The 61,369-nt window shown below is 43.5% G+C and overlaps 1 protein-coding gene and 1 long non-coding RNA gene across 8 annotated transcripts; one reads left to right on the forward strand and one right to left on the reverse strand.

Annotated features, from left to right (window-relative positions):
• Window positions 1-10,099: 10,099 nt before the first annotated feature.
• On the forward strand, window positions 10,100-16,577 carry LOC127586079 (uncharacterized). The gene is made up of 3 exons (XR_007958626.1): window positions 10,100-10,258; window positions 11,790-11,885; window positions 16,285-16,577. It is a non-coding gene; the product is annotated as an uncharacterized LOC127586079 (long non-coding RNA).
• Window positions 12,884-59,616, reverse strand: LOC127586073 (transmembrane protein 268). 7 transcript variants are annotated; one of them, XR_007958625.1, is made up of 11 exons: window positions 59,541-59,616; window positions 41,049-41,318; window positions 39,083-39,160; window positions 37,454-37,563; window positions 31,162-31,269; window positions 28,915-29,076; window positions 25,463-25,573; window positions 24,686-24,775; window positions 23,299-23,499; window positions 21,279-21,503; window positions 12,884-14,270 (listed from the first exon to the last, which is right to left on the reverse strand). XR_007958625.1 is itself a non-coding variant. In XM_052043876.1 (11 exons), the coding sequence occupies exons 3-11, from the start codon at window positions 41,146-41,148 to the stop codon at window positions 21,330-21,332; spliced, it is 1,134 nt and encodes a 377-aa protein (XP_051899836.1). In that variant the 5' UTR covers window positions 41,149-41,318; window positions 41,517-41,703; window positions 59,541-59,577; the 3' UTR covers window positions 16,705-21,329. The 7 variants fall into 7 exon arrangements, 5 of the variants coding, with proteins under 5 accessions (XP_051899836.1, XP_051899835.1, XP_051899839.1 ...); XR_007958624.1 differs by lacking the exon at window positions 12,884-14,270 and adding an exon at window positions 16,705-17,387; XM_052043876.1 differs by lacking the exon at window positions 12,884-14,270 and adding an exon at window positions 41,517-41,703 and having other exon boundaries at window positions 16,705-21,503; window positions 59,541-59,577.
• Window positions 59,617-61,369: the final 1,753 nt, after the last annotated feature.

Consider the following 61,369-nt stretch of genomic DNA (forward strand, 5'->3'; position numbering starts at 1 on the left):
GTGTTAACCCCAGTATAAATTCTGTCTCCCACTTACAGGTCCATCCCTCTCTCTAGCCATTGCCGGAAACTAAGCACCAGTCCACTGAAAAACTAACCATCTTGTTCTGTAATTTGGTGACTAATTTAGTTTCATAGCGCTTTTGGGTGATGTCTTGGGGGTATTTAAATGATCTTAGAAGCACTCGATGCACTTCTCGCTGCCTCAGTAAAGCAGCCCATCCACCCCTCTTCTCCTCCCCCCCATCCCAAATCAGGCAGAAGATACAGAAGCCTGAAAGCACATACCACCAGGCTCAAGGACAACTTCTATCCCGCTGTTATAAGATGATTGAACAATCCCCTAGTACGATAAGAATGGACTCTTGATCTCACGATCTACCTCGTCATGACCTTGCACCTTACTGTCTGCCTGCACTGCACTTTCTCTGTAACTGTAACACTTCATTCTGCATTCTGTAATTGTTTTTACTTGCACTACCTCAATGCACTGATGTAATGAAATGATCTGTATGGACGGCATGCAAAACTAAGTTTTTCACTGTACCTAGGTACATGTGACAATAATAAACCAATTTACCAATTTATAATGCAAATGTTAGCAGTTATTTAAAAATTCTGCGTTTAAATTGGGCAGTGTCTCAGGATATTTTCCTGGTGCCTCGCACAGAGGAGGGCTCCATGGGTCAAGACTTGGAACATGACTGCACGTGGAGGGCAATGTGGAGATTCTGTGTGTAGTGATCGATTGACTGGGGACTGTGCAGCTACAGACCATGACATATACTTCAACCCCAGGCTAGAAATTACACGTCCATTTTAGACTGAGGAACAGAATTGGCAGAAAGCAAATATCAAAATTCTGATGTTAGAGAATGAAGAACTCACATTTATACAAAGCCTTTCACAATCAACATGTTACAAGCCTCTCCTGAAGTGTGATCACTGTTATTGCATGTAATGTGGAGCAGCCAATTTGCACATAACGAGATCCCATCAACAGCAATGTGCTCAGGACGAGGGAAGCTGCTGTGGTAAGATTGGTTAAATATTGGTTAAGATGCCAATGAACACCCTCTTGGTCTCTTTGAAATGGCGTTGTGGGATCTTTCATGGCCATCTGTGAGAGCGTGTAGGGCTTCAGTTCTGCCTCAGTTGATGGATAGAGTTTCCAGCTTTGAATTCAGGGAGCTATAGTCTATAGTCAAGTTTATTGTCATCTGCACAAGTACATGTGTTCACAGCTGCAATGAAAAACTTACTTGCAGCAGCATCACAGGCACATAGCATCAGATAAGCAGCATTCACAAGAAAAACATAAAATATACATGAATTTTACAAGAAAGAACACAATTAGAACAAAAAAAAACAAAGTCCATTTTAGTGCAAAGTGATCAAAATGGTCACAGTGTTGCTAAACTGTAGCGATTAGGGTTTTGCCAGTTGGTTCAAGAACCAAATGGTTGAAGGGAAGTAGCTGTTCTTGAACCTGGTGGTGTGGGACTTCAGGCTTCTGTACCTCCTGCCCGATGGTGGCTGCGAGAAGATGGCACAGCCCGGATGGTTGGGATCTTTGATGACGGATGTTGCCTTCTTGAGGCAGCGTCTCCTGTAGATACTCCCGATGGTGGGGAGGGATGTGCCCGTGGTGTATTGGGCAGAGTCCACTACTCTCTGCAGCTTACATTCTTGCGCATTCGAATTGCCGTCCCAGACCACAATGCAACCAGTCTGGACACATTCAACAGTACATCTGTGGAAGTTTGTGAGAGTGTTCGGTGACAAGCGAAACCTCCTTAACCTCCTAAAAATGTAACGTTGCGGGTGCACTCTCCTTATGATTGCATCTGTGTGCTGGGCCCAGGACAGGTCATCTGATATATTAATGCCCAAGAATTTAAAGCTGCTGACTCTCTCCACCGCCAATCCCTCAATGTAGACTGGCACATGTTCGCCCTCCTTCCCCTTCCTGAAGTCAACAATCAGTTCTTTAGTTTTGCTCATGTTGAGCTAGAGGTTGTTGCTGTGGCCCCACTTGACTAGGTGTCCTACCTCGCTCTAGTAAGATCAGTACAATTGTGTGCTCAAACCTTTGGAGGATATATTTCTATAAATATGTTCGACATGTATAATTCACAAGAATGATCTCAGGAATGAAAGGTTCAACCTATGAGAAGCGTTTGATGTCTCTGGGCCTGTACCCAATGGAGTTCAGAAGGATGAGGGGGGATCTCACTAAAACCTACCAGATACTGAAAGGCCAGGATAGGATGAACGTGGGGAAGATGTTCCCATCAGTGGGAGAGTCTAGGATCTGAGGGCACAGCCTCAGAATAAAGGGACGTCCCTTTAGAACTGAGATGAGGAGGAATTTCTTCAGCCAGAGGGTGGTGAATCTGTGGAATTCGTTGCCACAGAGGGCTGTGGAGGCCGTCATTAGGTATATTTAAGGCATTGATAGATAGGTTCTTGATTGGTAAGGGGGTAAGGGTTATGGGGAGAAGGCAGGAGAATGGTGTTGAATAAACAAATCAGCCATGATTGAATGGCAGAGCAGACTCGATGGGCTGAATGGCCTAATTCTGCTCCCATTTATTCTGACCTTACATTGTCTGTTAGATGGATATAGACTAGCTTTTTATCGCCCTATTTCCTTATGACACAGAAAGAGGCTGCTGACCCTTTGAGTCTTTGCTGGCACTCAGTGCAATCCCATTCCTTCAGTAATTTTCCCTGTAAACTATTCATTCCACATTCCACATTCCCTGGATTCTACCGTTCATCTTCACACGAGGGGTAGTTCACAGCAGCCAATTAACATGTCAACCAGCCTGTCTTTCGGATGTGCAGGGAAACCGGAACACCTGCGGGAAATCCATGCAGCCACTGGGAGAACATGCAAACTCCAGGTCGATAGCACCGGAGGTCATGATCGAACCCAGGTCACTAGAGCTGTGAGGCAGCAGCTGCACCACTCTGCACAGTGCACACATCTGTAACTGAATCATGAACTTGTTTGGTTAGTGAAGCCAACGTGTTAAACCATTTATCTTAAGGCAGCAAACACTTGGGACAAATGCTTTAAATGTTCATTAAGCGCTACAACAAATAAATTAGTAAATTGGTAAATTGGTCTATTATTGTCACATGTACCGAGGTACAGTGAAAAACTTTGTTTTGCATGCTGTCCATACAGATCATTACAACAGTGCTTTGAGTTGGTACAAGGGAAAACAATAACAGAGTGCAGAATGAAGTGTTACAGTTCCAGAGAAAGTGCATTGCAGGCAGACAATAAGGTGCAAGGTCATAACAAAGTAGATTGTGAGGTCAAGAGTCCATTTTATCATACTAGGGAACCATTCAATAGTCTTATAACAGCAGGATAGAAGCTGCCCTTGAGCCTGGTGGCACGTGCTTTCAGGCTTTTGTATCTTCTGCTCGATGGGAGGGGGGAGAAGACAGAATGTGTGGGGTGGGTGGGGTCTTTGGTTATGCTGGCTGCTTTACTGAAATTACCATGCTTTAAGTACTAAAGATGTTTAGGTAACAAACATTTCCCTACATTAATGACCACCTATTATCTTTGTGTATACCTTTTTTAACTGCTTATTGTCAGGATGTGGTTCCTGGCTGGTGACGTCACAATGAACCTTTACCTTTGGACAACTTTAATAGTCATTCGACAACACTGTTTAATTATATCAATTTAAATTTGATTTCTCACAATGCAAAACTCCTCAGCAGTAAGGCAAGAGAATCTGCACTTTTTTAAATCGATGTATTCCACTAGTTAAATGTGGCAAAGGTAACAGAAGGGGACAATTTTGTGAATAGGTGTTGTGTCATTTATTTCTCCTTGAATTCGAGGGAAAGGGGAGCCCATTCAGCCTGAAGTCTAATCCACTCTGCAATATTTGATGGGAGCTTGGAATCTTCACTTCCTCAACCCACCCTGGTTCCACATCACTCACTAAATTTAACCAACACAAATCTGTCAGTCAATCTTTGAAAAGTTCAGTTGGACCACCGCATCCACGTCTGTGCACTGTTTGATGCAAAGGGATCTAGATATCCTTTGTCTGCATGGAATATATACTTCCCAATCTCCCTCCAAAATGTCAAGTTGTATTTTTTAAATTCTGATCCTAACCTTTTTAATTCCTCAATTTAAGCACCTGGATTAATCTTCAACTCTTACAAGAAAAGTCCCTTCCCATACAAACATTATATGAGGTTTCATGAAATAATATTTTTATTTATTATCTATGAAGCCCCAATATCATTGACAGAATATCATTGCAGTTATGGAATATAGAACATAGAACAGTACAGCACAGGAACAGGCCCTTCGGCCCACGGTGTTGTGTCAAACTAATTAAACTAGTAGCTAAACACCTAACTAAACTAATCCCTTCTGCCTACACACTATCCATATCTCGGTCCAACCATGTAGACACCATGACCAAGAAAGTTCAATAGCACCTCTACTTCCTCAGGAGGCTAAAGAAATTTGTCATGTCCCCTTTGACACTCACCAACCTTTATCAATGCACTATATAAAGCATTCGATTTGGATGCATCATGGCTTGGTATGGCAACTGCTCTGCCTGGGACCGCAAGAAACTGCAGAGAGTGGTGGAAACAGCTCAGCACGTCACAGAAACCAGCCTCTCCTCCATGGCTCTGTCTACACTTCTCGATAAAGCAGCCAGCATAATCAAAGACCACACCCACCCCTGACATTCTCTCTCCCCCCTCATCCCATCGGGTAGAAGATACAAAAGCCTGAAAGCACGTACCACCAGGTTCAAGGACGGCTTCTATCCTGCTGTTATAAGACTATTGAATGGTTCCCTAGTACAATAAGATGGACTCTTGAGCTTTGCAGCTTATTGTCTGCCTGCACTGTACTTTCTCTGCAACTGTAACACTTTATTCTGCTCTCTGTTATTGTTTTACCTTGTACTGCCTCAATGTACTGTGTAAAGAATTGATCTGTATGAATGGTTTTCACTGTACCTCAGTACAAGTGGCAACAATAAACCAATTCCAATTCTCTATTCCCTGCACATTCATGTGCCTATTTAAGAATCTCTTAAACGCCTCTATTTCATTTGCCTGTATTTGTATCTATCACCCCTGGAAGCACATTCCAGGCACCCATTACTCTCTGTGTAAAAAAACTTGCCCCTTTGATCATCTCCTTTGAACTTTCCCCCTCTCATCTTAAGTGCATGTCCTCTAGTATTAGACATTTCGACCCTGGGAAAAAGATACCGGCTGTATTCTCTATCTATACCTCCCATAATCTCATAAACTTCTATCAGGTCTCCTCTCAGCCTCCGCCACTTCAGAGAAAACAACCCAAGTTTGTCCAACCTCTCCTTACAGGACATGCCCTCTAACCCAGGCAGCATCCTGGTAAACCTCTTCTGCACCATCTCCAAAGCGTCCACATCCTTTCTATAACAGGGCGACCAGAGTTGAATGCAATACTCCAGATGCAGCCAAACCAGAGTTTAATAAAGCTGCAACATAACTTCCTGACTCTGGAACTCATTGCCTTCAATAATAAAGGCAGGCATGCTGTACGCCTTCTTTGCCGCCCTATCCACTTTCAGGGAGCTATGGACTTGGATACCAAGATTCCTCTGTGCATCAATGCCATTAAGGGTCCTGTCAGTCTAGAAATACAAAATGCTTTAGAATGCATTTCTCAGTTGTAATAAGGTTAACATGGCTGCCAATCTGTGCACAGCAAGATTCCAGCATTGTGATAATGCTAAGATCACTTGTTCAGTGTTATTTGCTGAGTGCCAAATACTGGGGAGTTGGGGTGTCTGGGGAGAGCAATAGGCTTTGGGTAACTATTGTGGCTGGGATCAGTAAGCTGGCAATCAGCAGTCAGGGCAGCAGTGTAGGGGGTGAAAAGCATCGATTGGTGGGCGGCCTCACTCTGGGACATAGCAAGTGACTGGCAGCCGGGGAGTGGGGGCAGGCAGGACTTGGGGAAGTGCTGAGGAGTGGGGAAATCCAGTGGGAGAGGAGGGGACAGAGAGGGAAGTAGGAGTGAAGAGGCAAGAGGAGACGGGGAGACAGTTAAGGGAGGGATGACGGAGACTGAAGGGGAGATAAACAGAGGATCAGGGTGGATGAGGGTGTGAGTGTGTAGATGTGGGGCTTTCATGCATCTGTGTGTGTTTCACATGAGACTAGTGCTGAGAGATGGAGATGGTGCATTTGTTTGTGTGCAAATGTGTGTTTCTGTGTGTCTCTCCGCATGTGTGTGTCTGTGTGTACTTGTGTGTGTGTGTGCCTGTATGTATGTATCTGTCTCCCTGTATGTGTGTCTATCTGTGTGTATCTCTTTGTATGTATGTATGTTTGAGCGTGTCATTGTGTGTGTGTCTCTCTCTCTCTCTCTCTGTATGTGTGTCAGTGTATGTCTGTGTCTGTCTTTCTGTGTGTGTGTGCATGTGAGTGTGTGTCCATACATTTCTGTCTGTCTCTCTGTATGTGTGTGTGTCTGCCTGTGTATGTGTGTGTGTCTGCCTGTCTCTCTGTCTGTGTTTAGCTCTGTTTGTGTGTGTCTCTGTCTGTGTTTAACTCTGTGTGTGTGTGTGTGTGTGTGTATCCTGTCCCAGCAGCAGAACTGAGTCTCCAATGTTCTGATGAAGGGTCTTCGACCTGAAGCATTAACTCTGTTTCTCTTTCCACAAGACTCTGTGTTCAGCTACCAATCCTTGTCGAAAGAATGGAAGCAAGTCACCCTTATTCCAAGAACCTGCCCAAGAACAGAAATACCAGTATTCTCTCAGAGGTCGGTTTAGTAACCTATTAACCAACTTCCCCTGTGGTCACAGGGACGACATGCAAACTCAACAGAGACGCTGCCCGAGGCCAGGATCAAACTGAAGCTGCTGGAAACAGGTTTAACTGCTGCGTCACAGTGCCACACTGGGATGGAAGCCTCTTCCATGTACAATGTTATATAAAACACAACTAACTTCTGGGTTGACTGAACTGTTTCGGATTTTGGTTGTGGGAAAGACTGGAGAAGCTGGAGATGTTCTCCTTAGGGTAGAGGAAGTTGTGAGTGGATCCAGTGGAGGGATTTAACATGGTACAAGGTCTGGGAGAGAAACTGCTCCCATTGGCAGAAAGGTCAAGAACAGGAGAATAGAAAATGAAGCCAATTTGTAAAAAACTTTTTTTTACTGAGCTAGTGGTTAGGGTCTGGAATACACCATGGGGATGGTTTTGGAGGCAGATTCAGTTGTAGAACTCAGAAAGAAGCTGCATAAGAACTTGGAAGGAAAAAAACTTGCATGTCGATGGGTCAGGAGACTGGGACAGGCTGGATTGCTTATACATGCAGTCAGTATGGACTCGATGGACTGAATGGCCTCTTTCCATCCTGTAGACTCTTTATGAGTCTTAAATTGTAATCATTTGACATGTTTCGTTTCTTAAGATCTGCCCAAAATTCTTCAAAGCCACTCAACAATTTCCATTTATATAGGGCCTGTAACATTGCAGGAGTTTTCACAGGAACATTATCAAACCAGATATGACACCAAGCCTCATAGGACAGTAAGTGACTACATGCTAAGTTAACCAGGTAGTGTTAAAGAGAGTTTTAAAAGGAAGAGAGAGGGAGAAAGAGACAGGGTTAGGGAAAGAATTCCAGAACTTGGGAGTTTAGTAGCTGAAGACTCTTCTACCTATGGTGGAACAATTAAAAGGCAAAATTCTGCCATTGATGGAAATCTGAAACAATTGAAAAATGTGGGGCATACTCAACAGATCAGGCAGCACCTGTGGGGAGAAGAGCAGAGTTAATGTGTCAGGTGGATAAACTTTCACAGAAGTTGGAAACGTTAGAGGTTAGGTGAGTTTTCAGATGCAGGGAAGAGGCACAGGGTGGCGAGAACAGAAGGGAAGGTGGCAGACAGGAGGCAGATGATGAAAAGAAATGATGGGGCTGCCTGAAAGAGGATGCTAAAGAACAGAAGAGAAAGGAGCAGGAGTAGGAACTGTGGCCTCTCAAGCCAGTGCCACCATTCAATGTGATCACGGCTGATCTACCACAGGCATCATTTCTTCTTCTGTACCAATTCCCTACACATCCCAATCTCCCAGTTTTTCAAAATATGTCTACTTTAAAAATCTCTACTTGCTCTTTAAATATGTTGCATTTTGAGAAGACAAATCAGGGTAGGACTTTCACAGCGAAAGGTGCCCTGGGGAGTGTTGTACAACAGAAGCATCTAGGAGTACACGTATATGGGTCCCTGAAAGTGGTGTCACAGGTAGACAGGGTGGTGAAGAAGGCTTTTGGCACACTGGCCTTCGTCAGTCAGGACACTGAGTATAGAAGCTGGGATGTTATGTTGCAGCTGTACATGATGTTGGTGAGGCCGCATTTGGAACATTGTTGAAAAACACGATGATGCTGGAGGGACTCAGCAGGCCAGGCAGCATCCGTGGAGAAAAGCAGGTGGTCAACATTTTGGGTCAGGACCCTTCTTCGGGACTGAACTCAATTTGGAATATTGTGTTCAGTTTTGGTTGCCCTGCTACAGAAGAGATGCCATTAAGCTGGAAGTAGTGCATTTATGTGGATGTTGTCAGGACTGTTATAGAAAGAGCTTAAGCAGGTTGGGCCTTTATTCATTGGAGTGTAGGAGGCTGAGGGGTGATCTTATAGAGGTGTATAAAATTATGAGGGGCATAGACAGGATGAATGCACACAATTCTACTGATGGCTGGGCTTGTGGCATCTGTGTATATTGAGCTGTAGTTCCTTCCAAGCCTTGATGGCTGGTATTCAACGACAGATGACTACAATTTCCAGCATCCCGAGCGCTGCTCTGCTCAAGGCGAAAATGTCAGGTGAAACCGAGCTACTGTTTCATTGGCTTGTTCTTTTTGGAGAGAAAGATTCTAAAATCAGGAATAAAAGCTGGCTGTCTGATTTTCTTACCCCGGTCATTAGCTTGCATCAGGAAGTCATATAAAGAGATGAATATTTGTTAGAAGTTTGAAACTGCCTAAGATCACATAGTTTTAGCATTTACATAGTTTTAGCATTTTCTTGCACTCTCTAACTTGCACTTAGGTATGTAAAAGAGGTTTTAATCTGGTCCAGTATTTTTTTTTGCAGAACACCAGGGGATTTTCCTCTGGTGTCATAGAGCCAACATTTATTCCTTGACCTACATCCAACAGATAATCTGCTGGAGGAACTCAGTGGGTTGAGCAGCATCTGTGGGAGGAAGGTAAATGTCGACGCTTCGGGTCGAGACCCTGCATCAGCACTGAGAGTGGGGAGCCCTCTCGGTCCTGATACAGTCGACAATTCCCTTCTTCCCACAGATGCTGCTCAACCCGCTGAGTTCCTCCAGCAGATTGTTTGTTGCTCCAGATTCCAGCGTCCGCAGCCTCTTGTGTCTCCAACAAACAGAATTTCTGCTCATTGCCGCTTGCCTCTTTGTGTGAGCTTGCTCTGTTCAAAATAGCTATAGTCTTAGAGGGTTACAGGCCCTTCAGCTCATCTAGTCTGTGCTGAGCACCAAGTCCAACCACGGCCTGACTGGTTATCTGAAAATGGATCACACCTCTTGTTACCGATGACCCTCCCTCTTTCCTCCCACAACCATTTCCATGCAGATGTTGCTCCTTGGTTATTGAGTTTCCTACAACACTTCAAAACTTAGTGTGCAGTGTGTGAAGTACTTGTGGACGGTCCGAGGTGGGGATGGCCAACGATGGGTCAACGCAGATTTAAATGATCACGTCCCTCTCTGGTCAGGCTCTGTCACAATTGCTTAATGCTTATCTGCTCAGAATGTTAACTGGTCTACCTCTCTGCAGATGCAGACTGAGTTGCTAATTATTTGCAAAATTTCACTGTTAGATTTATTTATTCTTGCTTGCTGTTGAATTGCATGAAACAACATTGCAAAAGAGACAATTGTTGGAAGCTGCAATTGAACCAATGAACAACAGCGCCCGCAGATGACTGACGGCTGGGTTGGTCGCATCTGCGTACATTGAGCTGTAGTTCCTTCCAAGCCTCGATGGCTGGTCTTCAACGACAGATGACTACAATTCCCGGCAGGCGCGGCGTCCCGAGAGCTGCAGCCGTTCGAGGCGGAAGCGTCGGATAAAATCGAGACATTTGTTGAGTTGTTCTTTTTGGAGAGAAATATTATAAAAGCAGGAATAAAGGATGGTCTGACTAATCATTAATGGTGAGTAAGAGTGCTTACTGTTTGTATGTTTTTTAAAAAGCGGTGGGTTTAATAAGAACAAAGGTGTAGGGCGTGCCCATTATGTTCACATTTTCTCCACCAAAATGGTTTGTTTCAAAAAATAGGTTTATATTTTCTTAAAGTTAATTCCACTTTCTGAGGCCAGTCATTAACCTGCATCAGGAAGTCATATAAAGAGATGAGTATATAAATGGAATATAAACTGTCAAAGTTAGTAACTGTGTTGAGATCACTGACATAACGTCGTTTTAGGATATTTTTGCACTCTTAACGTGTAGTGCAGGTACCTAAGAGGGTTTAATTCATACGAGTGTGGTCTGCCACTTCATTCTTTGTTGGGACGTCTGTCTTTTGGTTTGCAGCTTGTTTTTATTTGAAATATAGATTGTCTGTTGTGTAACACCATGAACTGGTTTTGTAAAAACAACTCTGGGCTGGAATCAGTTTCTTCTGAACGATGACGATCCTTCCCTTTCAACCCACCTCTATGCTGGATGTTGCTTCTTTATAACGATTGGCAAACACTTCAAGGACTAAGGTTGCCACTCTTAAGTGTTTGGTTACGATTTCATTTCTACACATGGATCTGCATTTATAGTTGTTTGACACCATGAACTAATCCACAAACCTTTATCACAACCACTCATCACTGTGGTGTATGACTACATTAGCTCACAGTTCACCAGTGGCTCCAGTTGCTTGGGAGCCTTGCAGCAATTACTGCCCCTCCCTACTCCACTAAATCCTTCCCAACATCTTCAAGGCACAAGGCAGCTGTGCAGTGGAATAATTTTTACTTACCTGGATGTAATGGCTCCTAGCATGCAATCAACAAGTCTCTGTCTTCAGGACAAATTCAGTTGATTGGCAGCCATCCTCTCTTTCACTGCCATTTGCCAGCAGCCAGCATAATCAAAGACCCCACCCACTTGGGTCATTCTCTCTTCTCCCCTCTCCCATCAAGCAGAAGAGCCTGAGGGCTCATACCACCAGGCTCAAGGACAACTTCTATCCTACAGTGATAAAACTATCGAATGGTTCTCTGATACGATGATGGACTCTTGACCTCGCAATCTACCTTGTTTGACCCTGCACCTTATTTGACCTTGCACCTTATTGTTTACCTGCACTGCACTTCCTCTGTAGCTGTGACACTTTACTCCGTATTCTGTTATTGTTTTACCCTGTACTACCTCAATGCACTGTGTAATGAATTGATCTGTACGATCGGTATGAAAGACAAGTTTTTCACTGTACCTCAGTACAAGTGACAATAATAAACCAATACAAAACTGAGTGGAAGTAATTCATTCTCGAATCCAATGTCATCCCTTGGGAATGTGTGGATCGTTTCTAACGCCAGTTATTTTGCCAAAACTTTTGTCGTCTGTTCCAATATTGTGGGGTAAAACCTCTTTAAACAATATTCCTGTAACCATCTCTCTTGCATGGTTTAAATGCCAGCTGTTAATGAAACTACAATATTCTGAATTTGATTTTGTTTTTAAAGCCTGCCGCTATGTGGCAAACAAGATCAGCAGTGTTCTAAGCAAGCAGGGAAGTCCATCCTCTGGCGAGTCCAAGGCACAAAGCAGCCAAGTCAAAGGTTAGTCACTCTGCTTTATTGGATGGGTTCATGCATGAGTTTTATGTTTAATCCATTTTATGTGTTAACTAATGTCAACCATAGTGATAATGCAAATGTTGACCTTCAATTAGAGTTTCATTTTCAAATTTTCATGTAATATGATGGGATTGGATCAGGCCATGATGACCTCCAACATTCTAGCAACATCACAAAAATACAAATTGCTTGATGGTTCTCAGTTTGCTTTGTGGGATCTTGTCTAGGGCTCATAATCCCAATAATTAGTTTTGACAGAATTCTAATGTGAAATTTTTATTGATCTGAATTTGTAAAATTAAGGGGCAGTCAATTTTTAATGACGGTATGCCATCAGGGTTTTTTATAGATCATATGGCAAGAATGCAAAAACCAGACACTTGTACCTATTGCTGCATTTCCTACATTAGCAGCACTCACTGTATCAAAGAAATGGGCCTTAAAGAGCCACCAAGTCAAATTAAGTACTTGTCAAACTTAAGAACATTCCATTCCCCAAAAAAGATGTGTGGGGTTAGTTTTTTTACTCACAGAATGGTGGGTGCCTGGAACAGGTTGCCAAGGGTATTTGTGGTAGCAGATACGACAGTGGTATCTAAGAGGATATTAGATCGAACTTTAAATAGGAAGTATCAATTGAGTTGGTTGTCAATTGCAATACTAATTAAGAAAGTTGAATCTGGAGCTATTTGGGTGTGACCTCTGGGTAACTGGGCAAAGACCATGTGTTGTTTGATGCTGACCAGGAGAATGAGATTAGTTTATCTGCATTGCTCTCTGAATCCATGGTCTTGTGCCATCTCTTCAATAGTTCACTATTTGCCCTGTGTGGAATTATACAGGCATCTGCACACCCAGTCATGTGATGCTGTTTGGTAAAACAATGCACACGCCCAAAGTCAACTCTCACGACAGCGTTTTTTTTAAACAAAAATAATACTGCTGCTCTTAAAATAAAAAAAAAAGTTCTTTATTTCAGACTAAAAATCCAGGGGAGCTTTCCAGGGTCTACTTTGCCAGAAGCACACCAACTCTCCCGAAAATCTTGCTATTCACAATTGAATTACCCAGTTGTCGTCCACGTGCCATTAAATAATCTCTTAACAAACTAAACTAAATCTTTGCAGCAGTTCGTATCTTTTTTAAAAATCTTTACACTTTGAAAAGAATTTTTATTTTTGGTATAGAAACTTAAGTTGTTTGCACAGTAAATGAACTCACTATATTTTCAGATATATCTATTACAGACTCCATGGGAAAGGGCTTCACACCATGGGTAGCTGAGCATAAATCGCAGGTTCATTGAGTTATAAAAGCATACAAGATACATGGAGAGTATTGCATGCACTCACTCTGATCCAACCAAATCATTTAAGAGGCTGTTAGATAGACACATGAATATGGAGGGATATGGACTATGTCCATGCAGAAGAAATTTAGTTTAATTCAGCTTTGTGGTTGGTGCAGACATTGTGGGCCAGAGGGCCTGTTTCTGTGCTGTACTATTCTATGTTCTATGAACAGAAAACCCGTTGAAGTGCAACAGAGAATCCAGTGAGCTTGGTGAGTCTGTTGACCTCCATTCAGTGTAGCAGCACATGTCTTCCTGCACTTTGAGCTGGGCTTTCAAACTGTTTGACTGGTCCACCAAAGCAGCCGTGCTGCTAACATCAGGCATTCAATTACTTCCCGGCAAGCACTGGGTCACGAGGCCAGTGTCGGACTATGAATTGCTTGCCTGTGACCATTGCCTCCTGGTGTCGGCCCAGTGACAGGTTATGGGCCCCTTCGTTACCGCTGTTTGCCTCAAACCTGGCTGGCATTGCTGCGCATCATGGCTGTGAGAAAATGGCAGCAGTCACGGAGTAACAGCCTGTGGATGTGGCTAAATGAGCACAACTGAAAGCAAGGTTTATATTGTACTTGTTCTCAGTGTGGTCTTGCCTACTATTGGACAAATCAAACGCAGGCTGAGTCACTGCTTTGCAGAACACCTTCATTCAGTCTCCAAGGGCAGCTGTGATTTTCCAGTTGCCTGCTATCTTTAGTTCATCACTCTGCCGCAGTCTTAGGCCTTCAAACATTGCTTCATTGGCGCTCGAGGAACAGCACCTCGTCTGTCTGGGAATGTTGCAGCCGTCAGGTCTTAATGTAGAATTCAACTATTTCGGGTAACCAGCTTTTTCTTTCCACAGAAGTTGTACCTTTGTTCATTATTCTAACTGCTGGTTGTAAGCAGTTGATATTCTGGCACCTTGTCACTGGCAAGTTCAAGCAAGTTTGCCTTTTCGATTAAACCAAAAAGCTGCAGATATCTGAAATTTAAAACCTCAAAATACTAGAAGTATTCAGCAGGTCAGACAGCATCTGCGGAAAAGGAAATGGAGTTAACATTTCAGGCCAAAGACCCTTGGTTGGAATGGTCAGCACTTTTGTTGTTTAAATAGATAACTTGGCAAAACGTAAAAAAAAACCAGCAATATACATCTGAATTAGAACAAGCTACTTCAGATATATAGTTCTCTCATTTTTACAGCTCTGAAAGGACTTTGATTCAAAATGTCAACACTATTTCTATCCCCACAGATGCTGCTTGGCCTACTGAGTGCTTCCAGCATTTGTACTTGTGTTTCTGATTTCCAGCATCTGCAGTAACTTGTTCAAATTCCAATGTATACTGGTGTTTGTGTGTTTCGTCTTGTGATCTATATTAACCTCTCATGGCATACAGTCATTAAAAATTGACTGCCCCCAATCTTATAAATTTAAAGCAATAAATGCGAAAAATTTCAGTTTAGAATTTTGCCGAGACTAATTGTTGGCCCAGTGTTCACATAGGGGGATGGGATCAGCCTGTGCAATGTGGCAGAATTGGCAATGGAGAGATCCGATGGGAGAAATCGGAATTGTTATCGCTGAAGAAGGGAATTCTGAAAATGGAGGTGTCGAGTTGGGGAAACTGCAGCAAATTTGAGAGAAGGTTAAGATTTATTGTCATATCTCATTTTCTTGCAACACAGGATGCCTTTTCAGTGCACTGGCTTTCTACTGGCTTTCAGAACAATCCCATCGATCCTGTTACCACTTATTTCCCATAACCCGTTCTCTAATGCTCACCAACATCTTGGTTCTCCTACTACCCAATTACTCCAGGAGGAATCAACAGAATAGTGCAGCACAGTCCGGGCCCTTCGGCTCATGATGTTGTGCCAACCCATAGAAACCTTGTCCACATTCAATCTATTCCCCTCTCTACTTCACCTCCCATAACCCTTTATTTTTCTTTCATCCATCGGCCAAGCAACAAATCTCTGGGAATGTGGAAGGAAACTGGGGCACCCAGGGGAACCCACACAGTCACAGGGAGAAAGTGCCAATTCCAAGAACTGGAGGTCAGAACTGAATGTGGGTTGCAGGAACTGTGAGGCAGCAGCACGACCAAATTTATAAAATTGGGGGCAGGCACGGTAGTGTAGTGGTTAGCGTAACGCTGTTACGGTGCCAGTGACCTGGGTTCAATTCTGGCCTCTGTCTGTAAGGAGTTTGTACGTTCTCCCCGCGTGTCTGCAGGGGTTTCCTCCGGGTGCTCCGGTTTCCTCCCACATTCCAAAGACATACGGGTTAGGAAGTTGTGGGCATGCTACGTTGGCGCCAGAAGCGTGGCGACACTTGCGGGCTGCCCCCCCAGAATACTCTACGCAAAAGCTGCATTTCACTGTGTTTCAATGTACATGTGACTGATAAAGAAACCTTATCTTCTGCACCGCTGTGCCACCCACCATTGAAGAGGAGTAGGAAATTCCATTTAAATCTGCATGAAATGTACACTTGCCACTTGGATGACTACTTGATTCAAAATCATTTCAGAAGGAATGGCCGTAGGTTAGTACATCTGACCTCGTATTTGTCCATGCCTTGATTCAGTGGACAGCACTCCCGCCAAAGTCAAAGGTGTGGGTTCAAGACCCTCTCCAGAGACTTGGGTACAAAAATCTTTTCTAATTCTCCATGTGGTGTTCGAGGATCCCATCTTCCACATGAGAGGGCATTCTGAGACCCCATTTCCTCTGCAGCGGATGGAAACGATCTCATGGCACAATTTTGAGGAGGTTGGGGGAATTCTCACTGATGTCCTCGCCAATATTTATCCATCAGGCAATGTCACCATACAATGCACCATTACTCATCGAACTGCTGTTTATGGATACTAGTTGTTGCATTTCCTGATAGAAGTGACCATACTTAAAGGCTGTGAAGCAGTTTGGGATGGCTTTTCAGCAGGGATCTGAAAGTCCTATCCAAGGAAAGGATTATTGTCTGGTCCTGTCACAGTTGCTGTGTTTATCATTTCTAACTTTATTTTCCAAACTGTTTCTTGCAGATGAAAAGTATGATCCGGTAAATGCATCGCAGGATGACGACTTGCTCCCAGAAACGCTGCCAAAATCGGGACCTGTGGCCCAGCAATGTGGGTCCTGAGGATAGAGACTGCACCAGTCTAGCTCTTGGAAATGCAGATTGGTGCACTGCGGCCTCCACCTGACAAGGTGGTATATCCACTCAACGGCAAAGAATGAAGATGTGCTCAGCAACTCGCTGACCAGGGAGATGAGCATTTCTGAAAATACTTGCTGTGTTTTTAAAGTTTTCCAATTAAAAATTAATCATGCTTAATGCCAAAGAAGGGTGTCTTAATTATGCAATTGCATTTTTAGAAGAACTTGTATAGTGGCTTTTCTTTAATTTGCAGAACATCATTTAGAGGAGTGTTAACAAAAGCTTTAAACTGAGCCATGGAAGGTATCAAAGGCAGGCACAGCAGTTAAGACTGTTGCTGCACTGCTCCAGAGACTAGGTTTGATCCTGGCCTTGGGTGTTTTCTGTGTGGAATCTGCATGTTCTCCCAGTTTTCTCCCTGTCTGTGGGTTTCCTCCGGGTGCTCAGGTTGCCTCCCACATGCCAAAGACTCACCGGTTGATAGATTAATTGGCTGCTGTAAACTTCAATGTAGGTGAGTGGGGATGCAGATGTGAGTGAAAATAATGGGATAGCATGAATATGATGGCAGAAGGGCCTGTTTCTGTGCTGCATGACTATGATGTGGCCAAATAGGTAGATTTTAAAGGAGGAATTGTCTCAGGAGAGAAGTAGAAATGGGTAGGGATGGCATTCCAGTGCCAGGCAGCTGAAGACCCAGCATGCTGCAAGGTGTGGTGTAGATGAATTTGATATTTGCATTAGTGACCCAGACTAAATCCTTTTGAAGGAGTGTCTTGATTGTGATTTTGCAGATATCCTGGTAAATGGTGTTAACTGTTTCTTGGTTGATCCCGTACTGACATCGGTTCAACTCTAACTCTGTGGACTCCAATAGTCAATATTTCCAGTGCAAGTGGGTGGAGCATTTCAGTTCACCCTCTGTGGTAGACGAGAAGTTTTCATAGCCCTATTGTAGAGCAGGAAAGTTCTCCCTGTGGCCAAAACCTAGATATATCGATAAACCAATATCATTAAAGATAATCTGCTCATGTTGGGAGCTTGTTATATGCAAATTGGCAGCTATTTCTTGCATTACTTTCCTGAAGTATGTTAAGTCATTACACAAGACATTGGTGAGGCTGCATTTGGCATATTGTGTTGTTTTTGTTGTCCTGCTATAGGAAAGATGCAATTAACCCGGAAAGAGTGCAAAGGAGGTTTTTGAGGATGTTGCTGGGACTTGAGGGACTGACTTGTTGAGGGAGGTTGAGCTGTTTTGGACATTTTTCACTGGAGCATAGGAGAAAGAGGGGTGATATTATAGATGTGTATAAAATCACGACGGGTATAGATAGGGTCAATGTGCACAGTTTCTGCAGGATTAGTGAATCAAGAACTTAGAGGGCACAGGTTTAAGGTGAGAGGGGAGGGATTTAATAGGAACCTGAGGGGCAATTTTTTCACCCAGAGCTGGTCGGTGTATGGAACAAGCTGCTGGAGAAAGTGTTTGAGGCAGCTACATTAACAACATTTAAAAGGTACTTTGACAGGTACGTGGGTAGGAAAGGTTAAGAGGGATATGGGCCAAAATGTGGCAAATAGGACTAGCTTAGTTGGGAATCTTGATCAGCATGAACCAGTTGGGCTGAAGGGCCTGTTTCCACGTTGTATTACTCTATTGTGATGCAATGACTAGCTTTAAGTCTACATGGTGTTAAAGTGAATTTTTTTTTCTGGTGTTAACAAAATGAGCTCCTTTACCATGAAGGACAAAGGGGGCAGATGATTTGTAATGACTGCTACCTGCATGTTTCTGTCCAGATCCACACCACCCTAATGTGGTAATCTGTTGCTATTCCTTAATTACTTAAGTGTAGAACATAGAATTGGAATAGGCCCTTCAGCCCACAATGTTGAGCTGAACTAGTAATTAAGCTAGTAATTAAATGCCTAACTAAACTAATCCCTTCTGTCCACGATGTCCATACCCTTCTGTTCTCTGCAAATTCATGTGAAGAGCCTCTTGGACGCCTCTATCGTATCTGCCTCCACCACTCCCCCGGCACTGCATTCCAGGCACCCACCACTCTCCGTGTTTTTTAAAAAAACATGCCCCACGCATCTCCTTTGAACTTGCCCCCCTCACTTTACATGTATGCCCTCTAGTGTTAAACATTTTGATCGGGGGGGGGCGGGGGTGGAAGATACCAGCTGTTTATATCCACCTCTTGTGTCTTATAAACTTCTGTCAGGTCTCCCCCCAGCCCCTGATGCTCCAGAGAAAACAACTCAAGTTTGTCCAGCCCCTTCTTGTAGCACATTCCCTCTGATCCAGGCAGCATCTTGGTAAACCTCTTCTGCAGCTCTCCAAAGCCTCCACATCCTTCCCATAATGGGGCAACTAGAACTGAATGCAACACTCCAGATGTGGCCTAACTAGAGATTTATAAAGCTGCAATATATCTTCCTGACTCTTGAACTCAGTGCCTTGACTAATGCTTTACTAAACAAGCATGCCATATGCCTTTCTCACCACCTGATCGACCTATGCAGCCACTTTCAGGAAACTATGGACTTGGACCCCAAAATCCCTCTGTACATAAACACTGCTAAGGGTCTTGCCATTAACTGTGTACTGTCCCTTTACATTTGATCTCCCAAAGCTCAACACCTCACACTTGGCTGGATTAAACTCCATCTGCCATTTCTCTGCCCATATCTGCAACTGATCTATATCCCACTGTATCCTTTGGCAATCTTCTCACTCTCCACAACATGACCAAACTGGATCCTGGAAATCGGTACCCAAAAGCATAGCGGAAGAACATTTACCACAGAGACAACAGTGGTTACCAATAAGCTGGATCACCATCATCCTGGATAACTAGAGACTGTCAATAAATACTGGCCTTGCATACTGTAAATAAAACCCACAATTATCCTATACTTCTGTGGCACTTTGAGCATCGTGTACAGTTTTGGTCACCCTGTTAGAGGAAAGACATTGTCAAGCTGGAGCGGGTGCAGAAAAGATTTACGAGGATGCTGCCTTGACTAGAAGGCCTGAGTTACAGGGAGAGGTTGGCCACACTGGATCTTTATTCCTTGGAGAGAAGGAGAATGAGGGTGAGCTCATCGGTTTAGAAAATCATGAGGGGAATGGATAAGGTAGACGGTTATGGTCTTTTCCTCAGGGTTGGGCAGTCCAAAACTGGAGGGCACAGATACAAGATAAGAGGGGCGAGATTTAAAAGAACTGAGAGGTAACTTCTTTACACAGAGGGCGGGGAGTACCTGGAATGAGCTGCCAAAGGAAGTGGTTGAGGTGGGTACAATTGCAACATTGAAGAGGCATTTGGATAGGTACATGGAGGGGAGGGGATTGGAAGGTTATGGGCCGAATGCAGGCAACTGGGACTAGCAGGGAGGATGCTGTTGTCAGCATGGACCAGTTAGGCCGAAGGGCCTGTTTCCATGCTGTATTATTCTATGACTCGCTGCACCTTAATGCAAATAAATGCAGGGAAATCCACTCTCCCCTCATTCACTGTTGAATCTTTCTTTAAATAGAAAGTATCAAGTGAGATGGTTGTAAATTGTGACACTAATTAAGAAAGTTGAATCTGTTTGGAGCTATTTGGGTGCAGCCTGGGTAACTGGGCAAAGGCCATGTGTTGCTTGATGTTTATCTGCATCGCTGCCTGAATCCATGGTCTTGCGCCATCTCTTCAATAGTTCACTATTTGCCCAGTGTGTAACTATACAGGTATCTGCACACCCAGTCACGTGATGCTGCTTGGTAAAACGTACACGCCCAAACTCAAATCTTACAACAGAGCAATTTAAAAATAATACTGCTGCTCTTAAAATACAAAAGCACTTTATTTCAGACTAAAATCCAGGGGAGCTCATACTTTGCTAGAAGCACACCAACTCTCCCGAAAATCTTGCTATTCACAATTGAATTACCCAATTGTCTTCCGCATGCCATTAAATAATCTCTTAACAAATTAAAGCTAAACCTTTGCAGCAGTTTGTATCTTTTTAAAAAATCTTTATACTTTGAAAAGAAAATATTTTTTTTGGTATAGAAATTTAAGTTGTTTGCACAGTAAATGAACTCAACCAATAGAGCCACTATATTTTCAGGTCTACCTATACAGACTCCATGGGAAAGGGCTTCGCACCATGGGTTGCTGGGCATAAATCACAGGTTCATTGAGTTATAAAAGAAAACAGGATAGAGTATTGCACTCACTCTCTGATCCAACTAGACACCCTCTGGTCTGATCTCTTCACACAGACATAAAACTACCCCCCCACCCCCCCCCCTTAAGAAATTGCTGCTTGTCACTGCCCTTTCAGATAGTGCATTTCTGCCATTTAATAAAACCCAACTCCCCTCTTGTTTGTTTGCCAATTGGTGCTTTGTTGTTGTATCAACTCTCCTGCCACTGCAAGGTTCGCTTTAATCAATTCTGTCAAAGCTGTTCACTGTTTTACCTGCAGTTGTCCATCAATAAATATCAATGGATTGGAAACTGAGCAATGCCACCTGTTGGGTACAGTACAGGGCAGCGGAGGAGAAGTTGGGCGGTGATGGTGGGGGTTGGAAGGGAAAAGATGGAAGGAGAGCAGGGGAAGATGAACCAGCATTTCCAAATGCTCTACCCAATGAATGTGTAACAACTTTGGACAAACATTGCAAAGCGCAAAGTCTGAGTAAACTCCAGCCATACTTCTTGATGAGATGTGAAAGTCATTGCCTGTCAGTATATGGGCAGCTGATCAACAGATGATTTTCATGGATATCCTGACAAGTTTAAGAAACAACTGCATTCAGCCGACCTGATCACGGTTTTAACATGGTTGTTGTTCAAAGTCCAATATTGTTACCTGCGCAATGTTTCAGAGTTGATAAACGTCTGAAGTTCACAGCTGAGGTGATTAATTTGATTCACAGCTTGGTAGGTTCAGTATTGAGGTCTCAATGTACTGACAAAGACAAGGGATGTGTGCATCTTCTGTGTGAATGGAAGCCCTGGTGCGAGGAAGCTGGTTCATGACAAGGAGCTTTACATAAAATCCACTGTATGTGACCAGCAGCTGATAAGCTATTTCCTGCAACAGCAAAAAAAAATGTTGAATTTTTAAAAGGCAGGGAAAACAAAATGAGATATAGCAAAATATCAATTTTGGGTCAGTGTTGTTCTTGGGACACTACAAAGTATTTCTTGCCAGTTAAGTACTTTTGAAGTGTATTCACATTGAAATAAAAGCAACGGAGGTAGAAATTTTCCCACAGCTCGCTCCCATAAACAACACTGTGATCTTGCTAAGATGGTCTGTTTTCAGTGATGCTGATTGGGGTTAAATATTGGCCAGGGGGCACTGGGTAGAAGTCCCATTTGGTGGCTGAAGGCCATTTTAAATACAGCTGAGAGGGTGGAAGGCCATGGATTTAAATGGCTTGTCCTAAAGATGGCAGTGCAGCACTCCCTCTGAATGTCCACCTGTGTTCTGTACTCGTGTTGCTGGAGGGGAACTTGAACTCACAACCTCTGACAACAGGCTACTGCTTTTCAAAGCTGGAGATGAGGTTGGGGGAAAGATAAATAAAGTTAATTGAAAGTTTGTAGAAGATGAGAAACTTTCTCTTTGGGGGCATGGGTTTAGGGCGAGAGGGGAAACATTTAAAAGGGACCTGAGGGGCAACTTCTTCACGCAGAGGGTGGTGAGTATACGGAATGAGCTGTGAAAAGAAGTGGTTGAGGCAGGTACAGTAGTATCATTTACGAAGCACTTGGATAGGTACATGGAGGGGCGGGGCTTGGAGGGATATGGGCCGAATGCAGGAAATTGGGACTAGCTGGGTGGGCACCTGGTCAGCATGGATTGGTTGGGCCGAAGGGCCTGTATCTATGCTGTATTGCTCTACGAATGTGAATATGCACCACTTTTTCCAGATTAACTATTTTGCATTTAGCTTCTTCTGTTTAATTCCTCAATACGTCTGATGCTGTTTGTTTTTTTTTACAGTAAAACTCTGATACTCTGGCCCCATTGGAAATTTGGTTGTGTCAGACCGAAAGATTTTCCAGATTAATGTATAATACTTGAATTAATACATGCACATACTTTTTATTTAAGGTGCTACACAGTAGTGGAATAAATTTTCAAGTGAACCAGGTGAGTTGAAAGGGATCAAGAAACAACTGCTGGCGTAACTCAGCAGGTCGGGCAGCATCTGTGGAGGGAAACAGACAGTCGACATTTCGGGTCGAGACCCTTCATCTGGACTGAAAGAGTAGAGGAGAGATAGCTTAAAGGGAGCATGGGATCAGGGCCTGGGTGAGTTTAAAGGAAAGGCAGGAAATGGGGCCCGTGCTACATCGTTCTGTTTTGGGATTGGTCTATCCTTCTTCTGCAGTTGGTGTCAATGATGGGGAGTTTACATGCATCATCTTGGGTTGACAAATCATTGGAATGGGTGTCACAGAAGCGAGTTCCACATTCTCCCCACGCCACGTGTAAATAAATCCCTCCTCCATCCACGTAAAAAACACGGAAAAAAAGAAGAGGAAAACGGATTTTGTTAAATGCAGCAAGTAATGATGTAAACTGTGAAAAGATGGTGTAGGCACATTGTGCAACTTTTTTCAGAATAAGACATTCCAAGGCCCTTGTCAGGAGGCTATCAGATTAAAAAAATAACACTGAGGTGCACGAGCAGACAATGTACCAAGTACATGAAGGTTTGGTTGAAGACAATTAAAAAGAGCCTTGAAGAACACAAGCAGGAAGATTTTAGGAATTGAATTCTAGTGCTGGCAGTTATTGTTCTGGTCACCAATAGTGCAGTGATCTAAGAGGCAAAGATACAAGGTACGTTAGTCTAATAAGGGAAATACATTACCTCAGATGTGCCTTTGGGGACTAGGCAGGTCAAAGTGTTAAAAACATGCTGTGGTTGCTGACTGCCATTACTCAGAGTGCCATCGCCGTTCCCTGGTAACAGTGGAGCTTCTTCAGACCCTGCATCCATGTCATTCAGAGGACTGACTTGACTTGTTTCTATGACGATGCAGAGATGTCCCAGCTTCTGATGCAGAAAGGACTGTGGATTGGAAGCACAAACTGGTAAGTGGACACAGTACACAAGGGTAAGGGTGGCACTTATCTGGTTACATAGAAGCAGGAGGAGGCCACTCAAACTCCTAGAGACTGTTTGCTGTTCAATTATAAGGCAGCTGACCTGAGTATTACCTCCATTGCTCCACCTCCCTTGATACAACATAAATCCACTTCATCCCAAAAGCATCCACCACCTTTTGCAGAAGAGTTTCAGTTGCCTGCCACACAATCAGTGCTCCCTGATTTTATTCCTAGCTAAGACCTAGCTTTAAGATTAACTCCTTTTGTTCCAGAACCCCCAAAAAGGGGAAGGCAACATCCATCATCAAAGATCCCCACCATCTGGGCTGTGCCGTCTTCTTCCAGCTACCATCGAGGAGGAGGTACAGAAGCCTGAAGTCCCACACCACCAGGTTCAGAAACAGCTACTTCCCTTCAACCATTCGGTTCTTGAACCCTAATCACTAGAGTTTAGCGACACTATGACCACTTTGCACCAAAATGGACTTTGTTTTGTTTTTGTTCTAACTATGTTCTTTCTTGTAAAAGTTGTGTACAATTTATATATATATGTTTTTCTTGTGAATGCTGCTTATCTGATGCTATGTGTCTGTGATGCTGCTGCAAGCATGTTTTTCATTGCACCTGTGCATACGTGTACTTGCGCAGATGACAATAAACTCGACTTTGACCTTGAGTTTCTCTTTATCTACCCTTTAATCACCTGGGTTAAATGAGCCCTTTATCTGCTGTACTCACACACGTGCAACTCTTCCATCATAACTCTCTTCATTTTGTCTTTCTGGCTGCCTTCAAATTCAATGCTGCACTTCAAAATTGCCAATAAACGAAAAATAAGTTGGTCTAATAAAAGTAAACGACCAGCACGGCATGATAAAACTTTTGGAGCTTGAATGTTGGTATTGGTAGGCCCACTAAATGCTGATTCAGTTGCTGGTTTCTGCAAGCTAAGTGGTCTGATTTGCTGAGCTAGCAGCAATGCAAAGTGAACACAGAAGGATAGACAGGAAGATGAAAAAAATAAATCAGTCAGCAGTCCAAAGCAGGCACATGCAGTAGGATGTGTTGAGTGCTCCTTTCATTACCACACTGTGTTTGCTCTCAAATTGTGTCTTCATTTGTAAGCGGGCAATGAATGAAAAAGCTACCTGGAGCCCAGGACCTGAGTGATGTCTTGCTTCCAGCAGAGAAGCCAGTCTCCTCTCGCATTCCCTGATGTTGAAATAAATGAAGCAGAGCTGGGTGTTCGTCAAGGAACAAAATCCATCGGTTGCGTTGCATTGCCTGCATCAGTTAACTTATGGGGATAATTCATCAGTATTTCAATGTAAAAAATCAACTAGATAAAGAGGTTGCTGAGTCCATTTAAAATGGTCAGCCAGGGAAACAATAAGCAACTTGCTATAGCTCTGGAACATCCAGTTCAACTGGATGTTCCAGAGACAGAAGCTATACAGTTAGTCCAACCCACTCCCGATCTTTCCTCATTACCTTGCAAACTTTGCCCTTACAACCCATTAAACAGTTCCCTTTAAACATCATTATTTAATCTGCTCCCTCTACCCTTTCAGGCATGCACTATCAGCTCACGGCATATACAAAACTTTTTTCCTCATCTCCCCTCTTTGCTCTTTATGCCTATATCCTCTTGTCACTAAATGACTTTCTGCTGCTGGAAATGCTCAGTTCAGCCCAATACTATCAAACACCATAAAACCTCCCGCGCCCTCCCTCCCTCCCTACCCTCCACCCGCCCCCCTGCCACCCCCCCCCCCCCCCAACCTGGCTCCAAGGAGGACTTCAGGACTTCTCTGGTAACCAAAGACCCTCATCCCTGGTATTGCATAATGGTCAAGTTCCTCTATAACCGTTATGGGGCTAAATAGCAAATCCTCAGAGATTGTTCTGCCATTTGGCAAGGATACATGTAGTACACTTGTGCAATATCTTGTCACATCCAATGCTCCGACCAAGATGTTGTGCTTTGCGAGGTTCTCATTGGCCCACATGAGACGTACATCTGTGTTCACATTGATCTTTAAAACAGATTGCAGTTAGATTTCAGACTTAACGTGCAGTTCATATTTGAGTTCAACATACAGGTCGCTTCCTGTGTAATATTTATATTGTTTTACTAGAAACTAGGGGTTCAAATTGATAATCACAACAATGTTCAGGCTACATACTCACTCTTTAAAGCAAACGATGCAACCATTAGCTGTTTCCACATTCAAGGGTTTGTACGAGATTCATTCCTCCCTACTGCATTACCCTCAGCGTCCGAGTCAGAGGATTAGGAGTTCCAATCCAATCAAAGACTTGAGAACATAACACAGTGTGCTGCATTGCTGGAGGTACCAGTGAGACATAACAGGTGATGACTGTTACACAGTCACAGGGAGAGATACAACAATGGAAAGAGTCCGTGCCAGCCATTAATCAGCCATGTTTGCACTAATCCTATCCATTCTATTCTCCCCCACTTTCCCATCCCCCCCCCCCCCCCCCCCCCCAGATTCCACACTCATTTACACATCAGGACTAACCAATGGTGACCAATTAAACTACCAATCCACACATTTTTAGGTTGTAGGAGGAAACCAGAACACCCGGGGAAACCCATGTGGTCACAGGGAGAATGTGCCAACAGCACACAGACAGCACCAGAGGTCAGGAGCAAACCCAGATCCCTGCAGCTGTGATACAGTGAATCTACTAGCTGCACCACTGTGAGAAACAGCAGTCTAAATCTCAGAGTATCATGGCCAGTATTTATTCTTTCACTGGAACAAAAAAACCTGTATTGTCTGCTCATTATCAAATTCCTGTTAGTGGCAGGCGATGTGTAAAAATTGGCTGTCATGTTTCTTTTATTACAGTTGTGAGTATCCTTCCAAACATCATGGGATGTCCCTGGAATCAAACAAGAAGTTTGAGAAATCCAGGCAATACATTCACTTTTTAGTCTTTGCACCCTGAACATCCTACTGAGATGGCAGACTAACAATCTGCACTGGTAGTAAGCCAGGCTTCCTCATGCAGATGGCTCTAGTCTTTAATTGGAATGCTTGAGATCTGCGTCTTTGACATAGGGGTGTGGCATCCTGATCCTGTAGCCTCAAATACTGGTTAGCACCAAATGCTCAATAGCACTCCACCCTCATTGAAATGTTGTTTCACTGGCTCTTGGAGTAGCTCAGCATGCAGTCATGTTCCTGCATCATAGCCTTTATCTCCTTCTACAGGGGATGTGCTGAGATTAGTCAAGAGAAATTTTCTGTAGAGCTTTGGTTCCTCCCTAAGACTGGTTACCAGTTGTACCAGATACACATGCTACTGGAGTGGATGTGACCGTATCCATTCGTTTGGAGCTGTAAATTCAATATCATCAAGTGGTCCGCCTTGCAACTGTTTGTCAGTGGACCTGAGGCATGGATTTCAGATTGGGATCTAATAAAATGCTGCAGCAATCCCCTCAGCTGCTAGTGGTTTCAGCGTTCAGAATATCATACATGTAGGAGCATGCCTGCGGAGCCCGATATCTAATTTGACAACTGCGTCTCTTGTGAACTAAATGGGATCCTGTGTTGTTTTCCCATGTGGTCCTTACACTTCTGAAGGCAAAACAATAAGAAAAAAAATGCCAAGGTTGGATCCAAGTCACTTCGCTGCTTTATTTTACAGCATGCAATTAGACAGAGGAGCTATAATGCCACATTTCCATTGTTATCCCATCATTATACCACACCCTTTACAAGTAATGGTCCAAAAATAATGCTGTTACACTTTCTCACTTGAGTGTGCTGCTATGAGCAGTTAAGCAAAATGGAGTGGTATTGAACGTTTCCACCCCAGCCTCGGGTGACAGTATTGGGTGTGCCACTGTCACTTTTGTCCTGCATTTACAGCCAAACAGGACCAAAATCCTCCCAATACCTTGTTAATGTGGTGATTTGTACCAATGGAGAAATATTCAAGATTATTATTTTATGCCACATATTTTTCAATGGCCTCCTTGTTTAGTCAGTTTTAACAAATATATTTTGACTTTAAAAAAATCAGCTTTTACAGGCAACTGTCTCCAATGCTTTCTGTGCAAAAATCCTTAACATCACAGACATCATGTCAGATACTGGCTGAGTAGCACAGAGACAGCACAGGTGCTGTAACTTTCTTATAAATTGTTATAAATCTACCTATATTGCTTTATTCATGTCAATCATTGCACTGTTTCCCCTCACCTAAACTATCTTTAAAGAAAACCACTGCCTTTGCTTTTATTCAGCCAATATGTATCCAACCACCATGTGATTCCCTCCAGAGAATACCCCAGGGGATAAGAACACAACAAACTGCGGAAGATGTAGCAAAACCTTAAATAGAAAGGAAACAGTGCACAGCCGTCCCTATTCACTCCATGATAAATCACAGCATATTTAATCAATAGATTTAAAAGAGGAGAATTGATAAGTTTCAAGGTGGTTGTATCAAATTCATGCTTATTTCATTAATATGTGCAAATTTAAGCATCCAGCACATCCCTATCTTGGACCCCAACCCTATCAGATCCATGACTCTTGTGCTTTAAGTGTTATTTTTATGATTACAACAAGGACTTCACTTTAAAAGTGCTGTAGCGTACTTGGGGACATCCAATTAAATATGTGAAGTGCTATATATAAATGCAAGTCAATCTTCCCTTTCTGCTCAGTCGCACAGATGGAAATTGAGACATTCCCCTTCTTCAGTCCTGTGGTCCATGTTACTCTAAACAGAATAGAGGCAAGGTCGGCTTCCTTCTGTGCAAAAGCATTTTAATAATACATATATAGTCAGGGTCTTACATGGAGCCCATGGGTAGCATTAGTGAATTAGAAATGGAACATCACAGCTACATCACAAGGCCGGCTTCATTTGAAGCTGTGGTCAAAACTCAGTGGATGGCCCACTTCCTCTGTCCTGCAACTCATAACAAAGTCACACGTTGTTAATACAGCACCATAGAGAAGACCTTCACCCTGTCGTTCAGGGCAGTGTGGAGGGAAGAGACCCATTTGAATGTTTGATTCTGACACTGGGCATTTAGCTGGGTGAATTGTTTAAGTCCTTAGCATTGTCATCTTTCCACCCTCAAATGAAATGTAAAATTATGTCCAAAACCTACATTTTTACTCTACATTTATCATTGTGTTCAGCATTCAATTCTGGGCAGCAAATAAAACTGAGACACAGGAATGACAGATGATGCTAGAAGTCTGGTTGCCTATGTTTGCTTAATTGCTTATGTAGATATTAAACCTTGAACAAAATCATCAAAAGAAGAATCAAAGACTCCACAGTAACCACTGTGTGACAGTTACACGTTTCTCTTTCCTACCTTTTTGTTGTGCCAGCGCAGTATGAGAAGCAGGGCCGTGGTGAGGAGCACAGCGACGGTACTGATTAGCAAGCAGAAAGCCCAGAAGAAGCTCTTCAGATACTGGCTCAGGTAGAGGTGGAAGGTGGAGAACAGGCAGCACCAGGTGGCCAGGTAGAATACCTAATTGATCAACAGATGACACTGTAAGAGCATGCTTCCTGTGTGCTCCAACTGAGTACCTCCAATTTCTGCCTCTTGTGCATCCCTGGTTTTCTTTATCTCAACAAAGGCAGCCCTGCTATAACCCCTGGAATTCTCTTTCTACATCTCGTTGCCTCACTCTCTCTCTCTCTCTCTCCCATCCTTTGGGACGCTCTTTAAAACCCACATCTTTGAACAAATACTCTTAAAATCACCGAACGTCACACCCAAAATTCCAATAAACTTCTGCAGATGCACCGTTGAAAGTATCGTGACTGGTTGCATCATGGCCTGATACAGCAATTCCAATGCACAGGAACACAAGAGGCTGCAGAGAGTAGTGGACACAGCCCGGTTCATCATGGGCAGAGCCCTCCCCACCGCTGACAGCACCTACAGGAGGTGCTGCCTTAAGAAGGTGACATCTATCATCAAGGATCCCTGCCATCCAGGTCACACCCTCTTCTTGCTGCTACCGTCGGGCAGGAGGTACAGAAGCCTGAAGTCCCACACCACCAGGATCAGGAACAGCTACTTTCCTACAACCATCAGGTTCTTAAACTGACCTGCACAACCCTCACCCTACCTCAGCATCGAAACACTATGGACCACCTCTTGCATTACCATGGACTTGTCTCTGATTGTTTTTTTTGGACTAATGTCTTGTCTTTTTCTTCACTGTCTGGTACAATTTATGTTCTGTGTATTGTCTGAATCTACGTGCCTGTGATGCTGCTGTTTTTCATTGTACCTGTACCTCACCGTACTTGTGCATATACCGGTAAACTCGACTCGATTTGACAAGCTTTGGGTGACTAGTCCCAGTGTATGGATTTGTCGAGGTTAACTTTTATTGCAAGATTCTTACAGCAGTTGAATAGATTATTCATTTATTCACAAAAGTCTCATCAGTGTCCTTGATTATATAACTTTATCTTTCACCTCAATTTAAAAAAGGATGGACAAGAAGATTTGCAATTTTATTAATGTAAAATGTCTTACCTTGTTACTCCCTAACACTTTTTGTCTCTTTATCAGGTTGAAACACTACTTACTTCCAGATAGGTATACTTGTGGAGAGAGATTATATTATTCTGTTGAACGCTAAGTAGGATAAAATTTTCCCAAAAGTTAGGCTTAAGGCTGTTATAACACCTGGATATTTTAGATGCTGCAATATACTTTGCATGACAAGTGATTCATGGGCAGAACATAAGAAGTAGTAGCAGAACAAATAGGTGGGGATATACTTGACCTCTTGGTTCCAAATAAGCAGACTATAGGATAGATACAGGGCTTAAGGTCATAAAGAGGCCACCGGCCCTATAGGAATGCAGGGAGAAGTGACAGCTTTGTGAATACATATCATCCCTGGAGAAAACGTGACTACTATTTATAAGACTATTGAGTACAAATGATACTTGAATGGATTTGATACTGATTGATTGGTTGAATGAGAGGCATGACATTATGATTGCCTACCCACCAGGGGCAAGGGTCTCAAGTCCACTTGGTCAAAAAGTAACAGTTAAATGTTTGTACACTGGTCAATAAGATGCTTCTCTAAGTTGTGTAGCCTTAGAAATGGACAATACACGTCCTGTGTAAGTATACTTAGGGTATAATAATCATTTTCAACTCATCCTGAAATTCTTTGTCTCTGTGACTCCCTTGTACGTGCCTGAACAAAGGAACTAGAGTTTCGACTAATTACTGTTGGGGTGTAAAGGATTACTCCCACAACACAAAGTTCCTCAATCTAGCTCCTGAATAATCCGGCTTCAATTTCAGGGGTGTGTTGATTATTCTAAACTCTCTAGCAGCATTAATTTTATTTTGAGAGGCACCCCCAAATCCCCTCCCTCTCTACCCACTATAAGGAGAACAGCAATGGGGAGAGTTCAAGAGATCCCTCTCGTGATTCAGTAGTGTTGGCCACACTGTAGGAATGTAGCAGGTCCTGTCCTCTCAGCTGACTGAAATTCTCCACAGGGTTTGGTGATGTAGAAACTACCCTGTTCTGGGATGTTTTAAACTTAATCAACTGGAAAAGGATTTACTTACTGGGGCGAGCAGCATCAGGAAGCCACTGGAACTGAAGTACATGTATCTTCTTACTTCTGAGCTCATCAGTGATGCTTGAATGGGCAGCTTGTAATCTTCCGGTGGAATCTGTGCGGTGTGAAAATAATCCTGAAGTGAATCAACCTTTAACTTGTCCATGACTTTCCCCAAATTTGCACTGTCTTTCGTCCATCACACTGCAAACTGATCTACATTGGCTCTTGATGGATGTTGCCCGATAAAAAAATTCTCATGCTTTCGTTCAGATCCTCCAATGGCCTTCCCTCCTCTGTATCGTAATGTCCTCTTGGACAACAGACCTCTTTGCACTCCTCTTATTCTGGCTTTTTGCACATATCCAGATTTCTTACTCTACCACAGGTACCATACCTTCACCGCCTTGTGCCCCTACTTCTGCAATTCCATTCCTAAATCCCCCTCACTGTCTCTACCCCCATTCACCAATTTCAATACTTTAGCTGTTGTCCACACAATTCAACAGCTGTTCTAATGATCACCTTACATGTTGGTATTAAATTTTGTTTTATAAAGCTCCTGTAACGCATCTTGGGATATTGTACCACATTACAGATGATCCATAAGTGCCCCGTTACAGTACAGTCAACAGGATCAATAAACAAGGAGAAATCTGGAGTGGGAGCTTTGAAAAGAGATGAGTTTCTGTGCTTGTGAGTTTCACCTTGCAAGAGTCTAAAAGAGGCACATTTGCAAATTGTCACTAGTTGATCGGCTAATTGACAGCAGCAAATAAAAGGAAGGTAGGTATAAGCGGATCGGCCATTGATGGAGTGGGCTAGGTTTAGAGTGGAGCACTTCAGGCTTTGGCGAGAGGAGATGGAGGTTAAGGTAAGTCTCTGGTAAGTTTCTATCTTTCTTTGATTTTTCCTTTAGTGTCAGGCTAGAGTAGTGAGAATGGCTCCAGGGTCAGCTGTGTGTTCATATTCTGAGATGTGGGAGTTCTGGGAGACCTCCAGTCTCCCTGATAACTACATCTGCAAGAGGTGCATCCAGCTGCAGCTTCTTATAGTCCGTGTTAGGGAACTGGAGCTGCAGCTGGATGACCTTTGGCTCCGATGGGAGAAAGAGGAGTTCATAGATCAGAACCTCAGGCGGCAGGTAACTGGGTGACTGTCAGGAGAAGGAAGAAGAACAGGCAGGTAGTGCAGGGTATTCTTGCGGGCAGGTTTGCCGTAGCTGTTGGGGAGGGTTTAAACTAGTTTGGCAGGGGGGTGCGAACCTGAGTGACAGGTCAGAGGTTGGTGCATTTAGTGTACAAGTAGATGCAGAGTGTAGGAAGACTGTGAGGAAGGACAGGCAGTTGAAAGGGCAAAATTGCAGCCAGTTGGATGGGCTGAAGGGTGTAATGTGAGAAGTATCAGGAACAAAGGTGATGAACTTAGAGCTGGGTAAGTACATGGAACTACGACGTTGTGGCCATTACAGAGACTTGGCTGTCACAAGGGCAAGAATGGCTGCTGGATACTCCGGGGTTTAGATGTTTCAAAAAGGACAGGGGCGGAGGTGAAAGATGTGGGGGGGGGGGGGGGGGGGGTGGCTTTGCTGATCAGGGACAGTGTCACAGCTGTAGAAAGGGAGGATGACCTGGAGGGATCATCTACTGAGTCAGTCTGGGTGAAAGTCAGAAACAGGAAGGGAGCGATCACTCTATTGGGAGTATTCTACAGACCGCGCCCCCCCCCAACAGCAGTAGAGACACTGAGGAGCAGATCGGGAGGCAGATTGGAGAGGTGCAAATATAACAGGGTTGTTGTCATGGGTGATTTCACCTTCCCCAATATTGATTGGCACCTCTTTAGTGTAAAAGGGATAGATGGGGCAGAGTTTGTAAGGTGTATCCAGGAAGAATTCCTGACACAGTATGTGGACAGGCTGAATAGAGGAGAGGCCATACTGGACCTGGTACTAGGCAATGAGCCTGATCAGGTTTCAGATCTCTCGGCGGGAGACCATTTTGGAGACAGTGACAACAACTCCTTGACCTTTACCATAGCCTTGGAGAGGGATAGGAGCAGATGAAATGGTTAAATATTTACTGAAGAAGGGTCCTGACCCGAAACGTTGACCACCTGCTTTTCTCCACGGATGCTGCCTGGCCTGCTGAGTCCCTCCAGCATCATCGTGTTTTTCATCTAGATTCCAGCATCTGCAGTCCTTTATTTCTCTAGGAAAGTATTTAATTGGGGGAGGGGGATTTATGATGCTATTAGGCAGGAACCTGGGAGTGTAAATTGGGATTAGATGTACTTGGGAACTGCGCAACAGAAATGTTTAGGGAGTACTTGCATGGGGTTCTGGATAGGTTTGTCCCATTGAGGCAGGGTAAGGATGGTAGAGTGAAGGAACCGTGGTTGACAAGAGATGTAGAATATGTTGTCAAGGAAGAAAGAAGCTTACCTAAGGTTTAGAAAGCAAAGATCAGACAGGGCTCAGGAGAGTTACAAGGGGCAGGCACGGTAATGCAACGGTTAGCGTAACGCTATTATAGCACCAGCAACCTGGGTTCAATTCCGGCCACTGTCTGTAAGGAGCTTGTACATTCTCCCCGTGTCTGTGTGGGTTTCCTCCCACTTTCCAAAGACGTACGGGTTAGGAAGTTGTGGGAATGCTATGTTAGCACCGGAAGCCTGGCGACACTTGCAGGCTGCCCCCAGAACACTCTACACAAAAGATGCATTTCACTGTGTGTTTCAATGTACTTGTGACTAATAAAGAAACCTTAACTTAATCTTAGGTAGCCAGGAGGGAGCTTGAATGGACTTAGGAGAGCTAGAAGGGGGCATGAGAAGGCCTTGGCGAGTAGGATTAAGGAAAACCCCAAGGCATTCTACACGTATGTGAAGAATAGGAGGATGAATAGAGCGAGGGTAGGACCGATCAGGGATAAAAGAGGACACATGTGCCTGGAGTCGGAAGAGGTAGGGGAAGCCCTTAATAAATAATTTGTTTCAGTATTCACCAGTGAGAGAGGCCTTGACATTTGTAAGGATGGCGTACAACAGGCTAATACACTAGCGCATGTCGATGTGAAGAAAGATGATGTGCTGGAACTCTTGAAAAACATTAGGATAAATAAGTCACCAGGGCTGGATGGGATATATCCAAGGTTATTACGGGAAGTGAGGGGAGAGATTGCTGTGCCCTTGACAATGATCTTGGCGTCCTCACTAGTCACAGGAGTAGTGCCAGATGATTGGAGGGTGGCAAATGTTGTTCCTTTGTTCAAGAAAGGGAGTAGGGATAAGCCTGGGAATTACAGACCAGTGAGTCTTACTTCAGTGGTGGGCAAATTACTGGAGAAGGTTCTTAGAGACAGGATTTATGGGCATTTAGAGAAGCATAGGCTGATTAAGGACAGTCAGCATGGCTTTTTGAGGGGCAGGTCGTGCCTCATTAGCCTGATTGAATTCTTTGAGGATGTGACAAAGCACACTGATGAAGGTAGAGCAGCAGATGTGGTGTACATGGATTTAATAAGTCGTTTGATAAGGAGGCATGGGATCCAGGGAAACTTGGCTGTGTGGATTCAGAATTGGCTCGCCCATAGAAGACAGAGAGTGGTTATAGATGGAGCGTATTCTGCCTGGAGGTCAGTGACCCGTGGTGTTCTGCAGGGATCTGTTCTGAAGCCCCTGCTCTTTGTGATTTTTATAAATGACTTGGACGACAATGTGGAAGGATGGGTTTGTAAGTTTGCTGATGACACGAAGGTTGGTGGTGTTGTGGATAGTGTAGAAGGTTGCAGTAGGTTACAAGGGGACATTGATAGGATGCAGAGCTGGGCTGAGAAGTGGCAGATGGAGCTCAACCTAGAAAAGTGTGAAGTGATACACTTTGGAAGGTCGAATTTGAAGGCAGAGTACAAGGTTAATGGTAGAACTCCTAGCAGTGTGGAGGAACAGAGGGATCTTGGTGTCCACGTCCATAGATCCCTCAAGGTTGCCGCGCAGGTTGATAGGGTTATTAAGAAGGTGTACAGTGTGTTGGCCTTCATTAATCGGGGTATTGAGTTTAAGAGCCGTGAGGTAATGTTGCAGCTCTATAAAACCCTGGTTGGACTATTGTGTTTAGTTCTGGTCGCCTCATTATAGGAAGGATGTGGAAGCTTTAGAGAGGGTGCAGAGGAGATTTACCAGGATGTTGCCTGGATTGGAGAGCATGTCTTATGAGGATAGGTTGAGTGAGCTCGGGCTTTTCTCTTTGGAGAGAAGGAGGATGAGAGGTGACTTTATAGAGGTGCACAAGATGATAAGAGGCATAGATCGAGTGGTCAGTCAAAACTTTTTCCCAGGGCAAAAATGGCTAACACAAGGGGACTTAATTTTAAGGTGATTGGAGGAAGACATAAGGGGGATGTCAGAGGTAAGTTTTTTTTTTTACACAGAGAGTGGTGGATGCATAGAACGCACTGCTGGCAGAGGTGGTGGAGGCAGATACATTAGGGACATTTAAGAGACTCTTAGATAGATATATGAATGATAGAAAAATAGGGGGCTATGTGGGAGGGAAGGGTTAGATAGATCTTAGAGCAGGATAAAATGTCGGCACAACATCGTGGGCCGAAGGGCCTGTACTGTGCTGTAGTGTTCTATGTTCTAAAGTGAAATTCAGCACAAATCACATGGCAGAAGTGAACTCAAAAACATATTGTGATGCAACATTTCACAGTTCTCTTGTGGAATAAGCCAGGTGAGGGATCAGGTTACATTTGGAATTGACTCGGTAACACACTGTGTTCAGACAGCAACCTCTTGAAAGGAACTGGGCCTCTGCTGAAGGTTTCTTACATGTTTTGTTCCTCTGACCTTCCCACAGCCAACCAAGCATTTCTGCAAGTGTATGAGTTCAGCTGCAGGACAGTGGTTTCTTATTCGACCTGCACTTTTTGGAGAAGTATTTATCCACACTTTCATGTCAAGACCAAGTCCAGAATCAGGAACTGAATATCTTAGCGGTGAGGGGGTTGGGAGGTCATGGGGTAAATCACAGTCCATATCCCACCAGTTGAGACACTATGTAAGGTAGATGTGAGCTTTGGATTTCATTGAAGTAAAGGCCCTTGAAATTCAACATTCCCAATCAATAAGACACTTGTTCGATCATAAAGGTATTGTCGTTGTGAGTTCAAGTCAAAGTCTAGGTTGGCATTTCAGATTATTACAGTAATGAGTGAGAATTCCTGTCTTTCAGAAGAGGTTTTAGACCCAGGTTCTCTCTGTCTTCTAGTCATGAAACGTCCCATGATGATGATTTGGAGAGAAGCAGGGCAGCACCCATACCCTCACACCCAACTCTTCCACTATTAACTACAGACCAATATTTTCACTCAAACAGCATCAGTAAACAGATGGTATGGTAGTGGTCATGTGACTGGACTGGTACCCAAAGGTCCTAATGATCCAGAGGGACAAGTTCAAGTCCTATCACAGTCACTGGGAAATTTAAATGTTCGGCAAATCATCTGGAATAAAACTTTGATGTCTGTAATGGGACCTTGAAACCACTGTACTGTCACAAAAAACTAATCTTGTTCACCAACAGTTTTGGGCTTTCATCATAATATTTGACGCTTGTTTGTCCTCAGTTCAAGCACAATTGAAGGCACCACCAGTGATGCCCACAACCAAAGAATGAATAAATCTAGTCATAATCTCATTGCTGCTTGTGTATAAATTGACTTTTACAGTTTGGGTGCTCAAAAGTACTTGGTTATAAAGCATTTTGTGATATTCTAGGCATTAAATACTTATATACAGTGCAATCAAAATGTTGTGGATTATGTACGTTTTATCCCTTCTTATTTTGTATGTGTATCTACTTTCCTTTCTCATATCATGACAGAGTCTATCAAACTGTCTCTGTAAATATGACACATTTGGGGCTTCAGCAAGTATATTGTACTGTGCTATGATTTTTGTGAATTACCACATTTGCTATCCAACTGGTACACTGCACGTCTGAAAAATATTTATCAACTGACTGCCACAACATCATTTGAGATTCTTACAGAAGGAGTAAACAAGTTACCTGTCACTGTACTTGTCACCAGAGAACAGGGAGTCTGCAGGGAGAATATTCCTTGCACTCACTGTGGCTGCCTGGAAACTGCCTTCACTGCCGTGAGGCATATCCTGCCTGCCCCAGGATGACACATAACAGGAGGACTAGGTCCATAATAAAAACTGAAACCCAGGCATACAATTTAGAGAACGAAAAAAGGAGGAACTGTCTCACAACGCAACTTCGGTGATACCTGGATTCCAAATCGGGCAAGATCTTCCTCACATGACTCTAGATCGAATCCCCGAGACCACCAGGGACCACTGGAAGTGAGGACCAATAAAGTACGGCCGTTGTACAATTCTGCAACACAAATTGTGAAAATTTTGGTCTTTATGAAGGAAGTTATCACAGACCAAGAAGGATCCTGCAGTCTGCAGTGGATTGTTGGTGAGAAACTTTGTGCCTCAACACTGTGCTGCAGCAAACTTTAAAAAAAATTTTCTCCACATTACTTTTTATGGCTTCCCTGATATATTAGCTGAGATCACATTGATTTCAAGAGTCAGCAAGTTATGTTGCAGCTTTATAAAACTCTGGTTGGGCCATATCTGGTGTATTGAATTCAACTACTGTCATCCCATTATAGGAAGGATGTGGAGGCTTTGGAAAGAGTGCGGAAGAGATTAACCAGGATTCGAGGGCATGTGCTATAAGGAGAGGATGGACAAACTTGGGCTGTTTTCTATGGACTGAGAAGAGATGTGATAGAAGTTTATAAGATTATGAGACGCATAGATAGGGTAGACAGCCGGTATCATTTTCCCAGGGTTGAAATGTCTAATACAAGAGGGCATGCATTTAAAGTGAGAGGGGGAAAGTTCAAAGGAGATGTGTGGGGCAAGTTTTTTTTATTACTCAGAGAGTGGTGGGTGGCTGGAATGCACTGCCAGGGGTGTTGGTGCAGGCAGATAAAATAGAGGAGTTTAAGAGGCTCTTGGATAGGTACATGAATGTGCAGAGAATGGAGGGATATGGACATTGTGTGGGCAGAAGGGATTAGTTTAGTTAGGCGTTTAATTACTAGTTTAATTAGTTCAGCACAACATTGTGGGCCGAAGGGCCTGTTCCTGTGCTGTACTGTTCTATGTTCTATACAACGGACAGTGGGAAATGTGCAGTCGAAACATATTTTTATTTACCCACACTAGATGCACACCCAATATATAGACAACTGCTCTGGGATCACCTGCTGCTTAGTTGAGGTGCCTTTGTCACATTGTCAAGTTCATCTGCCCAGGAATTAGATTCTTCAACAAATTCTCCCTCTTCAAACAAAGGTCAGATAGGTCCAACTCACAAGACCAGTTTTCCCACACTGCCCAATTCTGCAGTCTGTTGACTTCAGTGGAGAATAAAAATCCGGTGGAGAGCAAAACCAGTTTGCACCCTATCACATCAGCTTAAGGCACTTTTAGGTTAAAATTTGGCCAGAAACATTGAGGTATTTTATTGACAACCAATCTGGTTCAATGATTCCTTTTCTCTCCTGACAAGGCGATTGACTCTTTGTTGGTTACCAGCTCAAAGGGTTCTCAACCAGGTAGACCATTCCTCAGTGGCATTAACTTTGTGGAGAATTTGAGGCCAACCTGAACCTTAAATGCCCATCTCCTGCAGGAAGTTTGGTTGACTTTCATCCACCATCTTGTTCCAGGGTTGCAGAGCCCAATTGTACACCCTCAAGATCACTGGTTATCTGGCACAGACTTAGCACACCATAACCACATGTAAACTTCAACACAGCAGTTATTTCCACTCCAGTTTCAACAAAGTAGCGTACCAGCTTTCTCTCAAAACGCTAATGGGTGTCAGAACTCACCTGGTTTCTCAGATGCAGAATACAACTCTGGGCCATTGGCACTGCTGCTGCGACTGAGGCGACCGAGTCCATTTGGATCTAGGACAGAAAAATCAAGGAACAGGAATAAGTGAAACATTACACACGGAGATTACACACGGGAGCTCAAGGGTGCCGATCACACAGTGAGCTTCCTTCACTTCTCTGCAGGACCTCAACAATGTCACTGACCAAGCCACTGAGACCACTTAACAGCAGCAGAAAGGCTCAGCCAGGCCACATCAGCATTGCAAATGCCATTGTGAATCTGCTGGGAAATTACTGTGAGGCAGTTGGTGTCAATGTTAAAATTTGACATTTGGAGGCCAGTGCCAGGGACCACAGGATTGGTCACCAACACAGTATAAATGCACTGGGAGAGGAATCCCAGGGGGATAGTGGGTGGGTGTGCTTGGGGTGGGGCGACAGAGGATGCAGGAGAGAAAACAAGTGAACAGGAGAGAGCAAAGCAGAGAGGAGAGGAAATGGAGAACAGTGAGAAGAAGAGAGCGAGATGTGGAGCGGGGAGAAAAAAGAGAGAAGGAGCGAGAGAGAGGTGAGGGAGGGGGAGCAAGAGAGGGAGAGGAGAACAGGAGACTTTTAGCCCACTGTGCCTGTATCCGCTCTTTGAAAGAGCCATTCAATTAGTCCCATGCGCTGCAATTACTTTTCCAAATTCCTTTTGCCAATTTCTATTGAATTAGCTTCCACCCTACTTTTAGACCCATTTAGAGGGGAGACATGATAGAGGTATACAAGATATTAAGAGGAATAGATAGAGTGGACAGCTAGCGCCTCTTCCCCAGGGCACCAATGCTCAAAACAAGAGGACATGGCTTTAAGGTAATGGATGGGAAGTTCAAGGGAGATGTCTGAGGGAGGTTTTTCACCCAGAGTGGTTGGTGCATGGAATGCGCTGCCTGGGGCAGTGGTGGAGGCTGATACGTTGGTTAAGTTCAAGAGATTGTTAGATAAACATATGGAGGAATTTAAGATAGAGGGATATGTGGGAGAAAGGGGCTAGATAGTCTTAAGTGTGGTTTGAAGGTGGGCCGAAGGGCCTGTATTGTGCTGTATTATTCTACGGTAGACAGTGCATTGCAGATCACTATTGAACTTACAAAGGTGACATAACCAGCAAATCACATCACCATGTCTCATGTCTAATATCAGTTGTTGTCTTGTTAGCACACTGTCTAGATGCAATCTTTCCTCTGGGTCTGAATGTAATTAGTCCAAACCCTAGTCCAGAGACCAGAGGAAAGAGACAAATCACAGCTTACCCTGCCAGTGCATCTGAAAGAGCTTCACACTGTCAGTAATGCACCTCAACAGCAGCTTCTTCCCCACAGCCATCAGGTTGTTGAACTGACCTGAAAAACCCTAACACCATCTCAGACGATATCCTTTCCCTCTATCTCTCAACTTGCACTGCTGTTTAGTTTGTCATTCAAGTTATGTCTAATTTATGTTAATTTAAGTTTATATCAACCGATATTTGTCATACCTGTAATGTGCTGTGCTGCTACTACAAAAAGCTATTTTTCGTGGCATTTATACCCTGGGTATGTATGCCTACGACAATAATCTTGAACTTGAACCTGTGGGATGAAGTACTGCACACGAGGGTATGTGTTAAAATTAGAGGAGAAAACCAAGTGATAGAGAGGAGAGAAAGTCACAAAGAGGACGACAGAGGAATACTGAGAAGAGGGACAGTTACAGGGAGGAGAGAGAGGGTGTTTACAAAAAGGGGAGATGGTGGTTACAGAGAAGGAGGTAGGGATAAAGCTTGCCATTGGGAGCTGTCATGCAAAGTGTCCTCAGTAAAACTGACCGGACAATGTTTTCAGCTATCTCGAGTAAGTGTAAGGTGCTGGATAAATGCAAGCTGCCCTTTGTACTCTGTGACAATGTCACTTATTTTGATAGTTTTTTTGTTCCCTACCATTTATCCAGTGAATGATGTCTGCTTCTTCTACTGCTTCAAATGACGTCAGGGAGGTTCGAGCCGGCGAGATGCTTTCCCTGCCATTATCACGTGCCATCACACAATTCTCTGCTCAGCGAAATATTGCTCTGTTTCGGTTTCAAACATGACATGGATGATGTGGCTCCTTTGTCCCACACGTACAAGCCTCTTCAGATCCAGATCATGTCAGCAACACCTGATGTTTCCTTTCAACAGGTGTGTATCTTGGACACGATCAATGATGATCTAAAGTAAAATAAATCAAAATTAGATCTTAATATTGAAAACTGGAGTGCACCTAATGAGGAGGGCTGGCTGAGCAACAGTAGTTTACAATACATGGAAGGTAGTTTCGGTATTGCAGAGTGTAGCGGTTAGCATAACGCTATTACAGCGCCAGCGACCTGGGTTCAATTCCCGCCGCTGTCTGTAAGGAGTTTGTACCTTCTCCCCATGTGTCTGCGTGGGTTTCCTCCGGGTGCTCCGGTTTCCTCCCACATTCCAAAGACGTACAGGTTAGGAGCTGTGGGCGTGCTATGTTGGCGCCGGAAGAGTGGTGACATTTGCGGGCTGCCCCCCAGCACATTCTCAGTAATGATGCACTTCACTGTGTGTTTTGATGTACATGTAACTAATAAATAAATAAAAATAAACTTGCTTAAGAACTTAAATAGGAGGAGCAGATCATATAGATAACAAATCTTGCTCTGTTATCAGTAAGGAGATGTCCGATGTTCCCCCTCAGCTCCATTTTCTCCCAACACCTTTTCCTTTAACTACTGTAGTCTCTAAAGTCCATTGACATCATGTATTAAATGTACTCATGGCCCTCCTCGCGCAGAGACGTTCAGAGGTTCACAGTTGTCTGAGTGAAGAGATTTCTTATCTCAGTCCTAAATTTCAATCCTAAATTACAATGCCCTTATTCAGTGATGGTGCCTGCTAATTTTAGACTCTTCAGCCAAAGGAAACAAATCTCTCAGCATCTACCACATTAAGTGCTCTCACAATCTTAAATGTTTCAATATTCACTGAATTCCTGAAAGTTATATGCCATTTTATTCATTTCCTTGGATATCCTATCAGCTCTCCAGCTGGGTGACCACCAGACAGAGACAGCTGGACAGTCAGCAAAATCTCAGAGTGCATCTCACCCTAAAACCATGTCTCCATGTTAGAAAATGATGGGGATGAAGGCACCTGAGGAGTCAGCCAGAGCCAAGAACATGGTACAGTGGGTACTCAACAGCACAGGAGGGGCAGAAGGTTGGGGGAGAAGCAAGAGAATCAGATTTATTACCACTGACTTATATGTTGTGAAATGTGTTGTCTTGTGGCAGCAGTACAGTGCAAAGGTATAAAATTACCACAAATTACAAAACTAAATAGTGCGAAAAAAAAAGGAATAACAAGGTCGTGATCATGGGTTCATGGACCATTCAGAAATCTGATGGCGGAGGGGAAGAAGTTGTTCCTGAATCATTGAGTGTGGGGCTTCAGGCTCCTGTACCTCCTCCCTGATGGTAGCAATGAGAACAGGGCGTGTCCCGGGTGGTGAGGGCCCTTCGTGATGGATGCCGCCTTCTTGAGGTGCCATCTCTTGAAGATGTCCTCGATGGTGGGGAGGGTTGTGCCCGTGATGAAGCTGGCTGAGTCTACAACCCTCTGCAGCCGCTTGCGATCAAGACAGGCATTTCTATGGCCATAAACATGAATACAGCACAGTGTCATGATCAAGGAGGTCACAGAATGGTTGCAGGGCATTCTCAAGGAGGTCATTGGTACTACTGACATAGTCAAGAGAGATGAGGTCAGCAATATGAATTTGGAGACCTAGCTGGCAGATTAAAGAACTTTCTAATCTCTGAATTACTTCCAGTGCCACATGCTACTGACTGCAGGAATAGGAGGACAGGTCAGGTGAATATGTGACTAAAAGGATGGTACAGGAGGGAGGACTTTAGATTTGGGATAAGGGTGGACACACACAATAAATGGTAGGGCTCTACGGAGTATGGGAGAACAGAGGGATCTTGGTGTACAATACCAAGAATGGGTGCGGATGGCAGCAAAGGTAGATAAGGTGAAGAAGGAACATGGGATACTCGCCTTCATTAGCTGAGGCACAGATTATAAGAACAGGGACATTATGGTCCAACTTTATACAAGTTCTCCCCAGGTTACAAATGACCACCTTATGTACAGCCCGTACATGCAAATGAGCGTTTGGGAGACCGACTGCTGCAGGGCTGCAGTCATCTTGTGCTGGGTGGGAACACGGTTCATGACCAGATCTGAATGGTTGAGTTAAGCACCCTCATTCGCCTATTTTAATGTCACTTTGCCCTTGGTTGGCCTATGTTGTTATTTAAATATATTGATCAGCAAAGTCATTTCCGACTTGCAAAGTGTTCGGATTTATGAACAGCTCTCAGGGACGGAACCCTGTCGTAACCTGGGGAGGACCTATAAAACATTGGTCAAGTCATAGCTGGAGGACTGGGTACAGTTCTACTCACACCACTGGAATGACATAGTCACACTGGAGAGGATACAGTGGAGATGTTGCCTGGGATGGAGCGTTTCAGTTATGATGAGAGATTGGAAAGGCTGTGTTTTGGCTTCCTTGGAGAGGAGGAGGTTGAAGGGGTACACGAGGCAGGTAACAAAGTTAGGAGTGCATGGACAGGCTAGCTAAAAGGAAACTTTTCCCCGGAGCAGAGGTGTCTCATACAAAAGGGCACAGCTGTAGAGTGAAGGGCAAGAGGTTCCACAAAGATCGAAGTGTTTTTCTTTCTCACCTGGAGATTGGTTGGAATCTGGAACCCACTGGCTGAGGGGGTTGAGGCGTGGGAGGCAGGTATTCTCAAAACACTTTAGAGGTCTCTAGACAAGCGCTAAATCCAAGGCTGTGGACCAAATGGTAAATGGGATCCATACAGAGGAGTACGATTAGCATGGACAAGGAGGGCCAAAGGGCCTGTTTCTGTGTGGTATGATTCTATGACTCTGTGGCTCTTCATTCAATGGTGTGTTGATCTTTGGAACTCCCTGCTTCAGAGAGCTGATATATCAAGAGTGCGGTCAACAGATAATTGGATACAAGGGGAATCAGACGATACAAGGATTGGATGGGAGAATGGCTGAGGTGCCAGAAGGCTGACTCCTGTTTCACTTTCTGATGCTCTGCAGATTGAGCTGCTCCTCGCTCCTTGACAACCTGTTTCCACTTGGAAGCACTCCCAGCAGCAAGCCATTTGCTGACGTTATTTGGCGTCAGATGGCGACGAGGAGGTGTACAGGAGTGAGATAGATCGGCTGGTAGAATGGTGTCGCAACAACAACCTCGCACTCAATGTCAGCAAGAGCAGGAATTGATTGTGGACCTCAGTCGGGAGAACATACACCAGTCCTCATTGAGGGGTCAGTGGTGGAGAGGGTGAGCAGCTTCAAGTTCCTGGGCGTCAACATCTCAGAGAATCTATATTGGGCCGAACACATTGATGCAATCATGAAGAAGGCACGCCAGCAGCTCTACTTGGGGATCTGAGAGGATTTGGTATGTCACCAAAGACTATTGCAAGTTTCTGTAGATGTGCAGTGGAGAGCATTCTGACTGGTATAGAGGCTCCAATGTGCAGGATAGAAAGAGGTTGCAGAGGGTTGAAGCCAGATCCATCACGGGCACAACCCTCCCCACTATCGAGGACATCTTCAAGAGGCGGTGCCTCGAGAAGGCGGCATCCATCATTAAGGACCCTCACCATCCAGGACATGCCCTACCATCAGGGAGGAGGTACAGGAGCCTGAAGACCCACACTAAATGTTTTAGGAACAGCTTCTTTCCCTCCACTATCAGATTTTTGAATGGTCCATGAATCCATGAACACTGCCTCATTATTCCTCTTTTGCACTATTTATTTATTTTTGTAACACAGTAATTCTTATGTCCTGCACTGCACTGCTGCCGCAAAACAACAAATTTCACGACATATGTCAGTGATAATAAACCTGATTCTGATTTCCCCATCTCACTGAAGCAACCTTAACCGTACTGCAAACAAAAGTCTGGAGGTTACAGCTGCATAGAGAGAAATAATGTCAGAAATTTTCCACTTTACTACTTCTGTTGCTTGTCAGAAATTCCTACTGGAAAACTGGGTACCCTGGAGTGAAACCTTCTCGACTACTAATTTTAATAAGCAGAAATATCACAGAACGGGCCAGCGAATCTCCTGATCTGCATTTTGTCAACACGGAGGATGTCTATCCCAATATCTTGGAGACACAAGAGACTGCAGATGCTGGAATGAGCAACAAACAACCTGCTGGAGGGACTCAGTGGGTCAAGCAGCATCTGCGGGGAGAATGGAATTGTTGATGTTTCTGGTTGAAACCCTGCATCAGGACTGATGTAGCGATTCAACCCGAAATCTAGACATTTCCTTTCCCCTCTAAGATGTTGCTTGAACTGTGGAGTTCCTCCAGCAGATACTTTGTATCTCATTATCTTCTTGGTTCACAGTGTCTGGATTCTGGGATGTTTTTGATACAAAGCAAACTTTGGAGCAGCTCAAAACACTGTTCACCATTCATTGCTGATGCCATCACAGAACCACAGCGTTCTCAGCAACCACATAGAGAACCTTCAACAATAAAAATGGTTTGGAAATGCAAAATAAGGTACATAGAGTAATGGCAGGTCCAGAACTCAACCCAAAAGGTGGTTCCCTCATTACATTTAAAATGAACACTTTAAACGTTCTGCCATTCAGAACTGAGGGCTGGAATGTGATAGTAATCTCAAAGTCATAGAAGCATATTGTCACACAGAACAGGAACATCCTTCAGCCCATCGAATCCCTGCAGACCAGTTACACTGAAATCATACTACAGCATGGAAGCAGGCCCTTCGGCCCAACTGGTCCATGCCGACCATGGTGCCCACCTAAGCTAGTCCTATTTTTCTGCATTTGGCCCATATACTTCTAAACCTTTCCTATCCGTGTACATCTTAATGTCTCTTAAATGTTGTTATTGTACCTGCCTCAACTACCTTGTCTAGCAGCTCGTTCCATATACTCACCACCCTCTGCATGAAGAAGTTGCCTTAATACCCCTTTTAAATCTTTCACCTCTCACCTTAAACCTATGCCCTCTGGTTTTAGACTCCCCTACCCTGGGAAAAAGATTGCTTTCTCCCTGTCTATGTCCCTCTATAAGGTCACCCCTCAGTCTCCTACATCCCAAGGAATAAAGTCCTCCCCTGTTTAATCTCTTTGGACTCTCTCCAGCTTACTGCTATCTTTCCTATAACAGGGTGACCAAAAATGAACACAATACTCCAAGTGTGGCCTCACCATCATCTTGTACAACTGCAACATAATGTCCCAACTCCTGTTTACCTTCTGCGAACTATGTACTTGTACTCCTAGGTCCCTCTGATCCACAAGAGTCCCCAGGGCCCAACTATTCATCGTATAAGTCCTGCCCAGGCTGGACTTCCCAAAATGCAACATCTTGCGCTTATCTAAACTGAAAGCCATTTGCCATTCCTCAGCCCACTTACCCAGCTGATCAATATCCCCCTGTAATTTTTTTATTACTTTTTTCCACTGTCTGCAACACCACCTGTTTTAATATCATCCGCAAACTCAGTAACCATGCCTTGGACATTTGCGTCCAATTCCATTTTATTCTCTCCACGTTCCCATCAACTCCACACCCCCCCTCCCGATTCCATCACTCATCGACAGGTCAGGGGCGATTTACAGTGGGCAATTAACAAACCAACCCACACGTCTTTGGAATGCAGGAGAAACCAGAGCACCCCGGGTAAGCTCACACAGTCACAGGGAGAACGTGCAAGCTCCACACAGACAGCACCCAAGGTCAGGATCAAACCCGGGTTTCTGGAGCAGGGAGGTAGCAGCTGCGCCACTGTGCATTCCAATTACAGCCCAATAGCTCTTTTCCAGCTAGCAGGAATATGTTGGGCCAAATGGCTTCCTTCTGTCCTGTAACTTTCTATGGATCTACAAACATACAGCCCCAGGAACAGAGGATTGGTCCAATTAGTATATGCCAGTTAAGTGCTTAATATAAACCTTCTCACTCTAAATCGCTTTCTGTCTCATGATTACTAAGCTTCCTCTTAAGTGCAGTTCACTTCCCACTGAGTTCCACATTCTCATTGCTCTCTGGGGACCTATTGCAATAGATAAACAGTGGGGAGACTTTCAAGACTGCAAATTCATTACACTCATGTGACTCTCCTTTCCACTGCTCCACCAAAGAGATGGACTCCCTTCACTGGAGATTCACTCCCTCCCGAACTAGAAAAGCTTCAATATATGTTTTCACAAGGTCAAATGTGGTGGAATGACCTGACAGCCTGCAAGGCACAACATCCAGAGAGCTGTGTCCAATGAACCAGCCCTGTACACATGCAAAGTCCTTAACGCCATCACCTCCCACCACTGGAGATTGAAACTCATGGAATAAGAGTAGTGGGAAACAGATTAAGGATAATGGAGGTGAAAGACATGATCTTTTGTTAAGACCTGGGGGTGAAAATGTTGAGATGGAGCAAGAGCCTCTCTCAATGAAGATTGGCACCTTGGATTTGGAAATCTAGGGAGAGATGGTCCCTTCAACTTAACCTGGAGAATCCTTAATTCTTCAGCTGGGACACTCCTTTGTTCAAGGCCTCTGAAGTTCTTCATGAGCCACATATGGAGAGTCAGAAACTACACAGTTGACATGTCCAGGGAGCAAGCCTTTTCACATCAATGCAAATGCCCAACAGTCTCGTTCTCCATGCTCATCATAAGCATGAAAAACCAGTTTGAATTTCAGGAAGCCTTCAACAGTTTCAGATAAAATTCACATGAGTAGCACATAAAATGTCACACCAGACAGGGGAATTTCTAAGCCACAGTTCTCTTCTTAAACAGCATTTCTGGTGCAAATGTGAAACTGATAAAGACAGAACAAATATTCCAACTAAGCAAACAGACTTCCTCTTTAAGAAACCATACCACAACGTCCATACAAGCAAACAGCAGATGAAGTGCACAACTCAATAAAGATCTCGAATCACATTTTCAACAACCTTTAAGTTGGTCACTAGATAACTGTGTATTAACATCACCAAACAAAGCAGTAATGGCATCAATGTTGTCTAGAGCTGCAGTCTTAACTCGAGTTGCTGCTTGTCAAGATTATTCACAGGAAGTGACTCACTGCCAAAAATGTTGCTGAAACAGCAACAAGTAAAAGAGAAGGATTTTAAAATCTGATTTTACCCTGTGCATTAACGCGGTCACTTCGAGGTGGGCAAGTGCTTATTGACAGGAATTTCAGAACGATTAAACATTCTAAATCACTTCACTAAAATGTTGAAACAATTAGTCAAAAGAGCAGCTTTAATTTGTTTTCTCTGTCAATGAAAATTTACTGATTTCATGGATCCATCCGACTACTATCTTAAAAGAAAATAAACAAAATGATGGCTTTGGGAAATGCTGTTCCCTCACCTCTGGTCACCATACTTGCCCTTTACCCAGATTACATAAATCACACACTATTTTCATTAATATTTTAAGCAAAAGAAAACAGCACTCCAATTGCAGTAAAGCTTTGGAAACCAGTTACACTTCAACAACTTAATTAAATTTGCTTTCCTAAGCAGAAGCTGAAACAGACAACAGACCAGGAACAGAGAAATAAAAATGGATGATGGAGCACTTCTTGCTTTCAATCACCTGCTGGGCTTCTGGCTGCTCTTTGGGTTAATTTTCCACTCGCTCTGGACTGCTGGAGTTAGTGATCAACTGCAAGCCAGGAGGCCAAGCTTTTACCGCACTCTCTGCCTCTTTCCTCCCGCATTGCTTCATTTCCTCAGGGGCCAATGGGTGGTACAGATTCCATGACTGACAGGAAACTTGACAGCACTTGTGTTTGTTGCCAATCTTTCTCCTAATTCCTTTGACTATCGAATTAACCTCTTAGACTATTCCCTGCCTAGAACTGCCCTGAAGTCTCCAAGAATTGTAAGTAGGCATCTTACAACCTCTGGACTCAGCACAGAGTTCAATAATTTCAGATAATGATTCTACTATTCCCACTAACAGCACCTCTGGATCCTCATTCTACTTCTTTCTTTACATTTCTCACTTTACAGTGATCCAATACCAGAGGGCATGCATTTAAGGTGAGAGGGGGTAGGTTCAGAACAGACATGAGGGGTACGTTTTTTCCTGAGAGAGTGATGGATGCCTGGAATGCGTTGCCTGATAGGGTGGTGGAGGCAAATTCATTGGGGGCTTTTAAGAGGGGCTTGAATGGGCATATGAGTGAGAGGAAAATAGAGGGATATGGGCAGTCTGTAGGGAAGAGTGATTAGCTATGTCAGCACAACATTGTGGGCTGAAGGGCTTGTTCTGTGCCGTACTGTTCTACGTTCTATTACTACCCCTCTTGACCTGAAATGGCAACTCTGATTCCCTCTCCATGGATGCTGACTGACCTACTCAGCATTCCGAGCAATGTCTGTACCCAATACAGACTTTCACCATCTGTTGGATTTTGCCTTTCTCCTCCATTTTTTTTCATTTGATCTCTCTTATCTTTCACCCTTTCTCTGCATCGTAAAACTTGCCTCCTCTCTTACTTTCTCCATTCAAAAGAAAGGTCCAGATCACCCACAAAAGGTGTGCCAGATATGCATGCAGTGCAACAGCAAACAACGCTTTTAGCTGTTGCATCCACTTGAGAAAGTGACCGGACAATGCACATTTTCAAGATCAAACATGGTACTTCGCTCTGAAGCTAGGATCAAAATAGCAAGCAGGTCCATGATTGGGTCTGTAACATGGATGGAGGTTACTGGACTCCAGCACTATTGAATGGTCAGGGATAGGGGGAGTGTGGTGGAGGTCAACAGAATACATTATAGAGGCAAAGTACAACACAGCGATGTGGTGATAGCCCTCATTTAGCACTACCAATCAGGGGTACAATTCTAGGTAACTCTAGTTTAAAGAATCTCATGTTTAAGTTAAATCTTTTCCCAATGAGACGTGGCCTTATAGAGGTGTATAAAATCCTGAGGGGCATAGATAGGGTGAATGCACTCAGTCTTTTTCCCCCAGAGTTGGGGAATCAAGAAGTAGAGAGCATAGGGTTAAGGTGAGAGGAGAAAGATTTAAGAGGAACTTGAGGGGCAACTTTTTTTTTTTTACACAAGCGGTGGTATCTATGAGGACTTAGCTGCCAGAGGAAGTGGTTGAAGCAGGTACAATAACAACTTTTAAAAAACAGTTGGACAGGTACATGGTTTGGAAAGGTTTAGAAGGTTATGGGCCAAATGCTGGCAAATGGGACCAGCTTGGATGGGGCATCTTGGTCAGCATGAACCGGTTGGGCCGAAGGGCCTGTTTCCGTGCTGTATGACTCTGTGACTCGAACTGGAACACTGATGTGAAGATTTGCTTTGAAGAAAGAACACGCTAGAAATACTCAGTAGGTTAGGCAGTATCTGTAGAAAGAGAAACAAAGTTAATGTTTACTCTTTTACTCTCCACAGATTCTGTCTGGACTTGCTGAGTATTTCCAGCAGTTTCTGTTTTCACTTCAGATTTCCAGCATTACCTGCATTTTGCATTTGTAATATACCAGCGGCGCTGAAACAGATCAGATGTTGACAGACAAGGGAACAATAAAGCCACTCACATCACGTGGCTATCATGTTGCCACACTTGGCAACAGCTTCACACTTATGGATTTTGAGATCGGGAACTTAAAGGTAAATCCTAACAACAACAAAAATAAAAAGCAGCCACAGGAAATATAGTTTGCAGACAGAACAGGTGAGCGAAATTGGACGTAACGTATACAATTGAACAAAGAACACCTAATTTCACACACTCGCATCCTGTTCTGGGGACTTTAACAATTGGCTTCTGACGATGATACCAGAGCTGCAGCCAACAGATTGCCAACACTGATTGTGAGAACTAACCAAGCGGAACCGTCCAACCTGAAGTGTTACCTGTTTTTCTCTCTCTGCAGATATTGCCTGACCTCCTGAGGGTTCCCAGCATTTCGCTGTGCTCTTATTCAGATTTGCACTGTTTGCTTTGGTGCAACAAATAAGTATAGGGACTGGCATCAGTGAATTGAGCTTGAAAGCTGCTGGATTGCCCTCGAGGGGGGAGGCTGATCCCGTGGCCAACATGTGATTCCAGCATCATGCTAATGTGATTGACACCTTATACATACTTAAGGGATAAACAAGAAATGTCCCTTTGCCAGTGTCATCCATATTTTAAAAGCTTAGCCAATATCAACATTCTTCTCATTTTAACCTTTCCTTTTTCAGTAATAGTTTCGAAGTAAATTATTCAACATGAAGGCAATTTATTTGCGGTACTCTCGCTGACACATACAGTCAAGATGTCAAGCTGGTTCTAATTGGACTGTGCACCTGAATATATACATTATTACTGATATTTATAGCATAGAGTAAATGCCACTGGCTCAACTCATAACAGCCAGAAAGCCTCCACTCACCTTCTTCACTTTACTCTCAGTATAATCCTCTATTCCTTTCTCCCGTGTACCCGGTGCCTTTATCAGCTTCCCCTTAAATACATTTTTGCTACTCACTTCTACCAATCTCCATAGCAGATTCCACATTCTCAATGTACACCCAGTCAGGTGGTTTCATCAAATTCCTTGTTGGAGTCATTAATGACCAGCTTTGTCAGTATCTCTAATGCCCAAGACAAGGCAGTAGGTGTATGATAGTGCCACCACCTGTGAACCCCCCTCCAAGTCAAATAGGAATTGGAACTAGTTTATTATTGTCACTTGTCCTGAGGTAAAGTGAAAAACTCAAGTTGCATACCGTTCATACAGGTCAATTCATTACACAGTGTATTGAGGTAGTACAAGGTAAGACAATATAGAATGCAGAATAAAGTGTCACAGCTACAGTGAAAGTGCAGTGCAGGCAGACAACAATGTCATAACAAGGTAGATTGTGAGGTCAAGAGTCCATTTTATTGTACTAGAGAACCTTGCCGTCCTTGAGCCTGGTGGTACGTGCTTTCAGACTTTTGTATCTTCTGCCTGATGGGAGAGGGGAGAAGAGGGAATGTTCCAGGTGGGGGTCTTTGATTATGCTGGCTGCTTTGCCGAGGCAGAGAGAAGCATCATCCTGTCTCAGAGATGTATCACTGTCCCTGTCACGAACCAGCAACAAAAGAAACACACTGAGCATGATTCAGTGTTAAAAACTATTTTATTAATCACTACTTATGATAATACGTAAAATAAAAGTTAAAAAAAAATGTTAGTATGTTAGAATTCAAGAATGTTAAACCTCGAACGTTAACCCCAAAACTAAACTCGTCGTGTGTGTGTGTGACAAAGTCCAAAACTCCCAGTTCCTGAATGGTTCTTAAAGTTCAGTTCCGCAAGCCATAAGGTGAAACATGAGCAAGGGCTTCTTCAACAACCACCGTTGTCTGAAGATAAGATGTAGATGTAGAAAACATAGAGAGAGTACATACGAAATCCAAATGTTCCACGATGGAACCCAAACGACTCTTCAGTGTTTACTCGGTAGTGACTTCCTCACCCCGAAAAGCATCCGAACCGTGGTCGTCCACACACAAATACCTGTTTCCTTCTACAGGTCAGCAACAAAGTGAACTCCACCAGATTACTTCCAACTTCCATACATGGATTTCAGTGGCAAACACAGTTATTGTTTCTCATCCATCGATAGAGAAAACAAGCAGGCTGGTGTCTCTCTCCCTTCTCTCTCTCTCTTCTTCTTCTTCTTCTTCTTCTTCTGACCTCTTCAACAACGTCATTACGTCCTTTATCTTCTATTGACGTAAGCACGCCCCACACACACATACACACACACTCTCTATGTTAAAGGGACTTTCACTGAGTCCGTAACACCTCCCACCTAAAAAAAAAATTTTCCCAAAAAAATTTTAACCGCGCATATAGTTAGTAATGTTAATAATTATCATGCTACACAACTAGAGACTATCAGATTAGTACAGATACATGTTTCCCATTTAACATCGGGAAAGACAATCAGCAATCACATTATCTTTGCCTTTAATGTGAGTTATCATGAGATCAAACTCTTGTAAAATTAAACTCCAGTTTAATAGCCTTCTGTTCTTGTTTTTGACTCGGCTCAGAAACACCAGTGGGTTATGATCTGTATATACAGTCAATGGTTTCTGAGCGGTGTAAACATATACACTGAAATGTTGCAAGGCTAAAACAAGTGACAGTAATTCTTTCTCTATGGTGGAATAATTCTTTTGATGCTCATTAAATTTCTTTGAAAAGTAAGCTACAGGATGGTCAATATCATCAAGGTCACCCTTCTGCAACAACACAGCTCCTGCAGCTTCATCACTGGCATCTACTGCTAATGAAAATGGCTTTTCAAAGTCAGGTGTTTTGATTATATGTGTTAGATCAGTCACTCGAGATTCAATAACATAGGGTCCAGAAAAACGAGCTTGCAAGGGATTATTTTGGCTAGGGAAAAATACCAACACCTTTTGCCCCACTGCGAATGTCCTAGGCCGAGCACGTCTATCAAAATATGTCTTCATTCTTATCTGGCTTGTTTTCAGATTCTCTCTCGCTAGCTGGCAGACTCTCTTCAACCGAGTTTTAAATTTTTGGACATGGGGAGGTCTCCATTTCCTCCTTAACACTCCATTTTTGACATAGTATCCAGTTGGCACCTTTTCAATCTCCTCACATGAGAGAGCTTTTTCTTTCAATTCTGTCAACTCAGGGTCCTTTGTCTGTTCCACCATAAAATCCTTCCTTGACAAAGACAAATCTTTAAATTCAGGCTCACTGTAAGGATGTTGATCCTCCAGTGAAGACAGAAAAGTCTCAGATAAGGCATCAAAATTTTCTTCCTGTTTAGGACTGTCACAAGGAACCACATCAGACTGCACCGGACTGTCTGTCTTGGCTAATTCTCTAGCTCTAGCTCGAGTCACTGCACATGATGGGTAAACATCTGAATCATCCTCAGACTCATCAATCCTTGGTTTGGTTGTTAACCGTACCACAGGATCACTTTCTCCATTTGCAAGGTCATTTCCCAATAACAAAGAAACTCCTTCCACTGGCAAACTAGGTCTTATCCCTATCTCGACTGGTCCTTCTACGAACTTTGACTTTAAAATCACCCTGTGAAAAGGGACAGACATGGTCTCACCTGTAACACCTCGTACTAGATTTACTTCACCAGTGTCACTTTCTTCACCAAAATTTAAAACACTGTCCAGCAAGAGAGATTGACTAGCCCCAGTATCTCTAAGAATTTTCACTGGCACCTGGGGTGACTCATCATTCAGTGAAACAAAACCCTCTGATACATACGAACGGAATTCTTTTCTCACCTCCTCCAACTTTTCCGCTTTTCCCTCTTGCAAGGACTGATCTTTAACAGCATCTCCTGAACCTTTTTGATTTTTAATTGTCTGAAAGCAAGCATTGGGCCCAGCTTCCTTCTTTTTCTTCAAAAGGGCACAATTAGATATCACGTGGCCAGGTTTCCTACAGTAATAACAAGTACGCTCAACAGGTTTCTCCAGCCCTGGCTTCTTTTCATCTTTTCCTTTTTGATTACCTCCCAATTTAATCTCCGGTTTACCTGGATTGTCTTTGTAACTCTTTTGAAAGGTTTTAGGTTGTCCCCATTTGGATTTATGGGTTAAAGCATAATCATCTGCCAACCTAGCAGTTTCTTGTAAAGTTTCCACTGCCTTTTCATTTAAATATGTTGTTAATTCAGCTGGAACACATCTTTTAAAGTCTTCCACCAGTATCAATTCTGTCAATTTATCGTAATCCCCATTTACATTTTTAGCCAGGCACCATCGTTCAAAACATATTCTCTTTCCATTGGCAAATTCCATATAAGTCTGATCTGCAGATTTCCTCAAGTCTCTGAATTTTTGTCTATAAGCCTCAGGGACCAATTCATAGGCCTTCAAAATAGCTTGTTTTACCTTGGTATAATCAGCTGCATCCTCAACAGACAAAGCAGAATAAGCTTTTTGAGCTTTACCTTTAATCACACTCTGTACCATAAGAGCCCATCCTTTCCTTGGCCAGTTTGAACTCACAGCAACCTTTTTAACGCAGAGATGTGATCCTCCCATGTATTTTGGTTTTTCAGTTTCGATGGAACAATATTTGGTCTAAATTGGCCTTCCTCAACATCAACATCAGGCATTCTAGAAACAACCTTTTCACCATCCACCAAGGCCACAAGGTCTAGGGGTATGATTCTCGCTTTGGGGTGCGAGAGGTCCCGGGTTCAGATCCCGGACGAGCCCCCAATTTTGTCACGAACCAGCAACAAAAGAAACACACTGAGCATGATTCAGTGTTAAAAACTATTTTATTAATCACTACTTATGATAATACGTAAAATAAAAGTTAAAAAAAAATGTTAGTATGTTAGAATTCAAGAATGTTAAACCTCGAACGTTAACCCCAAAACTAAACTCGTCGTGTGTGTGTGTGACAAAGTCCAAAACTCCCAGTTCCTGAATGGTTCTTAAAGTTCAGTTCCGCAAGCCATAAGGTGAAACATGAGCAAGGGCTTCTTCAACAACCACCGTTGTCTGAAGATAAGATGTAGATGTAGAAAAACATAGAGAGAGTACATACGAAATCCAAATGTTCCACGATGGAACCCAAACGACTCTTCAGTGTTTACTCGGTAGTGACTTCCTCACCCCGAAAAGCATCCGAACCGTGGTCGTCCACATACAAATACCTGTTTCCTTCTACAGGTCAGCAACAAAGTGAACTCCACCAGATTACTTCCAACTTCCATACATGGATTTCAGTGGCAAACACAGTTATTGTTTCTCATCCATCGATAGAGAAAACAAGCAGGCTGGTGTCTCTCTCCCTTCTCTCTCTCTCTTCTTCTTCTTCTTCTTCTTCTTCTGACCTCTTCAACAACGTCATTACGTCCTTTATCTTCTATTGACGTAAGCACGCCCCACACACACACACACTCTCTATCTTAAAGGGACTTTCACTGAGTCCGTAACAGTCCCTCATCTTCATTGGATCTACACCATGGAGCTGTTGCATCCACCAGTTCTACGGGCTAGGTTCAGACAAAGCTTCAAGAACATAAATGCAAACAAGGCCCTAAACTTTCCCATTCCCTTCCCTTCAACTATTCAGTTCTTGAACCGACGGCATAACCCGAATCACTAGGGTTTAGCAACTCTAAGACCACTCTGATCACTTTGAACTACAATTGACTTTTTCTGTTCTAATTGTGCTCTTTCTTGTAAAAATTGTGTATAATTTATGTTTTTACTGTAAATGCTGCTTTTAAGATGTTATGTGCCAGTGATGCTGCTGAAAGTAAGTTTTTAATTGCACCTGTGCACACATGGACTTGTGCAGATGACAATAAACTCGACTTTGACTTCTTAAGTTCCACGGGAGTTCTGCCCACTTTGGGGACCTGTACTACCTGAATGCACTCGGTACTAACTCAATGTATCTGCACTGTATAATGAATTGATCTGTACAAACGGTATGCAAAACAAGTTTTTCACTGTACCTCGGTACAAGTGACAATAATAAACCAATACCAGTACCTCCCACCCTCAGCTTTTAAAATCAGAACTTGAACAGAGCTGCCAGGAATCAAGGGAGAGGTTGGGCAGGTTAGGACTTATTCATTGGAATGTGGGAGACTGAGGGTTGACCTTATAGAGGTGAATAAAATCATGCAGGGATAGATAGGGTGAATGCACTCTGTCTTTTTCCCCAGAGATGGGGAATCAAGAACTAGAGGGCATAGGTTTAAGCTGAGAGGGGAAAGATTTAAAAGGGAACTGGGGGGCAACTTTTTCCACACAGAGGGTGATGTGTATATGGAATGAGCTGTCAGAGAAAGTGCTTGAGGCAGATATAATAACAACATTATTACATTAATGGCCAAATGATCCATTTTGCTTAAATGGAAGGATCCAATACAACCTACTACTTTTCAATGGTTTTCTCAAACTATATCATGTTTAAACTTGGAAAAAATTAGGAGTGGTACTGTTGATCCTTCACTTAAATTTGAAGATATTTGGAGTCTATTTATTCAATATTTTCACATGATGTAGATCCCCTTTCAACTTGGAGGAACGGACTTGACGACATAATATTGCTCTGTTTCTACTGAGAAATTTTAGCCCAGTTTTTTTTTCTTTTTTTTGTTGTCTGTTTTTCTTTTAAAAAGTTTTTTTTTGTTTAGTTTATATTGTTTATAATTTTTTTTAATTGATTTGGTTATTTTTAATTTATATAATAAATCTTTTTCTTTCCTTTCTTTTATATTATATTCATTTTCTGAGAGATCATTGGATCTACAGATTTTTTTATATTTTATTGTTCTTTATGATTATATATGCTATGATTGTTATCCTGACATCTTTGTATTACATGTATAAATATTGATGCTATATATCAATCTGTATTAATTTGAAAACTAATAAAAAGATTGAAAAAGAAAGAAAGAATAACAACATTCAAAACACATTTGTATGTACATGGATAGGAGGATTTTAAAGGGATATGGACCAAACATGGGCAATTGGGACTAGCTGGGTGGGCAACATGGTCGGCATGGACGATTTGGGCCAAAGGTCCTGTTTCCAAGCTGTGTTACTCTATGACAAGTATGAAGGACAAAAGTCCTGTCAAATTTCAGTGTCCTCATCACCAACATGCACCCCCTGTCCCTCCCCACCCTCAGACGATATGAGCATTTTTAGTACATAATACTTGAAAGCAAATAGACAGCTAAATATGTGTTACCTCAGCACCGCGTCTCTCTGACAACTACCACCCAGCTCCCTCACAACCACCACTGCTTTAAAATGATCATGTTGCCTGTCTGATATTTGATACTTGTTACTTGTTATCTCTATACTGTGCTGTGTAGAGATAACAAGTATCAAATATCAGACAGGCAACATGTTGGATTTATATGTTGGGTACAAATCCCAGGAAGGTTCAAGGCTAAACTCCATTCTCCAGATAAGGACTTCATCTCTCAACCCAGTGGTTGTCTAAAACCAAACCAGTCTGTTTACAATCTTGAGACACCAGAGACTGCAGATGCTGTAAATCTGAAGCAACACACAAAGGAGCTGAAGAACTCAGCGGGTCAGGCAGCATCATGTTGTCTGACCTGCTGAGTTCCTCCAGCTCCTTGTGTGTTTACAATCTTGCCGTCATATTTCATCAGACCATCTTTGCCATCGTTTAGACCACCTATTTCCACCTTCATTATAAGTCCCAAACTTGAGTGTTCTGCCTTAATATTTTCATGTATTTCCGTGTCATAATTTTGACAATAACATTTCAGTGGAGTGCCCAGTCACAGCGCAGTATGTAAACTGGTGTAGTTTACATGGAAGTTATTGTGGATGGCAAATCAACCATATGATTTTCTGTTGAAGTCAATAACATAGAATAATCTCACAGTTCCACCCACGACTAATGTTACCCCAGGAGAATGTTTGGAGAATAATATTTTCTTGTGTTTCTATTGTCCAACATGTTAATTGGGTTTCACATGTAATATGCAGTAAATCTGGTAGTAGTTAAGGTGCTTAAGCCAGTGTTATTATGCATTGTTTCAATGTTGTTTAGAAGGAGGAAATAGACTTGGGGGCAGGGGAAACTGCTGATGTTGGAATAGAGTAGAAGGCAGAATTTTGAAAGCCAGGTACTCTTGTCGAGGGGATCATGTGCACTCTGTCCACGTTCACTGTTGATTCAAAGCTGATTTGTGAGAAGGCTGAGAAGCATCAAGGGGACACGGGCAGACTAAGTGAACGGGCAAGAGCGCAACATGGAAATGTGTGAAATTACTTATTTTGGCAGAAAAAACAAAGTGGTGTATTTTTGAAATGGCGAGAGACTGAAGCATTTTGGTGTTTAGTAACAGTTTATCACAGAGGATGTTGGACTTTCCCGGTTCCTGATCGGAAAAAGTTTCTGGAGATCATGTCCTTGTGCACGAATAGGGAATGTTAGCGTGCAGATGTCACAAGCTGAGACCTCAGCCAAGTTCATTTAAAAAGGTAACCTGGTAATTACATCGTTTGGAGTCTGCCAGCAATCTAGGGGTGACGTTGTGCATTGAGGAAGACCCTAAGAAGTCACTTAATGGGCCTATGAGAGGCTTTGTGACGTGACAAAAGGTGCATCCTACAGCGGTCCATCGCTCGCACTGGGGAAATCCCAGAAGCGGTGTGGCAGCCACTATAACATACAGAACCCTGGCTATGTAGGTAGAGCAGCTAATGGTTATCAGCTGCTCTGCTTCATCCCCTCCTTAACTCCATGGATAACAGGAGCACTCACCCTCATTGCGGCTGACCTTGATTTCGCTCAGATTCCATCCCTTGAATCTCCTTTCGACCTGGTAAAGCGACACAGCGCAACCTACTAAACCCGCCCCTTCTCACGTTCCTCCACGCCATTGGGCGTCCACTCCAAGTTGAGGCGGCACCTCCGTGGATTGATGTGCAGAATCCGGATATCGATTGGTCTACTGTTATGTCAATCTTCTAGACGCGTTTGGTTGAAGCCAGGCAGTCGAACCGGAGTGGAGGGGCGTGACCGCTGCCAATTACTGTGTGCTTATTGGTTATTAACCTCGCGGGCAGAACGATTGGCGGTCCAGTTCGCCAGTTGATTGGCTGAAAGTGGTGTCAGTTGAATACGAGGAGGCTGGTCTCTGCATGAGTGAGGACTTGCATTGTTTCGGTGCTGTACTTCGGAATGCATTGATTTGGTGTCTGTGCTGTTCCAAAGGGGACTACAGCCAATTACACCTTCCGTGGATGTGCAGTCATCGTTGCAAGCGGAAAGCACGACAACCAGTGAATCCAGAGTCAGTGGCCAGATGTGGAAATAATATTGGCCCAGGTTAGGATATCATCGTCATTCTGTTTCAAAATGATGGTTATGGGTGTGTTCTCGCCCACCCAGATCTTAGGTTAATGTCTGGTGAGAATGGTGGCCCCTCGGATGGCAGGCCCTCTCTCAGCACTCCACCGGAGAGCCCAGCACAGACTTTGGGTTCCAGAGTGGGTCTCAAAACCACCACTCTTTTGATTCAGGGATGAGAACCATGGCTGAGAGATTTAAAACACACAGAAAATGCCATCAACTGCAGAGCCAGCTGAGAGAAAAAGAAGCACGATTAACGTTGCAGTTCTTCCATGTCCACCAACCCACCAACCTTCTCACTGCACTTTACCTGCGCAACAGCAGGAGGTGCAACACCTGCCCTTTTACCACTTCACTCCCCACCATCCAAAGACCCAAACAGTCCTTTCAGATGAAGCAGTTAAATCACATGCACTTCTTCCAATCTAGTCTATTACATTCAGTGTGTTCATAATGTGGTCCCTTCTACACTGGAGAAACCAATCATTTTGCAGAGTACCTCTGTTCAGTCTGGAGGGGTGGTCATGAGTTTCCAGATGACTGGCACTTTAGTTCCCCATCCCACTGCAAGTCTGACCTATGTCTGTGGCCAGTTCTGTGGGTTATGCCTCTGTTAAATTAACTTCGTTCTCTCATTGGTCATTTCCTTCAGTCTGACCAACACTTTACAGCTTTCTCTCTCCAATTTCCCTCATTAACCTATCAACCACAAGCTTCATCGATAGCTTATCATCACGGCAACCCTGGCCTCTCCCCATGAGAGATATTTTCTTTGTCCTATTCATCTCACCTGCACCCTCTCTGTAACTTAACACTAAATTGTTTACTCTCTTCTGATCTGAAAGGGCTCTGATTTGAAACATTCTGTTTCTCTCGCCACAGATGCTGCCTGATCCACTCTGTTTCCAAAGTTTTCTGTTTTTATTTCCTGCATCTGCAGTTTTTTTCATTTTCATTTTTAACTTCTCAGGTTGGTCACTTTTCATCAGCATGAGAAGAAAAGGGATGTTAACTTATAGAGGCAGGAGTTGTCAGAGGATAAACGCTGATAATGCTAGGTACCATATTAGAGGCAGAAGGTTAATAAGACATAAGGTCAGCTGCACAAAAGACGAGATTGCAAGATGCAACAGGGATAAGAAAGTGAGGGACAGAAGTGTTGTTGACGGCCTGATATTTAATCATCATCGCTATCGTGACACTGAAAGGAGAAATGAAAACATGATGGTAAGATGGAT

Source organism: Pristis pectinata, chromosome 34 (genome assembly GCF_009764475.1).
Source record: "Pristis pectinata isolate sPriPec2 chromosome 34, sPriPec2.1.pri, whole genome shotgun sequence".
Taxonomy (NCBI): Eukaryota; Metazoa; Chordata; class Chondrichthyes; order Rhinopristiformes; family Pristidae; genus Pristis; species Pristis pectinata.

Excerpts from the sequence above, each read along its gene's own strand:
- LOC127586073 (XM_052043875.1), bottom strand. The coding sequence starts at position 41,148 with ATGGCACGTGATAATGGCAGGGAAAGCATCTCGCCGGCTCGAACCTCC. Across the intron at positions 29,077-31,161 it reads TCCTGATGCTGCTCGCCCCA|GTATTCTACCTGGCCACCTG; the intron begins GTAAGTAAATCC and ends TTGATCAATTAG. Across the intron at positions 25,574-28,914 it reads TGCGCTGGCACAACAAAAAG|ATCAATGTGAACACAGATGT; the intron begins GTAGGAAAGAGA and ends TCTGTTTTAAAG.